The 60,451-nt window shown below is 37.2% G+C and overlaps 2 protein-coding genes across 5 annotated transcripts; one reads left to right on the forward strand and one right to left on the reverse strand.

Moving 5' to 3' along the window:
• Positions 1-1,378: 1,378 nt before the first annotated feature.
• On the reverse strand, positions 1,379-48,985 carry UMODL1 (uromodulin like 1). Its single transcript, XM_063304698.1, has 22 exons — positions 48,967-48,985; positions 37,960-38,202; positions 31,509-31,670; positions 31,035-31,150; positions 30,412-30,604; positions 28,492-28,605; positions 26,045-26,299; positions 25,713-25,825; positions 24,487-24,706; positions 21,297-21,428; positions 19,692-20,324; positions 18,891-19,148; positions 17,888-18,000; positions 16,058-16,271; positions 15,111-15,248; positions 13,109-13,563; positions 8,448-8,590; positions 7,510-7,746; positions 6,170-6,329; positions 5,275-5,359; positions 3,402-3,606; positions 1,379-2,772 (listed from the first exon to the last, which is right to left on the reverse strand). The coding sequence occupies exons 1-21, from the start codon at positions 48,983-48,985 to the stop codon at positions 3,422-3,424; spliced, it is 4,188 nt and encodes a 1,395-aa protein (XP_063160768.1). The 3' UTR covers positions 1,379-2,772; positions 3,402-3,421.
• ZBTB21 (zinc finger and BTB domain containing 21) lies at positions 46,882-57,937 on the forward strand. Of its 4 annotated transcripts, none has more exons than XM_063305323.1 (4): positions 46,882-47,647; positions 49,542-49,643; positions 51,002-51,115; positions 54,209-57,937. In XM_063305323.1, the coding sequence occupies exon 4, from the start codon at positions 54,221-54,223 to the stop codon at positions 57,398-57,400; it is 3,180 nt and encodes a 1,059-aa protein (XP_063161393.1). In that variant the 5' UTR covers positions 46,882-47,647; positions 49,542-49,643; positions 51,002-51,115; positions 54,209-54,220; the 3' UTR covers positions 57,401-57,937. The 4 variants fall into 4 exon arrangements, with proteins under 4 accessions (XP_063161393.1, XP_063161394.1, XP_063161396.1 ...); XM_063305324.1 differs by having other exon boundaries at positions 49,557-49,643; XM_063305326.1 differs by lacking the exon at positions 49,542-49,643 and having other exon boundaries at positions 54,209-55,702; positions 56,487-56,593.
• Positions 57,938-60,451: the final 2,514 nt, after the last annotated feature.

Consider the following 60,451-nt stretch of genomic DNA (forward strand, 5'->3'; position numbering starts at 1 on the left):
TTAGAGGCCTCTTACCAGAGCTTATTTTATTGTCCCACAAAGTAATAGGACATGTGATCTTGGTACAGGTCCTTGTTTAGTGACTGCCTCGTTTAGCAACCATTCACAGTTACAACAGTGATGAAGAAGTAACTTTGTGACCAATCCTTGCATTTACAACCTTCACAGGTCTGTAAAGCAAAGGAAAGCTGAAGTAAGATCATAAGGACAGTCGCAGTTCTACTTAGTGATCACTTTGCTTAACAACCAAGTTGCCGGTCCCAACTGTGATCACTAAACAAGGACTACCTGTATTCATAGGATGGAAGCCAAAGATTTCATGACAGCAAAATTCCAAATTAAATCTGCTGATTAAGCCTTTATGCTTTAATATTAAACGTAGAAGTCAGAATCCATACAAATGAGTTTTTAGGCTGCACAAGATCTAAAGAAGATTAGAAAATATGTCAGGGGCAATTTCTAATAACGGACATATTTAGGAAGCAAGAACACACCCTCCCCCCCAAACACCCCAAAAGCCATTAAGTATGGCAAAAAGGAGCATTAATAGGGGGAACTTGAGCTGTAGCACAAGAAATATACATTCCTTTGATGACAGACAACTCTTGGTTGCTAGTTGCTTTGAGCATTTCCTAAAATGGAAAGTTGGAAAAGAAGTGGAATAAATAAACATCTTACATAAAATAACATCTTACATATCCTATTCTTTACCTGGCCTCCACCAGTAAAAAATAAAGGTAGATCAAGAGTATTTCTGATGTCAATTGTATCACACTCTCTCTGCCCAATCTACCTCACAGGATTGTCGTTCTAGTGAAAAATTGAGGGAACACAATGTATGCTGCCTCATGCTCCTGTAAAAAAGGAAGGATATAAATCTAACTTACAATAACTCAACTACCTCCATACAGAGACTTCAGGAAAAAAAAACGGTCTTACCCTTTTGTTTTCTTCTAATATGAAGCAAGCCTGCATCAACTCTGCTTGTTAAAATGTACAAGCAGAGGGCTGCTGGAAGTTTTATTTTCCTCTCCTGGGTGTCCAGTTTGCTCTTAAATAATGGACTTCTCACAACCTAATTCAGATATTCAGATCGGCTATTATCACATGAGTTTTGCTTTCAAAATTATTCCAATAGAATTTTGTGGGGCGTATGTATATATGTATGTATGTGTGTATATAATTTATCCAGGTGCCCACCTCACAACAGTGACTCAGGGTGGTATACAAAGATTAAAATAACAGTTACAAGCATTCATGCAGAGGAGTGCAACCTTAAGGTATGAATATTGAATTAGCAAGTCTTAAAATCTCATTGGTATAAAATAACCTCTCAGGTTTGAATAACTGAGTAAAATTTATAATAAAAGACTGCAAATAAATTTACAAAATGCATTTATTAAAGTAGCAGACAAAAGCTAAGTATATAAGCTTCCTGTATCTAATTGAAGACTGAGGTTTTATTTGGTGTATGTCAAAAGCAAATTGTTCAGTTTCACTTTCAGCTCTACTCTTCTAATAACCCACTTCACAAATCACTTACTGTAGAATAGCAGTGCAATCCACTTAATTTTAATATGATATAGAAATTCAGAAACAGTAACTATAAAAATTGTTCCTCTTTCCTATATGTTTACAAGACAAATAGCATTCTTTAGAATGAAAATTTATAATAAATGTACCCAAAATACAGCAGCTTCTAAAAGCACATCAGCAAAGGCTCTGCATTTTCTTTCAGCTCTTTGCCTGTCCCAAATCAACCTATTTTACAGCAGCAATTTTACTTGCTGCAATTACTGCAGTATTAAGCTGTGTAAAATAAGAAAAACATGTTGTTCCTTTAGCAAAATTCTAGTAAGTTTTGTAGACTTAGCGAACATCCAAAATAATTGAAGATCCAGGCATTGTTGTAGGTAGGTTTATACTAGTGTTTTCTAGTTTTTTCTTTTTCTCCCTTCCTTTCTTTACCTCTCCCTTTTTTCTTTCTCTCCATTTCAAAGCCCACCTTTGGGGCTTCTGTAGTGACTGTCCAAACAGAAATTGAATGAATAAGGTTCTATCCCAAGTAGATGTGTTAAAGCTGAATTTTGGGTTGAAAGCTATTAAGTAATAGAGATCTGCAGAAGCAACTTCATGGAGACACCAATTTTAAGATAAGGATACATTGCACTGTGTGATCCATTCGGTGTAAAAAATTACACTAAATATGAGGAAGATTCTTATCCAGGAACATGTTCACCTTTTCCTCTACAGTAGAATGGCAAAAGCAATGCAGAATCTTTTCACCACTTTTAATCACATGTTAAGCAGGTTTTCCAGAGCTTATTTGGAAACACATAAACAGTTTCAGAATCCTTCTTTTCACAAACATCCAGCACTCATATTGCATTCTTATTCTCTAAAAATCTAGGCCTCTACATCAAAATGATGATTCCACAGTCCCAGAATGAAAATATATATATACTGTATATAATGGACTTATGCAATTGCCTGGATTACTCTCTCACACTGATGAAGTGTTCTACCTTTTTAAAAGTAAGTGATATCACTTGTGGAACTAGGAGGCAGGGGCAAAAGTAAATCCAACTATAAAATCACTAGTGAATTTTCTGCCCTCTTGAAATAATGCAAATGGTTTGAAATAGCAACAGAAATCTGGTAAGAAGTTCTCAGAGGCCCAATAATCTGAGTATCAGCTGCTTGTGGTTATGTCTGGTTGTGTGTTTCACCTCCAACATTTCATGGACCAGTATATTTGCAGAAAGCTTCCAGCTAGAATACCAAGAGAAAATAAGAGAGCATTTGATGAATGACATGACATCACATTTGCTATCCTCTTATCATTCTTCAATCCTCTTGTGCCACCACTATTAGATTAGGCTGAGTATAAAGCCAGACCCATGGTCATCCAGTCAACTGCACAGCTAAACAAGGACCAGACTCCTGGTTTCCCCACAGCCATTTAATAGTGGCTGGACCTTCACATTGTACTAACTCATGGTTTGTTTAACCTGCTCAACAAAATAAGCCACAATGGATGCATTCACATAGCATTCCAAGCTCAAACCAAGCAAACTGTATGACTTGGTAAAATGAATGAACCCACCTGCTTGTATACTGGACTAGGCACTCCTTTGGGCTATTTGACAAAGCAGGCGAAGGCAGGAAGGAGGGGCCAGTTTTTCAATGAAGATGCATACAGAAATAGACATGCATGTGCACATACTCACTGAAGAAAGGCGGAACAACCCATTGTTAATTATAGGTTGAAAGAATTAAAATAATTGTTTTCTAGTCTATACTGTTCAGCTATAAATGTCTAAATAATCACTTTAAAGGATTTTGCAGGGGCCAGGGAAGCCATCCCTTGAAAAAATAATTCACAGAGTAGCAAAACTTACATGTGGTCAAATAGAAATGTTCAATCATAGAACGCTCGGTAGTTAAAAAAGTCAGACTTGAGTTTGAAGTTATAAGTCCCAGCCTTGCGTTGGTATCGGCAGACCAAAAGTCCTGCTACTCCCAGTGCGAGAACAAGTGCACCAACGACAATGAGGATGACATACCCTACTCCCAAACCGGTTTTCCTCTCTTCCTTTAAACCAGCTGAAGCAAAAGAAATTGAGAAAATTACCATTTGTAACCTGGTATAAATTGAATGCTATTATATAAAACTATAGTACTGTCTTACTATAGGAGTGCAATCATATGCATGAAAATAAAACCATTAAATTCAAAGGATTTACTGTGATCTGTATACTGTTTAGATAACTGTGTGTGAAAGGTGAAAGGTCCCCTGCGCAAGCACCAAGTCATGTCTGTTATTGATAATTTAGAATGATAAATAACACAGAGAATTGTAGCCTTAATAAACTATCTCATTCTGTAGAAATAATCTATTTTTCTTCTTGTTATGGTCAGTGGTGCTGTATTTCCCAAGCTGTAAAAAACCCGAACAATTACAAGATATACTATGAGCTGTTTCATATCAGGTTAGACTAGCTATAAATAACCCCGAATAGTTTATTCTGATTGGCAAGAGCTCCCTGAGACCTTAGGCAAAACAATTATTTTATTTTACCACCTGAGACGCCAGAGACTGCACATGTGACTTTCTGCAGGAAGCTTCATCTTCATTGCTAGAGAGATTCCAGTTTTTCTGCTTTATGTGTCCTGTGGTTTAAAACAGCTGCTGCTGCTGCCACTGTTGCTAAGAGATCTCAGATGGACAGAGCCTCCCAACAGAAAAACAAGGGACAGGAAACATTTGTTCTGAAGGTGAAGAAAATAATTTTCTCCAAGTACCTAGAACTGCAGTGAGCCCCTGATAGATGACAGGTAGCATCAGAGAGCCTGGTTTGGTGGTGGATGACTGGAAGCAAAATATTCCTTGCACATGATCACCTCTCTGTATGATGTTGAAGAAGACTACAACTGCCACATTTTGCTGTATTTCCACATATGGTTATTGTTGAGACTGTACTCAGTTCTGCCTCAGTTTCAGATGGCAGAAAAACAGGGGAGCGTCCATGAAATGACAGTGCAGGACACTGGGCAACATAGCAGCATTCTAGCTATGAATGCTCTTAAGAGGCTCTCATGCAGAGAGCTTGGGCAAGGGGAACGTCACTGCCTGTATTGGTGTCAAACCCCACTGGCTGAGGTATGACCCCACCTGGGATTGGGGAAGAAATTCATTTAGTTCACATCTGCATCCACATTTATTTTGGTTCAGATTTTTAGCCAGCACATGAAATGAAACAGTAATTATCTGAAACTTGTAGTTTAAATTTTGCAATGCAGCTCATCCATAATAACAGCCATAAACCTTAGGGAAAATTCTGGACTAAAAGGCCCACATACATAAAAATTATGTTTAAAAAATTAGTACGGGGAAATCATTTGCAAAAACTGTGTACAAGCAAAAGCAAAAAGAAAATATCATGCTTCTGAGAAATGTGCAAGATATTTAAACATGTTAATGGGAACTTTTAGAATAATAATTATGTTCAACAAGCCAAATACAATACATTTGTAGAAATGAAAACAAAACAAACCATCCAAACCCCAAACTTAATGCAGTCACAAAAATGAACTTGGCAAATTTGCCCATTCCTATGCTGTGCTTTGGAGCAGAAAGGTCCTGGCATCTCTTGGATGGCTCCAGGTGTGGCCCTGCTCACGGAGTGTCTATTTTCAAACATTCTGAGCTCCCTCTCAACATTAATCTGTTTACCCAGTGTCCCCATGCTGTAGCCCTGACTGATTACTCACCACTGAATTTGTGAAGAGGGCCCCATGATGTCCTGGGTGTTGCAATCGTTTCACCTGATCTCTGATAACGGAAACCCTGGCAACTCTGCAAGAATGAAACATGCTTATGAAATAAATACTTATTTTCAGATTATATACACTATACATTATCACCACTCTATCTGAATGATAAACCTCTTGAATTCTTAAAAAAAACAACCCACGGTTTCCATATAGTTAGATCACATATATATGCCATGTTATTAAGGACTGGCATAACTGAGAAGTTACAGTTAAACAGAATTTGGGAAGCTGGTGCTGCGTAGGATGCAGTAACTCCAGCTTTGAGATGGCTCACATCTCCGAGATATCCTATGCTTGCTAACACCAGAAGGATAATATTCTTGATCATCTTCTACCCACAGCTCTCTTTGCAGGCACAAAGACTTGGGATACTAGCAAAAAATGCTTAATTCTCAATAGCTACTATGTATTCCCATAGAAGTTAGCAAGTACTAGAAACTAGTTGAACCCTTTATTTGCTTCAGGCTCAGAATTCAAAGTCTTTATAATATTTGTTTAGCATTTTTAAGCACTTGTACATAAAAGGGTCTGCTGCTGAGCAGATGTTTTATGCTCTGTGTTCAGAGAGGGAGGTATGACACACAGCAAGTTCATTTTAAGATTCTGATGTAGATAAGCACCAAAACAGAAATAAAAACAAATAGCATATACAGCAGTTAATGTCCTTTTGTTATCTATTCCATTTCCAGTTTTTGCTGAAGATTAAGTCTATCTATGGGCTTTGTACTCTTTTGTTTTGTTTTATGAAGTAGTTTATTCTGGGAACCGATAGAACAGATAGTTCTGATATTTTTATAATCAGTGTGTTTTCTGGTTGAGCAAGACTCCTCACCATTCTGCAAGTGCTTCTAGGAATTTCAACACAAACGTGGATTTTGCAGTGTAAGTAAACCACTGAATTATTGACAAATGAAAAGATTTTCAGATGAAATCGGGCTCGGTTGGATATCCCATTTGAAATCATGGTGGTATGAGTGTTTGGAACTGGACAGCTGAAAAAGAAAGATCAATTAAATATTTGGTGAGGCATAGAATTTGATCTACATGGTATTTCTTTTATAATCAGAAAAAAATATGGTAATTTTCCAAAACGAGAGTACCAAGAGTAATGCTCTTCCATTTGCAGCTATTAAATGGCTGATAATTCTAATAATGATAGTAAAATATTCCAATAGTCTATAAATCTCTTCTGTTTGATAGAGATTTGATAGAGGGATCTTCTGATAACATGTAGGACAGATATGCACCAACAAGTGGCTTATATAAATTTTAATAAATAAATAAATAAATAATGATAGTACCATAACATGCTTTGAGCACCCCCCATAATGTATATGATTACCCACTGGAGACTGAAGCCATTATCTGACCTCTCCCTCCTACCGCAGGAGGAAGTATCCAACAACCAGCTCCCCAAGTTGAGGTGCTTCAGCATAGGGACTCAACCATTGGCCACATTTCAACTGTTTCTTCACAGGCACTCTCCTCCTCCAACACAAAAAGAAAACTCCCTCACTGCTCCCTTTGCCAACTCTTCACAACAGTGAGGTTTGTAAAAGGAAAGCTAGCCACTGGTATAACATACACCTGCATTTGATTCACTGAGAGTCTTCAGACACATGTATTTTAGAAAGAAGAATGGTTTTGCTCATCTCTTTTCAGTTAATAACTATCTTGGCCCTAGTTCTTGATATATTCAATCTGATTGCTAAAATTATGTATATGAAATGTTGGAACAGCTCAATGCACTAAAACCAGAAACCAAACATTCAGAATGCATTTTATTCTGGAGTGTTCCACCATTTTCATTCATATACTCTGTGTGTGTGTGTGTGTGTGTGTGTGTACATACACTGTGTGTATACACACACACATATACTGTGTGTGTGTGTGTGTGTGTGTGTATTTTTTTTTTCCTCAATAATTTTCATAACCAAATAGGTAAATATAATTAATACAAACACACTCAGCAAATAAGAGGCTGAGGCCAAGAGATAATGCCTTGGACCAACTAATGAGTTGAAATGTCACCATTACAAACAAAAGAGTAGAATTATATTGCTGGTGTTTCAACTTTAAGAATTACAAAAACTGATAACTTTCCATATAATATATATTTGTATTTATTATTAACACTGTGTATAACATCTTAATGCATTGTGTATACTATACCTGCCACGTATAAAAGGAAATGACTGAGGATCCATTGAGTTATTAGTTGGAGTTGCCCAACATTCACCAACAACCACCTTGAGCTTCCTGTCTCTTGTATGAATTCCCACCTCAATCATTACATCATCACTAGCAGAGATGCTGAAATTTTGGGGAATTGGAGAATTTCCAATGAACAATCGCATTTCTGTTAAGAAGCGTCCAGATCCTTGTAAATCCTCAAAGACAGCATAAACCCTGAAAGACAATGAGCCATTGTTAACAGTGGTAGACCAGTTTTAGGAACTATGCCCTGTGTATGCACAATAAGAGCATTATTTTTAGACACTACGGAAGAATAAAGCAGTTCCGTGTTCTGTTTTCAGCCAAAGGAATGGAAAGGATACCACTCTTTATTTGTGCAATGTCTAGAAAAAAATAAATATAGTTGCATAGATATTAATACAGTGTGAATGATTAATATGTAAAAGAGAAGATTCCTAGATCTTGTTCACTATAACTGCATCAACAAATTAAAAGACATTTTTTTTAACATTACTTTATTAGGATTGTTTTTCATCTTTGACTCTTTTCTATAGGAAATTTCTCAGAATGACATAGTTTGGCCACAGATATTCATAAACGTAAACATTTCATATATGTAAAGTAAGTTTATTCTACTCTTGTAAATAGTTGGAAACATAATCCTAACCCTGCAATTTCTCCCAATTGCTACTTTCAGACGTTGAATGTAAATGGTGTGTGAAAAGATATTCAATTTTGTAGTTGGGTTACCTGTATTTTGATACAATATCATAAAATGAGAGTCAGCTCTGAATATTCCCCTCTCTTTTTTCTGAAAGTACCCTTTGAACTCTATATTTTAGACTTCTACAATAATTCTCTGATGTGTAACTAAAATAATGCAATTGGTTCTTATTTCCTAAGAAGTTATTTACCCTTCTGGAGTATATCCAGATGAAGCTAAGAGATCATTCTGAAAGATACAGTGAATTTGACTTGAAATCTTTAAGTAGCGGATAATCCCATGAGAAAACCGATCATTCCGAAGAACAGTTTTTACAATGGTGTGTGTGGTATTCTGAAAAATAAACACAACAGAGAAAGATATATTAATTTACATTTTCTTTAGTTTAAAATATAGCATAGAGGACTGATACAATTTTGGATGCAATGTTAAATACTTCATATATGTCCATCACAACAAAGCAGAGGAAAAAAGGCAAAAAGTAGTTAGCAAAAGAAATTAAAGGCATGAGATAAAAGGAAAACTGATTAAATCCTGTTTATGCTAATACCATACACTTCATCTCTCCATGACTTTCTGTCCTTGCAAATTATTCTTGCTTTCTTCATATCTATTCACTTCCTTTTGTTCTTTAAATTTCTCACCTTTTTTTTTTGACAGTCAATCAACCCTATTCAGCTATGACATTCTTGGTCTTTATTTTTCTCTCAACCCATTCAGACCTTCATATTTTTTTGCAACTTAATCTTCATTCATTCTCTCCACATGGCCAAAATCATTTTGTACTTCTTCCATACTGGCCACTCACTTAAGTAGTCAACCTATCATATCATCCATACATTCTTGATCCTAACTTTTTTTTTTTTACCATATATACCTCTTAAATAACCAATTCCCACTTAATTTTATTTATATTGATGTCTCTCCTGGCATATCCAATTCTCACATGGGCAGAAGAACATTCTTATATACAGCCATGTTCACTTCTTTGAACCAATCTTCATTCCTTGCACTAAACTACATATTAACCATATCTTTCTACCAGCATTTGCACACATAAAAATTTCTCTTTTCATTCTCCCATCTATAGTAAACCTTATACCGAAATACACATATTTACCCAATTGCTTTAATTTTTCTCCATTTATGTATAATTTGTAAACATTTACACCGTTCTCTTTGCTGAACACAACTGCCTTAATTACATTAGTATTTGAAGCAATATTCCTTGTACTGTAGAATCAATCTACCATTCACTGGAACTCATTCAGATTCTCAGGCAACATGACTTCATTTGTCTACAGATTTTATATATTTATCTATAAATTATAATTTATATTTTAATAAATTAAAGGACCAAGGGGATATTATGTCTTCTTGTCTTACTCCCTGGTCATTGCTGACCACTTGCTAACCATTCCATTTGTTCTCTCATATGCTTTACTTCTAGCATATATCACAACCAACCTTCAACTCCAGTTTATGAAAAACATTCCTTAACTTAACCTTATTCACATTTTTAGCATATGCTTCCTCTAAGTCAACAAATCTCTTTCTCACTTTTACATGTTTTCCAATGACCTGCTGTCAGAATTACATCAAGAGACAACAATTCTCAAGCTAGAGATATCAGCTATGCAAACAGTTAACAACTGTTCAGCTTCAGGACCATGAAATGGAAAGGAATCAGTCCACCAGCAGATGAGAAGGCACAGGAAAAAAACAATGATTTTAAACTGCTGTGAATATAACAGGGAATTGCACATTCACCTAGACATAGGACAACACACTGTTTAATATGGTTTTATTCTACTTGCACTAAAAATTATTATCTGACCATCCTATGTCATATTTGAAAGCCTTAAGCTGAGATCAAGCCTAACCAAGCCAAGTGTCCAGGAATCTGTTTGGCCAGTGAGCCTGATACTTGCTGAAAAGCAAAATTATGATTTGTACATCCCTTTCCTAATGTAAAGCTCCAACACTCTTCCCAAATAGTCTTCATAGCCTTCCAGTCAGACTTTTGCCACATTCCCAGGCATACTTAACAAACTAACTCCCTTGAACGTTTGCTTCCACTCCAGCTATCATTTCCTTCATATAAGGAAATAATAGTGGCATTATTCTAGTCACCAAGCATAGATGCAGTCTCCACAGAAATGTTAAACAAGTCCCACAGCAATTTCTATAAGCAAAGCACATCAGGAGCACAACCCCACACTCACTAGCACTGATGATATTACCTAGTCAGGTAATGAAATGTCTGCAAGCAAACAACCCAGTGCAGAGAGCACCTCACAAAATGAGGACTCCACATTTTAACATTTGTCAGATGATAGTACCTATACCTTACCTTTCAGTTTTACAATTTTGCAACACTCACACAGCATTTATCACTTCATTTTCATCTTTTTTTTCTTGATTCTGATGTCACAACATCAGTTTCAATTCCGTATCATTATTATTCCAATATAGTTTCTTCACAATTTATTTCATCACTTTTATTCTTAATTCTACTCATGTTGTTGTAGGTTACTCGCTTCTAAAACAATTTTTTATTTCCATCAAAATTGCCCTATATTTTTTCTCACTTTTCTAATCTTAACAGTCCCTTGCTCTCTTTGACTACATTCTTTCCAATTATCTTTTTCTCTATATATACATTATACAGTACATTTTTATCTGATCTTCATTCTTTGCAGTAATCATTATCTTGTATGTATTTTTTTCTCATCTTCAGCCTCTTCATTATTCTACCAAGCATTCTTTTCAAGCTTCCCATCAGCATAACTGCACATAATTCTGTGGCCTTTTGTAAGATAATTATTTTAATTTTTTTCCAAGAAGCTTCTGTGTTCTGTTGGATGATATGAATGGATGGGTGAGAAGGAGATAAAGGAATACAGAAAAAGGGATTGGACCATTCAGAAACTCAAGAATGAATATAATTATTTAGTGAGTATCTGCTCTTAAAAGGTCTGTTTATTTTGAATTTATGGTTGAAACATAATTTATGCTAACACACGGCAAAGAAAGAACTCTAAAAGCAAGATAAATAATGGGCCTTTAGATGAGGAATAACTCCCCTGAGGTGCTCCACACTAAATTTTTAAGATCTGTACTTGTAGCACTCAGGGAGTTTACCAATGCCCTCCTCAGATTAAAAACAGGAAAGCCTAAAATTGAGGTTAGAACATGGAGGTTGATGTTAAACTACTGGATGAAGTTCTAGTTCTTCCTGTTGGGACTACTCCCATTAATAGCTGATGATTGCCTCTTAAACTGGAATATCGTAAAACAAAAACTAATGACTTGTGGGTTATCATTAGAATTTCTACAAACTTTAGACCATGTGAAGCACACACTTCTCCAAAGATTTAACATCCAATTTCAGGCAGAAGTAAATAGCTTGTCATAGGATTTGGGTGACAAAGGGCTTTTGGAAAATGGCCAATTTTCTCTTCTTGTTGATATTCCCCAGAGGAATGCTTTCTTCTGGGCAAGGCACAATATTTTGCCTTCAGCATTACTACAGGGAAGATTTCTAAAATCCCATCTGAGAAACAAATGTTTGCCCATGTGGAACTGGAGATGTTCAAACAGTTCAATATGTGTACCATCTATAGGGATATTCATAATGCCTATATTCTGATTCTTTTACATCAGTACCCTGGGAGTTCTGACAATACTTAAATATCTATCCTTTTTTTTTCAGATTTTAAATCGTATATAACAGAGACCATAGCAAATACTGTGGAACAGCCATGAAAATCAGGCACCAATTACTGAAAGGTCTCCCACAGTTTTAACATACTTTTATATCAACCATTACAATTGCCTCTACTACTCTACTTTTCAGTTGTGCCTTTTATCTCTGGCCTTTGTTGTAATAAGATCAATCAATCATTCACTCAAATAATCAAAATAATCAAGAAATATAAAATCCTTTCTCTCAGAGGAAGGGCTAAAAAATGTAAAGCTATGAAAAAAGAGTGAAATACAGAAATCTGGTTCAAGGGTGAGATATAATCCCAATAAATAGCAAATAAGAATTAGCTGTACAAAATCAGCAGTGGTTTGAAGAAAAAAACATAGAGTGGTTATTGATTCACCTATTGTAGGGACCCCTAGCTGTAATGCAACCATCAATATGCAGAGGTTAAAGTTCTTCATACCCTAATCAAAATGTTGGCTTGTAGTTAGTTTGTTTAAAGCTTTACATTGTGTCTGTCAGCAGTTACAGTACATATGCTCTGATTAGAAAGCTAGCACGTACAGCAACTTCAAACAACCTTGACAGGTCTAAAGGTTACAGCAAAAGGATTTGGGGAAAACTGGATACGAGTAGGCTGGGCTACGAAGTAAGATAAATAGTAAAATTAAGAACCATGCAGGTCCTGCTGACTACACAAGGACAGCAGGTCCTGCTGACTACACAAGGACAGACATTTGTTCTAATAATTCAGTCAATCTAATCACAATTACTAGTTTATTTCAGCTGAGGAACCTAATATGTAGAAGGTCCTTGGAAAAAAAAATAATGACATTAACAGAAATGAACAAGAAATACATTTCAGCAACAGTTTCTATTTAAACTGTAGACCGTAATTATCAAAAGCTCAAATCTTATTTGCCCCAGCATGTGGTCTTTAGGGATAGTACATACATAATTTTTCATTATTTACTATTATCTTTCTCTAAGGAACAGCCTCAATGACAGCGTGGAATGAGAGGTAACACTGAATTCAGCATTAATCATTCCAATAATCCTTTATCCTTAATTATTTCAACTTACCTATTCTTAATGTTTGATTAGATCTTATTTAATTTACTCTCTAGTAAGAGACTTACACTTTGTACTTCAGTTCCACATTCGTCCCAGCCTGTCCGAAGAATCACATGACTAGAATTGCTGATGCTTACATTGCAGTGAGGTTCCCCTAGGTACAAGGAAGTTTCTGGGATAGATTCCTGGTACAGAAAGGCCTTCTTAATGGAGATGACAATTTTTTCAAACTCACACAGTACTTGAACCGCCTCCTTAATTGAACCAGCAGTAGAACCCTTACTGAATTGGAAGGGTGAGATCTGATGTAAACTATGAACTTTTGGTGTTCGATTTATAATTTTTTTATTAATTGTAGTGCTGGCAGTTGCATTCTCCAAGCTTCTGACACTAGAAATAGAAAAATTCTCTCTAGCAGATGAAGGCATGTGGTCTGAAGTATATGGATATGTCAGTGGTAAAGCTGTGCTGCTCCATTCCTTTGACTGTGCATCTCCAGGACTGAGGGTGGAAGAAAGTACTATCAAGTAGAAAAAAGATTTTGAAAATTGTATTATACAACTCCTTTTTTTCACAAATAATTACAGTAAATACAACTTTGAGATATGCCCTATTACAAGCCTTCCCATTTGGAAATCATTCATGATTCATTCCTGACAATTCTAGAAGAATCTTAATCTCTCAGTAGTGTCAGATCAGCCTTGCAAGTGAAATGTGTTTTTCTAGCAAATTTTGAGAATGTTGCATAGCTGTAAACTTTCATGCCACTCAGCTTGCATCTATGAGAGGTCTTCCCTAAGATGGGCTGAATAAAATGTGAAGTGGGGTGGGGAGGGAGGCACAGAGGCACTCTATCCAATAAGAAAAATAAATCACTTGAGATACCAGATCAACTCATTGGGATGTGAGTTTTATCTGTTTTTCAAGTGAGGGGGAATAGGGGAAAAGGCTAGTTATTTGAAAGGGATGAAGAACCAGAGTTTTCAGAAATTTTATTCAAGCTTCATTCAAGGAAGATGTTTGGTTAGCATTTTATATTATAGCAGTAGGATATATATTATGTTTATATAATTTATCTTTTAATTACTTACGTAGCATTGTTATAATGTTAGTTATGCTGCAGATTATCCTTGCAAAGGAATACTGACACTGTAAATTCATTTAATGATATATATCTTAGACTTACGTTTGCTTACAGTTTTCTTTGATAAAGGAATGAAGTAAAACTCTTAGGGGTTGGGAATAAATATAGGCACCCAATACAACCACTGTTTTTTAGTTTGTATCTTCTTATAAAAAACATCAGCCCCCAGGCCTAATCCTGCTCAGCAGGCCAGCCCACTGAAACTCAAACAAAGCCTATCTTCCCCGTCCTCTCTTCTTCTTTCTGATCTAAAGAAACTGGGAACCTGTTTCACTGAAGGAAAGATTGGCTACAGGATGGACTTACCATTCACCTGCAGCCCCAATATTATTCAGTTCCTATGTCAATTTTATCAGACTACCAATGTAATAGAATTTTTAGTTTTACCACCATCCCAAACTGTTTCCTTTATCAGTCAGCAACAACCCCCTTTATTTTCCCAGGAAGGAGGATGTCACTTAAGAAGAACACATCCAACAGAAAGATCAGTCTCTAACCCAGCCTTCCCCAGTCTTGATCTCTGGCTGATGGGTAGATTTCAACTTCTAGGATTCTCAATAATGTCTCTTACACATCCACTGGCTCCAAGTTGCCATCCACATCTTTACTTCCTAAGATCTATGTGGGCTTTAAAGGCACCCTTAGTAATCAGTAGTTCAGGTAGCTGGAAGTCAGTGCTTCAGTAGAAAAGATTTGTGACTACCTAAATATTAACAGCAAAATCAGATTGAAAAATCTACAGGTGTTGACATAGCATTTTGCAAGGGCAGGTTCAAGTGGCTGGACCCTGCCTACTCCATGGGCAAGAGCTCCACAGACTGCATGTAATTCTTGGCATGGTGACCATGAGTGTGAACTAATAATTTCATGACAATAAGAATAGCACATTTGGAAGAAAATGAAAATAAATACTGAAACCTTGCCTTCACAATTTCTCCCAGGTCTCTCAGCATTTACACTGATAAATCCTTCTTTGCAATTGCATTCATAAGATCCATAAATATTGTAACAGGATGCGTTAGGAGAACAATCTGTTTCTTCTCTCTCACATTCATTGTAATCTGTTTTTTTAAAAGTATAATAAACAGGAATACATGAGTTTGTGACTATTATTTAATGTACTTGCAACTGTAGTATTTATTCTTATAGTTAATACAGTAGTCTGATATGTTCTTAAGATTATTCTGTACTTGTTACAAATTTTCAGTACAAGTATGAAAGCATAACACACTGGGTATGTTTTCTATGCCTGTTGTTCCAGGATTATGCCACCTTTTTGAAATGAACATCATTCTAATACCACAGTACTTCCTATGATTTGCAAGTAACCCTGATAAACCCATGAGAGAAGTGAATACTGTATGCAAATGTAATGACTGAAGTAAAAATAATCAGATTTCTCTCTAAATCAATTGTGATGTCATTTTGGAGCTCCACTGCCACTGAAGGAAATTAAAGAGAGTGCAGAAAACAAGTGCTAGGTGATGATAAGGTGCTATCTTTAAGGTCTTCACTGTAACAACAAAAAAGACCAATCCTGACTTTGCAATGGATGAGGAGGAACAGAATCTCTACACTGCAGAAATGGTAGATAGTTTGTGGACATCTATCTTCCCCCATGGAACCCTATCATCTGATTATGCTCCAGAAAGTTGGAGGACATTCTTAAGGAAATTTGGACGAAGCATATTGGAGGACAGGAAGGGAAATCCCAAATATATAGGTGGGGCCTCTAGCAAAATAATAAAAGACCTGGAATAGGTTTCCACTCATTGGACTTTGTTTTGCTTTTTACAAATGATATAATCTTGGTTTGAGTTTTAACTGCTCATTTTCAGAATCTATGAAATTAAAACGAACCATTATTTACCATAAATGGAAAGACTGCTATTATCAACCACGAAAAGGCTGCTGTTTTGAAAAGCTTCAAGAAGAGACCTGGAAACATTCCTTGCATCCATGTTTACTGGAATCAGGAGACTGAAGTTTACCACTATGCTTCCTGGGATAATACTTACTATTGAAATGTTAATCATACCAGCATCCATTTTTTGAAGAATATTAGGGGGCAAAGATGTACGGACCTGTTACCAAAACAGAGTGCATGAATTTGTGTATATATCTGTACTGAGAATGATTTTAATTGTATGATTTGTAGGATTTAAAAATCAAATACTGAAGCTTGCTTACTTCCTGTTTGAATAAAACAGTATAAAACATTCAGAAGATGGGATGATCTTGCATCAAACAAGATTTCCCAATAACCCACCAGTGTTGTTTAACTACCTTTCTAATTATTTAGCTCAGGATAGCCATATGTCTTCTTAAAAACAAAACAAAGAAACCAATAACAGACATGTAGAGATAGCAGACTATTTCCATAGGCATATACTTGCTTTGCTAATACAAGTGACATGCAATTTAGTTGCATATTAATAACCTAGATCAGTGTTAATTAAAGTGTGGTCCTAGGACCTTCAGGGTCCCCCAAGACCATCTCAGAGGTCCTCAGAATAAAAATTATTTGCTAGCCTATGTTGAAAAATAATACAATATTAAAATCCCATCAAACAATCATGAGAAGCAGTAGCAGCAGCAAATGCATCAATTTTAATTTTTAATATAGTAAATATTGATAAATATAACCTATACAAACAAAAAGCTCTTTTGGGGTCCTCCATAATTTTTAAAAGTGGGAAGGGGTCCTGAGAGAAAAATGTTTAAGAAACACTGACCGAGATGAATGGAAAAATGTCAGCCCTTCAAAGTAGTCCAAACGAGGAAACCAAAGTCATGCATGCTATTACTACTCTGATTATAAGGATACAGTAACAAAATCTTGCAAGTCTGAAAGTGCTTCTCCCCCTCTCTCTTTATGTTCTTGAGAGCTAGGGAGGGTCTTGTCCGAGATGCTTACTTGGGTTACAGCTCTGGCCCAGACTCAGATTTCTTTTATCTTACCATTGTGTTGGTTGTGGCTCTTCCTTCTGTTCCTCAAGGTTATTCCTGCTTCCCATTATAAGAAATCTTTAAGAATGTGAGATGGCTGCTCTGTTCCCTGAGAAAACCTCATTCCAGTTTCTTATGGTATATTAAGGAATTCCTTGAAAGCATGTGGAACAGGCTTATGACCGCTAGTCCTACCTCCTGCCTTTGCTTTATGCACATACATTAAGTGGGGTCTGTATCAGCCTTTTATTTATTTATTTATTTATCAAATTTCTCTACCGCCCATCATGTGTATGACGCTTTTGCAACTTGAAACCCTCTAGATGTGTTCGGACTGCCATTCCCAAGCAGACGACTGGGAATTTGGGAGTGCAAACAGCTCATTCTCATCTTCAACTGATTGTATGGAGATAAAGCAAAGCCAGGGATTACATTGAATCTGGGAATGAAGGCACTAGCTATTGTTCACCATCTCCCTTCACCCAGTATTGAATTTGTGGATTTGAAGCTGAGTACAAGGTTCCGCTCAGCACTATTTTTAGTTCTGCAATTTTTATCCCTGTTTCAAATTCAGAAACTGCAAATTAAGGTTACATTTGCCATAGGATTATAAATCCACATTCCATTATGGACCCTGTATCCTAGATTAAACATCACACCAGGTAAAATAAATATATGATTATGTCCATTGTAGAGCTGTCCCGTTTTTTAAAAAGTATCATTATCATCGTCATCATCATCATCATCTTACCTCATTAAGAAACATCTTTGTAAAATTTTGGTGCTCTTCACTACTTGAGTTCTTGAACTCTGAGCTATAGTTCAGATTCACTATCCTAACTGTCCCATTAAACTTCTGGGCAGCTGCAAGATTTGGGGAGGGGACACAGTTAGGGAAGCATTATTAGTTAAAACATGAATAATCATATTGTGGCCCCAGCATTAGACATCAAATAATTGTGTCAGCTCACTTTTGCACTTCAAATGGAAAACTGAAAAAAAGATCTTAAAAGCAACTGAAGAGAAGCAACTTTACATTTAGAGACCAACAACTGATATTTACCATCTGAGTGTTTTGTACCTATGAATGGGTAATAAGTTTTGCAGAACTTTTTTTTGTCTTTTGAACAAATAAAAATAATCATGAAAACAACATAGTGATGAAAAGATAAAAATATCGCATTCATCTTTTAATGTTATACAAATATTAGCAAACCAAATTAAATAATTTGAATTAGTGGCTAACAATATTTATCATACATAATATAATTTTTTTTTAAAATAGAAACAAAACAAACAAGCGAAAAGAACACCAAAGCCCTCTTTCTTAGTTCCTATATTAAAAAGTTGCCACTGTATTAAAAAAAATAAATGTAAATGTTGATGAATAGGGTATATCCACAATCGTTACTGCAAATACAATATACATTTATTTTTCCAATGTTATGTAATAATTATTTTGGATATCTCCCACTCCCTGCATATGAAGAATTAATAATTTTGATGATTTTCTTGATAAATTCCAAACATCCTGAATATAGCCAAGTGGGACTTTTTCACAAACTGCAATCACTCTAAAGTTGATTCCCTAAATAGGAAGGACGTTTGGAAAGACAATAACATGCTAGTGGTTTGATCACTGATGTTACCAAATGTCTGCTCATATTTGTTTATGCTAAACTGGAAAAGCAACACTTTCTGTTATGGACTTCTGCAGCAGTGGATACACATTATGATATTTTATGTTACTTTACCTGTCTTTACTTTACGCTGCACTAGTTTACTTTCATTTCCATAAAAGTCTGTTTTTATTTTAACAATGTACAAAGTTCCTGCTTTTAGTCTGGAAATATTCAGGTTACTGTTTTGGGTTTTAACTTCCTGTATCAGTTGTTCCCCCTCAAAGAGCTGAAAATGGAAAGTAGAATTCACTGAAAAATTTGTAGTCCAGCCAATCTGAAAGCTAGTATTTGTCACATTGGAAAACAAAATTCTTTCAGCTGGAAACGGCCCTGAAATGAGAAGAGGAAACAATTAAACCTGTCCTTAGAATTATCTATCCCATTTGTTTTATTAACAGTTGCATGATTTATTAAAAAGAACATCTGATAGTGTAGAAACCTGTTGCTTGGATTTTTTTTCTTTCCTCAGACCCTAATAGAGAATTGGTTTACATGATACCTCTCTGGCTAACCTTTGGGCATGCATAAGAAAGAAAATAAACAACAAATGATACAGTTTTGGAAGAATAATTGGTTCCAGAAAAACTCGTCCTCCACTATGACCCTGTTCGTGTGATTAGATACTTCCATGGCACTCAGCATTCTGTCCACATAATGAACACCTACTTTATAAACAAGGGAACTGGTTGAGCTAGGTATGTGTTTAAATCCTGGGAAAACATTAGAACTTGAGTATACATTTTATCTTATTTATTTAAATGGAACCAGTCCTCTGGCTTGTGGCCACTGTCTGCCATTTTCGAAATCCCAGTGCCTTTCTCATTGTAGTAAGCTATTACTTTAAAGACAATGCTGAAGTAAAGGCACACTTACCACTCAAATCTGTAGCAAGGGAGACCATCATATTCTCCTTGAAAGAAGATGATAATGCTGTACCGTTTCTTTCATCAGACCAAGAGCTGTTATTTTTCCCCATGTCCCTATCAAGGGTATGGTTCAGAGCATGAAGTTTGGGATTTTGTGTTACAGTCAGGGTTGTAACATTCTCAGAACCTCTTTCAACTGAGAAGCCAGGTGTGTTTGCCTCTACTACAGACTCATTTCCCTTAAAAGGATAAGCTATGGTGTTTGGAACTCCAGGTGATGAGGTCAATGAAGAGTTGTGTTGATCTTGTGTAGTCCACCTCTCTTCAACTACAGTTCCATTTGAGACTGTTACATTGCCCCACCATTTTGCCACCAGAGTAGTTGTTGCTGGGATACTCAAGGTACTATTATTCCTGACATACCCTAAAGTGTTCATCCTCTGAGATGCTGACAATGTTTTGTCTGCTGGAAGAGTGCTTGACTCCTGGATGCCACTTGAGGGCAGCACTGTTGCTTCAGTATACTTAGAAGTGAACGATGTCGCCACCTGTATTTCTGCCTTTGAGAGAGCAGTGGCACTTGTCACTGGTCCTTCAGTAACACTGGATCCCTGTGTAGTAACAGGATCCACGATTTCACCTGGACAGCAACATTTTATACATAACACGTATAAATTTAATAACACAGAGTGATTTCTTTGGTAAGCCAGAATTTTAAAAAATATTAATTTAGCTGAAACCAATTAATTATACAAATGAAACAGTAGCTAGCTCTGTTCATGCACTATTCCGTGTAAGAGGGTTCCAAGCCTTAAATAATGCAGAACCATGCTGCACCTCCTTCTTCAGCTCTGCTCCTCAACCTTCACTTACTGAAAAGTTTTAAGAGAGAGCTAAACAGGAATTTCAAGGGAGGAGGGAGCTACAATTGCACAATCAAAGCCTTACCCCTTTCTCATATGTACAGGTATGAAACACACGTCAAAAAAGATGTGGGACTCCAAGTGCATAGTTGCAGCCATTATCTTGATTTTTTTAAATAACACCTCCCAAGCCAGATGAGATTATAGAACATCCTCCATGTGATCAGGATCTCTGAGTGCATCAAAATTCTAATAACCCAAAATCAGATTATTTTCAGGACTGCTTTTCCTGCTATGAACTTGCTCAGTTACTAGTTCATCAGGAGAGGTTTTTGAGGATGCCTGATTTTGGGGCATGCAGGAATGGGCCTTTTTCTATTTGGCTTCAAGTCTGTGGACATGCTCCCTAAGGAGATTTGTTTGGTTCCCATTCTCTGAATATTAAAGAAGATGATAAAAATACATCTCTTTTACCAAGCTTTTCATTATTATTTTAAATACTTATTTTAATTATGGTTTTGATTTTAATTATATTAACTTTGATACATTTTTTAAAATTGTTGTATACCACAACAATGGTATACAACATTGTATGTTGGAAAAAGCAGCCAGATAATAAATTTAATAATTGATTTTAAAAAATAATAAAATCAATGAACCTTCACAGGGATTTAATGCACCAAAGAAGAAACTTTCTTAATTCATGAGAAGAAGCAAACCCTCCACTGAAGTATAAACCTAATTCTTACCTTCACAGTTTCTCCCGGGTCGGACTGGATTGGCATCTGTCTTGCATCTGCATATATATGAACCCACTGTATTGATACATTCTGCAAACATACAGCAATCGTTTTCTGCTTTAGATGCACATTCATCCCAATCTGCAGTTCAAAAAGCAACATTCAAGAACACAAAGATTAGGTTAAATTGGATTATAGTAAGAAGCAAAGCATAATCTCTCATTTTCATAATCCTCGGGACAACCAAATGTACGCAGTTGCGGTTGCAGTTGCCAAGTCACCAAGAATATATTTCAAGTACATTTTTTTATTTTTTGTCCAACCTTGAAACAGTGCTCAGGATCTCCAAAATCTAACTCTTATCTTAGGAAACAGCAAAGATACTCACTACTTTCAGAAGTTAGGGTGAAATCAACAGGATTCCCCATCTCTCTCTAAGACTAAAGTAAGGCAGGGAATCTTCCAGGCCATTCTTAACTTCTCTGAGAATCTGCAGAACAGGAACATACTTACATCTACATCCTACTTCAGCAGGAATGAGCAGGTGCTCCCACTGTAATATTGGGTTTGGAATTACAATTTCTCTAAAACTGTCACAATCAATGTCGCGATTCAGACTTGGCATCCTGTTTTTAAAAGAGATGCCAAGTCAGTGACAGACACATAATTCGGCTAGTTACAAAGAGCTACATACATCTGGGGAAATTTGGATACCTTCTTTCTGCATCTCTGTGGCTTGGGAGTGAGAATTTCCTGTTTTAGATGCAGATATTAATTCTATATTAGCATTTCTTTGCATGGTTCACTGCCTATTGAGAGCTAAATGCTTTTGGATATTGTAACAGAAACCTTAGATATTACTATCACAAGTCTTCTTCTTCTTAGAGTTTTTCCCGTGCTATGGCAGGGTCCACCTGTCGGCATATCCATCTCCATTTGGCTCGGTCCAAGGCATCTTCAGGGGTGGCATTCACGCATTCTATGTCCTCCTTAATGTGGTCCATCCACCGTTTCTTGGGTCTACCACGGGGCCGCCGGCCGCCAGGGTCCAGACGCATGGCTGTTTTTGCCACCAAGTCTTCTTTGCCACGTATGACGTGTCCATACCATCTGAGCCTTCCTTCCCACAGTTTTGCCACGATTGGCGCGACTGCCAGTCATCGTCAGACGTCATTGTTCATGCCATGGTTGGATCGCGTTAGTCCAAGGCACCATCAGAGCATTTGCATTTCCATCATGTGCAGGGCCTGCTCGTGCTTTGCTGTCGCTGGCCAGCACTCCAATCCTTAGAGGGTGACTGGGTGCACTACTGTTCTGTGGATCTTGACTTGAGGTGTACTGGCATCCGACAATTACACAGGACTCCAGTCACCTGGCGCCACTTCATCCAGGTGGCGTTGACACAGGCGCAGGCATCTGGAAAGCTATCGCCATCGCTGCATATGAGTGAGCGGAGGCACTTGAATTGTTCTACTTTCTTCAAGTCTTCTCCACCAATGCTGATGGTTCCATCAGTTTGGGGGCCGCATTCCATATATTCCGTTTTCTTGATGTTCACTTGGTCCAAATTTGCCGAGCCACTCATTCCATTGCCACATTTGCTTTTGGAGGTCTGCACGTTGTTCATTTGCCAAGAAGACGTCATCGGCATAGAGGAGTGACCATGGATGAGGTGATTGGAGGTCATGTGTCACAGTGTCCATGCAGAGGACAAATAGTAGGGGCGAAAGTGCCGATCCTTGATGTACTCCGATGTTGATGGCGAAGGGAGGTGATGTTCCCACCATGCATTGGACCATATTGGTGACGCTGCAGTACAGTAGTTGGATCTACCGGACATAGGCTTCAGGGATATTATTATCACAAATACTCATACAAATTTGCTCTCAAATTTTCTATCAGATAAATCCTCATTTTACAGGTTAAAAATCTTGAACCATTTAGTATCACATATCAGGTTATATAAATTATTTACACATAACCAAGGATTCATGAACGTCTTACAATGCACCAGCTACTCAGGACAACTTGTAATGTAATTTTTAAAAAAGAGACTGGCAGCTTATTTCTCAAACCCATTGTGTTTAGGAGGTATCCACTGCAATGCCATAATACCAGGGTAGACAGTTGCAGGATCTTTGTGGCCCTCAGAGTCTCCTTTGACATTGAACATTTATGGCCCAATTTCTCAGCATTTTTAAGGACATTAACATTGTAGTTCAAATCCTACAATAGTTTTAGAAATGAAAAGCTTTCCACAAGACAAAGAAAAAAATAGTTCTACCACTTTGCCGAATGGCCCTGCTACTCTGATTCTTGAGCTATCCCAAAATATTGGGGATGCCTCCACCCCTGCCACAGGATAAGGTAGCTTTGCACTTATAAATTGTACCAGATGTTTCATTCATTCATTCATTCATTCATTCATTCATTCATTCATTCATCATATTTATATAGCCACCCACCTCACATAAAAGTGTCTCTGGGCAGCATACAACACTTAATTAAAAACAATAAACACACAGAGTAAAAACAATTAAAAATAACTATAAAAAGGCACACAAAACAAGAGGGGATAACCACAGCAAGGGAGCCATCGCAAAATCTCACCGGTCCCCTGGGACCGCCAGGCCTGATCACATAGCCAGGTCTTGAGGGATGTGTGGAATGTCAAGAGGGAGGAAGGTTTAGAAGATATGTGGCTACTGTGGTTGAGCCATTAAAGCAAGGGTATACAATGAGATATACAAGGGTATACATATCCTCCAAAGCTTTGTGCATGGCTCCATAGCCTGCATTAAAATGTGGATAATATTTTCTGTGAACAAAGACCACATTTTTCCCAGCATTAGTTTTGAAAGCTGGGGATCAAATGAATGGATATGGCCAAATAAGTTAAGTCTGTGTTTTTCTCCATATTTTTGCAGAAGGGTTTTTCTAGGGGTGCTTTTGTTTGTTTGCTTCCTTTGCAATGTAGGGATGCTAAGCCGCAATCTTAGCACATTTTCATTCTTGCCAGGAATCTGAGGAAAATCATATCACCAGTGTTTAGCTATCTGATAACAAATGTTAGCATGATCCAGCAAGCTTTAGGAGCCAAAAAAGAAAAGATGTAGGGTACATAAGACTACCTACCTTACACAGCTAATACTTCATAAAATAACAAAATACAAATCAGACATTGAATTGGGTGATATACCTTCCACTGCAGAGCTCCTTGGGTCAATTCCAAAAACAGAACTTTTGTGAAGTGAGGCAATCATTGAATCAAATGCAGACAAGTCTTTTGGAAACTCTAGGTCTTCTATTATGATTTTAAGCTTTACAATAATACTTCCAGCTTTAATGGAATCAACTTGTACTTTTAGCTTCCCAGATTTGTGTAATGCAGACATATTTGAAGGAAATGACTGCATAATCTGAAATCAGATAAGAAATGCACACACATGCACTGAATTTTCTTCTCCTTAATGTCATTTTTCTTTATATTTTCTGCATACTGATTATAGAAAAATAAAGTTTATTCCCATGGCATACCCATACACTTGAGCAAAATTAGCTTCTATCACAAGGCTACTTGCCCCTTGGGTTCAAAACCCATCTGACAATTAAATGAAAGTGTCATGTTCACCGTTCCAATGTTGCTGGTACATCGTAACGTTTCGCATGTCATTTCACTGATACGTGTTTAATCTGAAAAGGGCGGAGGATTCCATCTCGGGGAGTTGTTATCTGTTGGCTGCTGGGTTGGAATGTGTTTGGGTTATCTTGTGTGTTCAAGGTTACTTTCCCAGGATGGCAGTTCAAACGATTACCAGCACCTGGGGGGGGGGGGGAGTTTGCAACGGCAGGGCGAGGGGAGGGATTACGTTTGAAGCGAGGGTTTTTAGTTTGTATTTGGCGCGCTTTTATTCATTCTCAGCTTTCTCTGTATTTGCATACTATTCTTACAATAAATCAGATATCATTAAGTACCTGCTTGTGAGTCTGACTCTGTTAGGATAGGCAATCATTACAGAAAGCTTTTCATAGAATCACGGAGTTGGAAGGGGCCATTTAAGCCATTAAGCCCAATCTACTTCTCAGCATAGGGATCCAAATTGAAGCATCCCAGATAAATGGTTTTCTCACTTATGCTTGAGTACATCCAATGAAATGGATGCCATTACCTTTCTGGGATACAGAAAATATCCTTCCCTTTAAGGGATTCACAATCTTGTCTCCTATTCTAAAGTATCTCTTCCCCTCAGATTCTTTTTCATCTGCAAGGGCCTAAAATTGGTTTTGGAGGCCAAAATATTTTCTGTGCCTGTTGCTTAATTTTATGCTAAATCACTAATAAATAAGAAAATCATTGAAGTTGATACAGTTGCATTACATAACATTTATTCTGAGATTTCAAATGTATATGGATTTTAGCATTACCTCAGTCATCAAAATACTAGAAAATCCCTGATATTCTCTGCTGCTCATATTGAGGAACTGGTCAGTGAAGTTGTAGTTCAAGATCCTTAGAGTTAAACCAAATATCAAGGCATCTAAAAGACACAGTATTAAGACAGTGAAACAGTGAAGGTTAAAGCAACTGAGAACAGACAAATTAATAAAACCCTAATGCCTCCCAAATCTTAATTGGATATGTAAGGCACTTCAGATTTATAGTAGTGAAAACCATCATCCCAAATTAGGAAGCTTTTTTGAGAAAAAGATTTATACATTAACCAATTCAAAAAGATTTTCAGTTGAGTATGGCATACCTGTCTTCACATTTCTATAGGAGGTAATATTTTTGCCACAAGCTTCATAGCTGACTTTCAGTGTATACATTACACCTGCTTCTAGATCTGACATATTCAGCTTCATATCTGTGGTTTCCGTTCCTTGAACAAGTTCCTTGCCTTTGTACACTTCTGCTCGGAATGAATGGTTCTGCAAGGAATTTACACTCCAAGATGCTTCAAAACTGTTGCTAGTTACACTGAAGATCTTGTGGTTCCTAACAGGAGGAGACTCTGCAACAACAATCATGAGAGAGTTATAATAATTGAGGAAAATAAAAATGTTCTGCAATCGTATTTTGTGTACTGTACATTTAAGAATCAGTCCTGTTTTCTTCTAGAGATGTGACTTGTAGGATTGGAGTATTTGACTAAGGAGCGATAGACATACACTTTAATTGCATAAAATTGCTTGTTTAATGTTTTCTCTTGGCAATAGACAAAGTCAATATTTGGTTCATGGTTCAGGGGCAGCGGTTCTTCCCATAGCCTTTAGGGTGGAAATATAAGATGCTCTACCTTGGCATTCCTGACTGGGATGCTGTGCAAAAAAAAAATCTGTCTTTATAAGGTCAGCCTTTTGTGCAGTCTCTTCCTTTTCAGCATGCAAGTTTGTACATTTTTGCCAGGAGAGTGAAATCAAACATGAGGCTATTAGGATTCACTTGCTATCTGGAAATGAAGGACTTCACTCTTATTTTGGCTGGACCCTACGTGGCTAGAGATACATTTTTCTCCTACTTCACACTAATATAAAAGAGTGGTTGTTCCACTATGTTCATTTCCTTCTTGGCAAGCAGTGTTGATGCCATGGACAATCTTACTAAATGCTCAGGCCTGCTCTGTTTCTTGCTGCCATCTGACTGAAGAAGGTAGAGAATGATATTGGTCATGCCTGGCTGGGAGTCCACTCTGTCAAATACTAGCCATTGGTAGGCTTGAGTAGCCCAATGTCCCATCCTCTGGAAAGTAAAGATCAGTTTTTAGTTAGTCTTGCTCTTGGAACCAAGGCAAAGGTGCCCACACATACCAATTTACCCATTCTGTTATAATCAACTCATCCTATTTTATTCAAGTCTAGCAAATGCACACAAAATTCAAATTGTATGCACTTCAGGATTAAACTAGAATAATTCCTGGGCTATGAGTTTCTAAGAAATTTATCTCTTCCATTATAAATGCTATGTTCAAATGCCTGTTTGCCCCTACTCTAGAGCTTCCAGTGCATTTCTTTGTGCAGTTGGGGCATATAGGAAATGTCCCACTAAATTGAACAGAAAAATGTACATTTGCCTTCATGTCAAAGCTAGCAAAGTGCCTTGTTAAAATGAAAGGTATCACATGTGTCCCTTGTGATTCAGGATTGTTTTCACTGAATATGTGGGACTTGTGGACTGCTTTCTGTTGGCCCCAGGGGTTGACTGGTCAGGTTAAGAACTGACCCTTCAGATTGTTAGGGGCACGGTGAAGTAAAAGGAAATAAGTGGCCTCAGTCATTATGTCTTTGCTTTGAGGCTTAAACTATTTGGAGAGAAGTGCCATGTATCTGAATGCCCAAGGAAGTTTTTTTAAGATGTTTTCTCTAACCTGATCCCTTCTAAATGTGTTAAACTGACGTTCTTGTTATCCCTAGTCAGGAGATTAGGAAAAGCTGTTTTAGAGTATTGGCCATAGGTTTAGGAAGGGAATATAATATGAGGCCCACTTTAGGCAGCAAAGCAGCTTGGACTATACTAATTCTCACAAGACCAAAATGCCTACATTTCCTTAAAAACTCAGAAACATAAAAGTTTAAAAACTGCATTGAGTGAAAAAAGCACTTTTTATTTATCCCCAAAAGGTATTCTGAGACCTGCAATGAAATAGTGTTCATGACTGAATGAATAAACAAATTTATTGGATTATAATCGCATAAATAATTCTGAGGTATTCAAAACTGTAAATTTCATGTCATATCTTTATAGGAGTCAAATATTTATTCATTTATGTAAAAGGATATGCCTCGATTAAATCAGTTACAATATAAAGCAGAATTAAGCAATCATTAATGTTCTTTAAGCATTAATCAGTATTATATAAAAGACATCAGCTTCAGCACTTCATTCTAGAGACCTAACTTTTTCAAATAATATTTAGATTGTAAGAAAGTCTTCAAGGCAAAAGGGTTTCTGGTAAACTATATTGAATGCTAATCTATTGTTTTGAAATGATAAGATATACTCACAAACGAAATGTATCAATAGGTCCATTAATTCATTTCATTTATGTAAGTATTCATTCGTTCCTTTATTTACAGAGAAACGTCAAAGGAAGGATAGTATAGATACAATTAAAAGAGCAAACATGCTTAAATAAAGCATGTCCAACAGACCCTAGAGAAAGCAAATTTTAAAAATAAATTAATTTTAAAAGATAAAGTAACTTACTGCATTCAGAATCTACTGATACATGAGTTTCTGGTGATGTAGATGTTGAATGTCTTAGCAAATTAGAAGAATGCATATTTTTAAGCAGAATGTTGGGTATATCATGATCACAATCTGGAACAAAGAAAAAAATAATGAAATATGATCACAGGCCAGTAAGTACTCCTGAAAGCTACCTATTTAACTAGCTGTGGAATATAGAGACTGTATACAGACAATGTTGTGTTATACAGTGTACTTAAATCTGCCTTGTTTCAACCTTTACCTATCCTCCTGCCAATGCCCAGTCCGTTAGTGAATAATGACAAAAGCATGGTTTGACTTGAGATAATATCTCCCTCTGAACCCTTGATAAGTTCAGAAACCTAGAGGATGTTCAGTCGAGTGCCCTGATCCTTGAAAGCAAGGAAGAGGAATAAAAAGAGGAGAGATTGTTTGGTGTTGATTAGTAAATATAGCTTATTATATTTTCTAACAACAAGGAAGCAACCCCAATAATCTTCCAGAAAGCTCCCTTCAGCTTTATGTTGCTCATGATAGCAAGCCACCAATGGGATCCTACCAGTTCCAGTAACACCTGCCCTCTCTCTGGATCAGTTTCTTCTTTCACAATTTTTAGAGAAACTGTCAAAGACTATTCTCATTAATAAACATTAAGGGGTTGGCAGGGAAGGAGGAGGTGCAGTAAGATGGTCTGCTATTTATTTTATTTTATTTTATTTATTTTTTGGTTGGGTTGGTCTTTCAAATTTCTTTGTTTGCCTTTATTTTAAAGTGATGTTATTGTGACACTTTGCAGAAAATTGAAAAATAAAAAAAATATTTGGTTTGATCAGAATTTCCTACCACTTTGTATTTTGCTAATATATGCATCCAATTGTATATTCTGATGTATACACTTATGAGGACTCTCTTACTGTTGGATTCCCAGGGTGGCATCCACAGGTATTAATATGCCATGAACACCACCACTTACACCTGCCAGGTCCCCTGCCCCCATAAATTACTTTTTTTAATTATTTTGATTAAGAAAAATAAATGAGAAGCTAGTATGTTTAAAAAGATGTTGTGGCCTCTGATATTATGTATATCTACAAGAGATAGATCTCAGAGGCATACTTAGAAAGTAAATATGAGGGCAATTGCAGCCAGTGCTTTATCTGGTGTGTCCAGTTACTCAGAAAAAAAAAGATAAAAGTAAAATGGTAGAAAGCATCTTGGGAATAGGGGCTAAAGAGAATGGCAGGAAGCAGCTTCACTAGTTTGCCTTCCAATAAATTGGGGGGGGGGGTTGTGACTGGTCAAACCCTCAATGGCAGCCTTTTTGACTCATGACACATCATCAAAATTACAAGTTTTCTCATGGTCCCCTACAGACAGGAGACACTTGCACTAGATAAACACTAGATTAATAACTGCATTTGCTGAAATGCAGTTTTAGCAAGACATTGTACAAGCTTTCGTTTTTTTACATTTTGCCTCCCAAATTAAAGAACAAGTAAAGTTGGATCCTAAAATACAGTGTAGATGCTGATTAACTCTGTTGTTGTGCTGAAGTGAAAGCAGTCATTATATAATGCCTTGATGTGAATGTTAGTTTTGCTCTGTGCAGCTAAATGCTGTGACAAAAGACAAAAGATAGCCTCTTCAGTGACTCGTATTGTGAGAATCAGCTTTCAGTCTATCACAGATGACAAATTGTATTTGGGATTCACATAATGTGTACAGGAGCTTTATTCTTTTCTGAAGCTCCCCACCCCCACCCCCGCCACCAACGCCCTAGAAAATGCCTTGTCAGGCTAGAGATCCTGCTTTCTAATACTGTGTTCTGAAAATCCAACATAAAGTAAAATGAGAAAAGAGATTTAAAAAACTCTTTTATGGAGCTGCTCTTCAGTCAAATGTATCTGAAATAATAACCTTTTACAACAATGTCAATAACTTCATATACTCTCATCACAATGTCCTTCAACAAAGAAGAAATATTGACCAGTGGAACCAGTTGTTCCAGTCCAACTAGGACGTGAGAAGCTAATGTCTCTGCATAAGTTTCTGACTTGGTTGTCTGGATATGATACATTGAGATGTTCATGGGCCATAATGCTCCAGTAATCTGGAAAAGAGAGAAACTCTTCTTAAATGTTATAGAATACCACTGTAGACAAGTAAGTAATTTTTATTTCAAGGCTATATGTTGAATGAAAAAGAATGACATAATCAAAATTAGATCCTTTCCAAAACTGAACTTTAAATATTAACTTGACACAGAATAGCCCTATTAAAGAGGCATTCTAACATTTATTTTGGTGTCCACTGAAGAACATTTTCATGATTAAGCAATATATTGCCAGTAAACACACTGGAGAAAAGGGGTACGATTCATCAGAAATGTAAGAGGTGCTTACATTATATGGGTGCATTTTCTATAATTTCCTTGTCCAGTAGGTGGCAGTCACATATCATACTGGGCTCTCCTACTAACTAAATAACATCAGCGGAAATATACAGTACAGCATACATGTTACTATTCCATTGATTCATACCATAGAGTGCAAAAGACGTGAATGATTCAACAGTCTTGGATCCACTTTGCTCAGCTCATTGAAATCCATTTTCACAAGGACTGACACGTTATACCAGTATTTTGTTACTGTTTGTCCTAGAATTGGAGAGAGAAAACAATCCGGTTGCAGCCTGAACATTACATCGGTGCATAGGTGCTCAATTAACATGGTGGTCTTCTCATTTTCAGTGTCCTTGATTAACTGCCAAGATTCACAAGGTGTGGCAATATATACATTGAATCAATCCATCAATCATAATTATCTATGAGGCTCATATATCCTGCATCATAATTGATTTCTTTCCTTTTATGTTAAAATCCTGACAGAATTTTTGAACACACCTGAAAGACCAGGTCAGGGCTGCCCAAGAAGGAAACACCCACAAGTCAGACCCTTTGCCTCCACTCCTTTATATCTGAAGAAAAAAGAAATGGCACTGCTGTACTACTATACCTTCTGGAACAGGATCTGAACAATGGATTCCTGTAGATGTCTTACAGCATTTTTTATATTCTGGACAATCCATGTCAGACACACATGAACTATTTAATGCTTCCCCTGTCTTCGTGGGGCAGGCACCAAGTCTTGAAGCAAAATCGCTGGATCTGTTTATGGCTATAAAACAAAACATTTTACAAGAAAAAGTGCACCCTCTGGCCAAGATTCTACGAGTTTCTTTAGGTACATCCAGTGGAATTTTCCTTTACGTTTATTTTGAACCAAACCATGCTAATGCCTATGAACATCAGATTCAAAAGTTCCTTTCTACAGAGCTTTGAAGAAGCAGAGAAGAAGTTATCCTTGACCCAACAGGTTCTAGTCCCAGAGGCAACTGTCAGCCACTTGAGACTCCTGCCAGCGTTCCCTCTCCTCTGTATTATCATTACCCTTGTCTAGGTCAGGAGTAATATAAAGGGAAAACATGAGGGCAGGGGGAGGGAGAAATTACATATATTTGAAAGAAGAGCAAGAGTAAAGTCCATGCTTCCATACCTCTGTCCAGAATGTACTGTATTTATATTCCCCTCTGAGTAACCTAGAGGTGGACTTCGATCCTTAACTATACTAGAGGCTCCCGGCCTCTATGATGCAAACCCCTTTTCCCCTGGGTTAGACTAATATTCTGTATCTGAAGATGGATCACATGCCTGCAGGCACTCCTGATTTGGATACTAGGCTGCCTCAAGAGGACACCAAATCTTCTGCTGGTGAAAAGGATGGCCAAGAGAGTTTTAAACTAGCACCGGACAGTTTACATAAGTTATGCTGGTCCTTTTTCACACTAGCTTCCAGTTCATTTTGGAACAAAATTCAAAACACTGGTTTTCACCTGCAAAGGTACAGAGCTGTACACTATTTGGAAACTTAGTACCTACCCAGTACCTTTTTAGTTCTTTACCCTTTATGACTCATTTTTAAACTCTTAACAAAACTCATTTTGAGGTTTGAAGAGTGGCTGTCTGAGGGAAGGCCTTTTCAGTGGTAATGGAATGCCTTCTCCCCAGAAGCTTGCCAAACTCCAAACTTGTTTTTGTTCTGACAATGAATTTATTTATTTATTGGCTCCACCAATGGGTTTTAAGATCATTGTTGTTTTAATCCTTTTGATAGTTTACTAATTTTAGTGCCTGTATTTATTGTTTGGTTCTTTTAGCTCTAGCTTTTTCAAAGCTGTATTTTATACTGTTGATTTTTATATTACATGTATTGAATTATTTTTGATTTTTATAGATTTCATTGTATTGTCTTTACATGACTGCATACATAGAATTACTGTTACTAGTGATTAATAATCAGTATAATCAGTTTTCAATTATTAATACTTTCATAATGATAATTATCATAATTTCACCCAATTCATAGAGCCAGGGATAGCACTGAAATAGCCCACTGAAGGGGTACACAGTGGCATCTGGTACAAACTGTGATGGTATTGTTAATACGTTTTCTACTACAGATTAAGGTTACTATGGTAACTAATCATTTTGGCTGGGTGAAGAGGTTGAATTTAATTGTCCCCTTTTCACCTGTTAATGGTTGCATTGCCTAAGGGGAGGAACTTGCCTGGACTTGTTTTAGTTTCAGTTTCCCTTCTGTGTAGGCTTGCAGAGAGTATGCAGCTGAGAGAAATCTCTCCCCTCAGCAAACAGCCTTTAAATGTGTTTGTTTTCTGTAAATAAAATTATTTTTATAGAAATGCCTGGTGTGTGACTTTTCTGATCTCTCCTGGGCCAAATGCTTTCTAGCACTCTGCCAACAGGTATGAAAGTGACAGCATCAGTTGTGACATCACAATGCCTGCCCACCTCTTATGTACAGTACTTGCCTTCAGTAGCATGGCACATTTCATTAAGTGCCCTCCTTGCCTTCCTCCCAGAATGCCTATGGGAGCAGCCACTGCAGTAGCTACTGCAAAGCATCTATTGTGAAATTACCTTATTATTACACGGAAAGGTGATTCCCATGATTTCAGTTCCACAAAAAAGTAGGGCGTAATGACACAATCTGGTGTCACTGGAGTGCCCAGATTATACTGATGCCCACTAGCATGGTGAAAAAAAGAGCTTATATCAAACATCAAACCCACTGTATTTTAATGCTGTTCTACTGGCTCAGTGCAGAAATTTGCATATGTTGCATATCAACATAGTAAGAGTAATAAAAGGAGCAATAAATAATGACAAGTAAATTTCAACTGTAAAAAATATCTGGCTTAATCAGAAACTTTGCAGGCCAACAACATTTTGTTATAAAACCTACACAGTAGTGCAAAAATTAGATGACTAAGGTCTCCAGCAATGCAAAAATCTAAATCCACCTACAATTTAAGCAATCTTTATATGCCAGCTAAGCAGATGAAAATGAAAGCCAGCCTCTCACATCTGTACATCTCTGATAACAAGACCTAACAGCATTCTAATCAGGGAGATATGAATGCAGCCACTCCCTTTAGGTTTACAATGAATAAACAGCCAGTACTTTTTTTTTTCCATTTCAGGAGTGATTGCTTTGGCCTTAGAGTCTATCAGCGCCAAGAGAGACTATTTTGTACTAATCCTTCTGCTAGAATAGTTAGCATAGTTATGGTTAGTTACATAGTCACATTTAATCAGCTCTACTGCACTCAAAAGTGATGCTTTTCTCACCAAAGGTAATTTGCACACAGAGAAGGGGAACATGTGACCCTCCAGTTGTTCCTGAACAACAACTCCCAGCATCCCTCACTTCTGGCTATACTGAATGGGACTCCTGGGAATTATAGTACAGTAACATCCAGAAAGCCAAAGGTTCTCCACTCTTGGCTGCTAGGAATAAAAAAGAAATAAAAGGACTGAGAAAGATAGAAAGCATAAAGCAACCATATGCAAATTATCTAATGTAAACTAGTCAATTACTTCCTTCAGTGAAAAGCCCCCTGAAAACCACGCAATACAAAGAGTTGTTACGGTGCTGCTGCTTTTTCAAAGGTTTTATTTATTGTGTTTTATTATTTATTTGAACTCTGCTAGGTCTCTCATACGTTCTGAAAGGTTTTCAGACTAAGAGAGTATGGCTATTGTTGACTAACAGAAGGGAGAGAAATATTCACAAGCAGCCTGATAAGCTGGGATGAGACAAAGACAATTCAATATGATTCATATTCCCATGACAACTAGGCGGAAAGCCAGTAAACGCTAAAGGGCTGGTGCACATTTTATAAGGCTGATTCATGTGTTGCTTGCCAGCAAACTATTTACAAGAAACGTAAAGCCTGTTGAGTGGTTATATCTCAGGAAACCACAGCCAATCACAGTTTCCCAGGGAATATCCATTATTTTCCCATAGGTTGATATATTAATAAGATTAGTAGTAGCAGTAAGAACCCAAGAAAGAGAAGCACCCCATAAAAATTAAAAAAAAAAAAAAGCACTGCTTGCTATATAGGAAAAGACAGGCTGCATTTCTAAAAGTGGGGCAAGGCCAGGACAAAACCCAAATTCCATTTCATTTCATTTCATTTCATTTACATTAAACTAAGTAAATTAATATAATTTATCATGTATTTAATACGCTCCTCCTAGTTTTACACAAAACAAAGCAGATACATTTCAGTTATGATAGAATATAGAGAGGCACAGAGTGGCCAAAGTTATGTGCTATTTAAATTGGCCCTTGGATTGCCTAGATTATAGCATCCAAAGAACAGATCCTGAAGGGACAGCATCAAGGAAAATCTGAAGTGCTCTAAAAACCTCTCATTTCCAGTTATTTAGAACCCAGAAGTAAGTACTTTAATATCAAGGGAAACATTAAGAGTCATTCACTAAGACACTCTTAATTCTGTCCATTGATTATCAACTCCCTCTTTTCATTGTTTATTAAAGACTATGTCTAGACAATATTCATAAATATTAGCACTGAGACTCTGAGGTCTGGAAAATAATCTAAAGAAGGCCATGGTATACTTTTTCTGGAGAAATAAAAAAGACGGATCTGCATATCCCCACATATGGAATAATTTGGAAAGTTGTCCTGAACAGGAAGAGCCTCTAATCTGATTGGATCCTGGGGCATTAAAGTGATTAAAGAAAATTGTTATGGGTACATGTAGGTAAAGGTAAAGGTTTCCCTTGACATTAAGTCCAGTCGTGTCCAACTCTAGGGGGCAGTGCTCATCTCCGTTTCAAAGCCGAAGAGCCGGCATTTGTCCGTAGACACTTCCGTGGTCATGTGGCCAGCATGACTACACGGAATGCCGTTACCTGCCCACCAAAGCGGTACCTATTAATCTACTCACATTTGCATGTTTTCGAACTGCTAGGTTGGCAGGAGCTGGGACTAGCAACGGGAGCTCACTCCGTCACGCGGATTCGAACCGCTGACCTTCCAATCGGCAAGCTCAGCAGCTCAGCGGTTTAACCCGCAGCACCACGCGTCCCTTTGGATACATGTAGGTCAGCAATATAATTGAAATATATGAATGTAATACTAAATTACATACTAAACTTTTCAAATCTGAAATATTATGGATCTACCAAGTATGAAATGAAAAGAAGGGGCCATACACTAAATTCATAATCTTCAATTGATTATATGTGTTCACTCTCTGCTTTTGGACTGGCTCTGTAGCAACATAATGGAAAGGCTGATCAGCATAATTTCCATGAGAGAACTCTAATTTTGACTGTCTTCCCTGACTCAATGGGAGATCAATCAGGGAGACGAAATGAGAAAGCATAATATTCCCCACTAATAAATGCTGAAACAGAAGGAAAGAGATATCACAGAATATAAAAACCAAAGCAATAGAAGAATCCGATGAACAGTACTTTTGATCCATTATATTTTAATTAGCCAATCAAAAATGACTCAATGTAATATGATAAAATCTCTTCAACTAAGATGATTCTAATAATATATTACATTGGGTGGTAAAAATTCCCAGTAGTAAAATACAGTGTATCAAATAGCTGAAAATACAAATCAAGTAAGGATTCATATCTGGCACCAAAAGAAAAAAAAACAAGAATTAAATGTAACTTTTTGAGTTGTGTGAATCTTTCAAGACTCACCCAAACACATTTTCACACTGGAGGAGTCTTTTCTTTTATTAATAAATGTTTTTGAAAGGATAAGGAAAGGACAAACAGCATGTCTATAGTCAGGCTAATGGAAATGTTATTCTGGGGCTTAGTTACACATAAAGTGAGAATTCTTATATACATATTATATGATTTACCTGTGTGAACGCATCTTTAGGCTATGACTAATGGTTTTTAAATTAATGAGGACTGGCAAATAATAACAAAGTGGTCACTGCCTGATCTCAAAATAGCTTTATTTTATTTTATCATTTTTCTCATGAAACTGAAGAAATGGCGTATAGGTTTATGTGGGCCCACTGGACCGCAGAGAATAGCTAATCTTATATTGAATGTGTAAGTTGCATTCAGGATGATATAGGAGTTTAAGTAATAATGACCAAGCAATATTATATTCAGAGAGCCAGTTTGGTATAGTGTTTAAGGCACCAGGCTGGAAACCAGGAGACTGTGGGTTCTAGTTCTGTCCTAGGCATGAAGCCTCAGCCCTAGGAAGAAGGCAATGGCAAGCCATTTCCAAAAATCTTGCCAAGAAAACTGCAGGGACTGATCCAAGCAAACTCCAGGAGTCAACAATGACTTGAAGGTGATATTTATTTATTGATTGATTTACCCTGGCATATGCTATCTTTTCCAAAATAATTTATCTTCAGAATGAAGGGGGGGAGGGGTCTTAGAATTGCTGATGGTGACATACAAGATTTTTGTTTTTTATTGGAAGGAGGTCACTTTACATTCAGGCTTGTCTTCCTTCTGGTAAATATGGCAATTCATTTGACCTTTGAACATATGCTTATGAACATGAGATAAAAGCCAGGGGAAGGTTCACTGGAACAGTTCATACATGGCCTAATCATATTGTTACTCCTTGAAAGGATTATCCTTGTAAGAGCAAACCTGGGCTTCAGTATGTTTCCCCACAGGATACATCAACTATAAGGAACATCAGAGATTTCCTTCAATGCATAGACAACTATTTGTATTAAAGGTGTGTGAGTGAAGGGGAAAGAATGCATAAGCCAAAAATGAATTTCTATACTTTGGTACCCTCAAAATATATATGCTATAGTTATATATGGAATAGATTTACCAGATCTACTCTGTCAAAAAAATAAAAAAATAAAAATGAATAAGTACTAGATCATAATAAAGAAATACAGAAAAGTCTATTTATTTGCTACTATCTAGTGGTCATCCAGATATTTGCATCTGAGATCTCGTAGACCTAACTTGCTGACACTACACTATAATTGCACATAGTATAAAACTGTGGTTTTGCAACACATAGCCCATAGTCTTTTCATTGCTTATTTCATACTTACGTAAGGAACAATATAGACCCACTTGTTCATATCCATCACAACAATCTGTCAGATTCACAGCCTCTCGGACCATAATGGGATGGTATTCTTCTTTGTAATAGGTTTTGGTACATATTCTCCATGGAATCCATCCACCACATGGTGTTTGTTTCTCATATGATTTCTGATATGCAACTGTTTTGCTCACATTTTTTATCACAGAGTAATTGCATAAATGGTAACCCAGCAAAGAGAGACCTTTTTCTAAAATAAAGAAAGTAGGGTAATCTGTTAGAGAGGAACTAGTGGCATGGAAGTTACCCATTCACCAAACTACTTGGAAATAACTGCATGTTGTTCCCTACATTAACATGAGGCTTTGTTGTTAACCTTGTAAATTCCTTTTAACATTCATAATGTTGAAAGGTGAAAGGAAGAAGAGAATGACAAGCAACACAGTGGCTGGATGCAGTTGCAGTGGCAAAGAGTACACCACTGGAAGACCTGAAGGACCATATTAGGTACAGATTGTCATGGAGAAAATCTATTTATGTCGTCACTAAGAGTTGAGACCGACTTGAGGGCATATAATCTTTCAGTCAATATTTTAATGGTTTTGAGAGTGGTCTGAAGGTCCAGAAGAAAGAGGGCTAGATCAACAAATGCTACACATAAGAAGAAACTATCCCAAGACCACTTAGAACCTTCAGGAATGGGCATCATAAAATAAAGTAAATAAGTATGTAACTACATACATACATAAAGCAAGCCAGCCCAGAACTGGTCCAGCCATTAAGCAGAATATAGTAACCTCCTGAAGCAGATAATTTGGGTGGGATTTTTTTTTTCACACAACTGAGAACCTTAGGATTGCTTTCACACTTGTGAAAGAGTTCCATGGCATTATTCTTTTTGATGCTAGCATGTCTGGTATTCCTGAATCTTTCATGAGAAATAATTTAAGTTTGCTCATTATTAACTGTTGTTTACTATTGATACTCTGTTTATTCTGTCTATTAAATCAAAATAGAAGTAGCATTGTTCAAGCCAGTTTTAGTTTACCAAACAAATTTGCTTTGGTCCAATGCTATATGTTCTGAAACACTTTTACTTCTGAACAAATGAAGAATCTAATAACAACTGCACCCTAAAGTCCTGCTGGCATCAGCAAGGATCCAGCAACAAAACCAAGCACTAAAGATACAAATTGGAGGTTAGGGCCCAGCTCTCAGAAAACTACTGTTCCCCCGGGGCAGAGTTGCTAAGCAAAATTTGTTTACAAATTAGTATTTTCAGCTCTATAGCTCTGAGTCACAAGGCTTAGATTGCCATTAAGCTAATTTAAAATGTGTTTTGGTCTAGGTGCATGTGGTGTATATTCAACTATGAGCTGAATTTTCCACTTCAATTACCAAAAATTTATTGGATATTTACAAGCTTTATAATTATCACCCTACCAGGTAGGAATAGCAAAAATGTTGCAAGTTTGCACTAGACGTTTTTGTAGCAAAGATATTGTGACATTGATAATCCAGACAAATACTATTGATTAAAAATATGGATACCTTACATTTATTGTACCTAGTGGCAAAGTTTATTACTCAGGTAACTTATAGTTCTAAGATTTTTCTTAATTAAAACACACAGCGTAAAACTACAATTAAATTACTTTTGGAATATACTATATGCACAGGATACAGCATATTGTGGCAACCCACTGCAAACTGCCTATTTTTCTTCATTGTCATTGTTATAACAAAGGCCGATATTTAGAAGATTATTTTAGAAATTCTGGGAGTCAAGGGATGCTTTTAGAAAAGACGAATTCCCGAGTTCTCATACATAGGAGTCCCATCCAAATTAGGGATGAATATGTTAAATGATACAGATGATTCCATGAATTTAGTTTGAGGCAGTAAAATTAAATACAATCCCCATAATTTATTCAGTAGAATAAATATAAAATACAACCCCAATGATTATTCAATATTTTGGATTTCATTACACAGTCCCTTTGACACAGTCGTTAACAGAGAAAAAACAGTGGAGAAAAGATATCACTGCTAAAGCATCCAGTGAAAAGAATCTTTAAAAGGCCCAGCTGGGAACACAGTTCTACAGCTCCATATCTCATAGCCTCTTTTCACCAATCTCGATGGAACGGATTAGGAAGAGAGGCTGCAATGCTGACCTCCTAGTTAGTTGGGGAAGTTACTTTATAGCAAATAAGACAATGCAAGTATAGTTAGGTTAGTTACTAATAGTTGGGGAAAGTTAATTTACAGCAAATAAGACAATGCAAGTATTGGAGAGAAAAGAAGATGCAATCAATACCTGGGTTCCTTCATTCTTAAAACCAGGCACTCCACCAGAATGGCCCTGTTCATTCTGCTGCTGCCTAAGACAGTTCTATGAACTGAGAATGTGCTAATAAGATTCTAGAACTAGAAACAGAACAGGCAAAACTTTATAACTAGAATCCCAAACAGGGCACTCCAGATTGTCATGTATCAGGAGACACGTCCTTCGACATCCTCTAGGCATCCTAATTTAGTTTGTTTGTTAGGTTCTTTTAACTTAACATAGATTAAATGGGAAACTAGCATGCTGCAAAGCAAAAGACCAATCTCAAGCATGATCTTTATTTCCAGGAATACTTTTAAGGCCTTGCATATATCCCAGACTCAATCTCAAAAAATTAAAATAACAGGAGGTACGATCTTTTTTAATGTATTTACTTAGTTTATACATACACAATTAACAAGACAATATTTAACAATTAAAGGAAGTGCAGCCTAAAGCCCTGTTTGGAAGTGTGTCGACCAGCCCAGAAAACAAAACAAAACAAAACAAAACAAACAAAAACAGATGTAAACAGGTCATAGAGAATAACTTGGAAGGCTAAAAGTGGTGTTGAGAGCAAACCCAGCAGTCTGCCTTTGGTTAAATTAGAATACTGGAATACTCATCTTGGCAGCCATTTTGTGAGAGTACCCATAACATGGTCTCAAAACTCTAAATATGTCCATTGGCTCAAAAAGATTGGAGATATATACAGAGGTTTCACCAGTACAAAAGAAATCCTGTCCAAGATTTACACAGTATACCTAGAAATTCTTCACAAATTTAGATGAAACAAAGTCCCACCAAGTTCAGGGAAGAAGGCAAAGGATGTGAGACAAAGGATGTTCATGTCTCTTTTACAGAGCATCATTATGAAAGTATTGTCACTGACACCAAAGTGTTTAGAATATTAAATCCATGATTGGCACTGGAGCTTAGGATGAATGGCCAGTTGTTTTAAAGTAAATGGTTTGTAAGGTACAAGTATATTATTTGACAAGCATAATCCATGGTTCTAAATTAAAATTCTACCTGAAGTAAGGCTAATACAGTACCATTAGAACTATAGCATTGTGACTCACCTGTAAAGGTGTTGCTTGCGCTCTGTGCTGAAGTGATGCACAGGATGAAAACAAAAGCTACTAATATTCTAGTCAGTGCAATAAAAGAGCTCCTCATCATTTTTTATCTTCCCTGTTCCCTGGAAACAAAAGAGCTGGTATTAGTACATCCAGTTATTAGGAAATAAAGGGAAATGTTCACTGCTTTTCTCCTTTGTATACAGGTATACATTGGCCCTGACACAAAGAGAGAATTCAGCCAGTATCTTGCTTGCATGGGTTCATTAATGCTTTCCCTATGGACTGCCTGCATCTAAATTACCCATCCTGGTCCTCAGCAACCTGTTATACTCATGTACAGAATAACAACCTCATGAAAACACTCTTACTTGGGCTTAAAAACAAGAGAATGAGTTTGGGAGAGAACCAAAAGAAGGAAGGATGGCTTATTAAATTAAATAATGCATTTTCTCTGAGGACTCAAGGTAGTTGAAATAGGGGCCTTTATCTTATCCCCGTAATAGGTATCTATGAGACAAGTTTGGCTGAAAAAGGGAGGGGTCCAGGTTCATTCAGCAAACAATATGTCTGTGTAGGGACTTGAACTTGGATCTCTCCAAGTCAAGCATCTTCATCACTACACTACACTATATTGGTTCACTGGATTGGAAGATAGCAGCATCCATTCCTTTTGAGGGAGGACTTGTAAACCAGGGAAAAGTCTAGACTGAACTGAACAGGAGAGGAAGAAATAAAATACTGAAAAACTGAAAGACTAAGTTTAAAAATAAAAATATGAAAGTGGCTAGGTATTGCACAACATTTTAGAAAAGGGGAAAAGGCTCCAGTTGATTAGGCAAAAATGCAAAAAGATTATGATTTTTCCTCAAGTTTGGGGAAGAGTTGGGAGTTTTTATACTGGTGTAATTTCTACGTTGAAATGATAGGACACAGCTTTACAAATTTTCAGCAATCATGATTTCAAGAAGAGCCACAAAAGAAGTGGCAGATAGATATTATGTCAACCCATTCTCTCATAGGCTTCCATAAGTGCTAGATTGCATATGAAAATCTTTCACAACCTCTTTTCATCTTGATATGCATTGGACTAAAGATGTACTTCGATTTTTCAGTGCTTTGCTATAGCAAATCTGGCAACTAACTAGAAAAATTAAATTAATTTCTTGTATTGCACCATTTTTATGTCAGGAGTGGGAACAGACAGCCATCTGAGTATTAAAATCTGTAACCAAATAAGCATTGCCTCTAGAGATGGTAATATGTACCGTCTGTTTAGAACTGCTTCAACATAATCTAGAAAGGCTTTGATTAATATAGTGCAGTTTTAAAGACCACGTCTGATCTAAGACCATTAACAGAATGATTTGATTTGAAGGAAATTAGTTCCTCTGTGCTGAATGGCACTTTCTCCCTAGGATTGTAGCCTTAAGGAACAAGCTGGTTCTGCTATTATTTTATATTTTGTGTGGTCATGATCTTGGTAACTTCAAGTCTTTTGAATCTATGCAAATATTTTCCACTTGGGACTGTATTTTTGAGAAAGGTCTTTGGGGATCACATATTTTATCTGACACTTCCTCTCTGCTGTCTTTCCCCTGATTATAGAAGTGTACAATATATGAAACTAAATAGAAAGTGAGCATCTAAGGAGCACCTGAGGCGACATTTACATGAAATGTTTTGGATTTCAGTTACAGATAGTCCTGATTTGATATTAATACAAATTCAGTCTTGTAAAATGATTTTAATTAAGAGAATAAATAAATCTTTAAAGCAATCTTATTGGTTGCATGTTAAAAATAGTTTTTCATATCCCTAGAGGGTATTGTGTATTTTATTGCTATGGTAACCATAGTGAATCATGCACCAGTACCATGGAAACAAATCAAGAGTATTCCATTGGGGAATTCAAAACACATTTTGGAAAACAGTATCTATATATCTATATCTCAAATATGTTAATATATTCAGTGATTAGGTTGGTGGAGATAAAAATAAGCTGACATTGTGAAAAAATGGAAAACAAAGTCTCATCTTGGATACCTCAGTGTTATGGTGAATACATATGAACTTCTGTAAATCTTAGGACAATCATTGTCCCATTTTACAGAGGATAATACTCTCCTTCTACTTTGATTTAAATATAAGACTGGAGAGCAAGGACATTCCCTATCAAAAGATAGCACTTGAAGACCAGACTAAGTAGGTTCACAGTACATCTGGTCACCTTCCTCAGTAGGTGCAGTGTGGTGTTGCAGAGTTTGCGTGTCCACATGTTTTTCTCTTTTTATACCTACCTACCTACTTACCAACCTGCTCAAACTCATTGCCAAATCTGGGACCTCTTTTCTGTCACAATTTTTTGAGCTGGGCAGTCCTTTTTCTGTTTTGGCAAAATGCACATAGCCACCCTAGTTAAATCTTTTGAATCATCTTTTGACCATTCAAAGCTCTGCCTGTAATAAGCCTTATCCTAGGCAACTCCCACAGCACCTTATTAACTTGTTTATTGTTTCTAGCTTCCTGCTTTCAGTTAAAATGTATCACATAAACAATTATTACAAAAACAAAATTAAAGATGCCTTTTTCAAAAGTAGCAGAAATTATATAGATTTATGGAAAGCTCCTGAACCACTTGCTATGTCTTGTATTTGTTTAAAAATACAAGGACATGTTATTTATTTATCTATCAATACATGGAGTTGCTTCAATCTTTAAAAGACTCTTAAGCAGCACTCAAAAGGCAACAAGGAGCCAATTCAACATGATACATAAAACCAAATAATCTAAAACTACATTACGTTACGTTATTAACTTTATACATCTGGCACCGATATCTCTACTCCCCAAGTCCCAATGGCTTTCCAGAACAGCCAACTTCTGGAAGACAATGAGGGTGGGAGCTATCCTTGTCTCAGGTGGCAAACTATTCCTGAGCTGTCACAGAGAATGTCTCTCCTGCCTTACTTCTTGGTAGGTGTTTCATTTGGGTGTTTTTAACTTGGGAGGCTTCTTTTTCTTCTATTTCTTGGTTCAGTTTAGTTTCCTCCCGATGGGAGATGGGCGGGGAAAAATTAGATAGATAGATAGATAGATAGATAGATAGATAGATAGATAGATAGATAGATAGATAGTCTTTATTCTTTCATTGTTTCTTTCACTGTTTATCTTTTGTATTTTTGTACTCTTAATGTTTTGTAATCTTGCTATAAAATACAGTCACAAGTATTCACACACTTATGATATTCACCACTGGATGACATTTCCCAACCGTTTCATATAGTTGTTAAACAAGTTTGGGTGAGAGGACCAAACTCTGATGCACACGATGAAAGAACACCTGTAGGCCACACCTCTCCCTCCTCTCACAACTATTGATTGGACCCACTCAAAAAAGAGCAGAACTGCTGCAAAAAGCTATCTTTCACCCCCAGCCTCCATATATCGTCCAGGATACTATGGACAGCACTATAAATCCAGTAGATGGGCATACTTTCTTCACTCCAGTCCTGCCATGAGTTATTCTTGAAGGCAATCAAGAGTTTCAGCGAATTCTGATTGCCAAGGATTTAGATGAATCACTTTTTCAAGAACTCTGTTAATTGTAGTCCCACCACATTCCCCACAGAGGACAATGGGTATAGCACAATAGTTGTTAACCTTCTTAGTATTTGTTGCAGGGTCTGCTTGTTCTGCACTATGGTCACCTAGCTACTAACAATGGAAACAAAGCAGGTTCCTTGAGAATGGTAGTGCCTCCCTTGAGGCTGCTGGCACTTCTCCATCTGACAAAATGGCATTGACTGTTGCATGGATCCCTCTCAACTCCTCCCGTCTGCTTTAACTAACCATAAGGGACAAGCACACAAATGGCAGTTAGGATCCAGAAAACTTTGTCTACTAGCTCAGGTTCCACAGGCTCAAAAACCTCCCAGGGAACATCAAAAGATGTTATCATCTCATCAGGTCCTGTCCACCTGGCTGCTCATCTGTAGCAAATATGAGCAATTTACTCACAAAATAATCAGCAAGACAATCACTCTTTAGAACTTCTGGCCTCTCTCCCCCAATAACTTTGGCACATCCCTATAAAGTATGTATTAACAAATGGGAGACCTGAAGGAATATAATTTTTAACTGTAGAGGGCTTTCCACGGAATGTGCTGTTTTCTATTTTTAATTAAAAATAATGAATTTAGGGACATTTTTAGATACCATTTTTCTTTTAGTTTCCAGGATGTCTAGCTATAATTCAGTGAACGAGCCTTTGCATCATCAGTTTGGTTTTGCTTTTTACGGGGATACAGTTCTTTGCTTTCTCGGTCTTTTGTGACATCTATCTTTGCATAAAAGATTCCTTTGAATTCTGTAACTTTATTTTTTATTGTTTATTAGATTTACAGGTACAATCAAAGGAAAAAACAAGAAAAAATAAAAGGAACAAAAATAGATTTATAATCATTGTAAAATTAACTTTAAAAACTAACATTAAATCTTCCTATTAGAGTATCTCATATCAAATTATAAAGTCAGTATTAAAATCAGGTTATTGTGCAATTAGCAACCATAATCAGTATGCCTCCAATTTTAAATTATAAACTGTAATAAAAAATTACAATAATTTCTGCCTAAGAATATTATCGTTAAATACAAAACTTCAACTGATGAATGTCCAGCCGGACTATTTAAAACCTTGAAAGATTAGTTACAGAGCTACTTGCCATTTGTAAGCAATTATGGAAAACAGCAGTGGCTGAGACTAGAAAAGATCAATTCATATTCCAATACCAGAAAAGAGCAGTGGTCAAATATTTGTCAACCATCGAACACTTGCATTTACCTCACAATAATAGTCAAAATTTTACAATCCAGACTTCTACAGAACATGGAACAAGAACTGCCAGACGTACAATTTGTGTTCAGAAGAAACTTTAGATCACATTGCTAACATGCAACGGATAATGGGGAAAGGCAAGAAAGTTCCAAAGGACTTTGCTTTATTGATTATATGAAGGCTTTTGATGCATATGCCACAACAAATTGTAGATAGTCCTTTAAACATGGGTGTATCAGGCCATTTCTTCTGCCTGTTAAAGAATTCATGTGGTGACCCAAAAGCAACAGTTTGAAACAAAATCTAAAGCAACTAATGTGTATGATTCAAAACTGGGAAAGGATTGCCATGGTATGGTATCACTTTATTCAACTTAAATGCAGAACATATCATGATAAATTCAATGCTGAATTCTACATATTGTGGCTGGTTCAGTGTTTATGAAATAAAGTTGAAGGACTTATCTTTTAAAACACAGGGACAAATTAAACTGGTAGGATATTACTAGTGGAGAGTCAAATCATTAAGGCAATCTCTACTATTATTGCAGAAAAAAAATACTGCAGCATGGCTCTCTCAAAATGCAGACCTAATTCAGCAGCTCTGCTACCTTTCAAATGGAGATACAGCTGAAGAAGTAAACTGGGCTTCTGTTTTGAGGACTTTGGATTGAATCTGCTGTTTTAGATCAAGTACAGTTTGCCAAGTTCTTGACTGTATTTAATCTGCATATTCAGACAGGCTGTAAACTTTTTTTTTTTTAACGTAGCATTCTGGAAGAGGCCGAGGCTTCCTCAAAAGACCGCAAACTCTCGCCTTTTCCCCCAATTTGAAGGCCTGGTCTTGGAAGTTCATCGGCTCGGCCTGCCTCTTTAGGTGAAATCGGTCGTCCTGGAGCTGGAAACGGTGTGCTTGGAAAGTTGCTTTTGCAACGTTAGCCGAAACAGCTTCGTCCTCTCGAAGTCATTCTTCCGACCATGACCCCCGGGACGGCCCTCCCAGGACTGCCTGCCCCGGTTCCGCCAACCTCCACGGCAGCGGGCACCCCGCGCCGCTCCAGCGCCCCGCCGCCTCCCGGACGTCCGAGAACCTTCCTCTCCCGCGACCCACTTCGTTGCCTCGCTCTCAGCACGACCCGGCGGCGCTTCCCAAAGGCGGAGAGGAAGGGAGCCAGCGCGCGGGAGGGGAATCTCCCCTCAAGGCCCGTCGTTGTAACGCGCGCCCCACCCCACCCCGTCTGAGAATCGGGCGCGTTCCCCCTCCTCCATCCGGCTAACCTCGACCAATCGAAAAGATGCGCACGTGACAAGCGTTCCCAACGATGACTTCATCCCTGGTGTGGGATGACGTCAAATTCAAGATGGATGGAATCACGGCGGTGGCGGCAGGGCGCGCGGGTGAATCGTAAAAGGAGACGGCCGAAGGGGAAAGGAAAGGGGGTGCGCAGAAGGTGAGTATGAGACCCCAGTTGTTGCTCTTTTAAGGCAGGACTCCTCCTAGACAAAGGCTCGGGTTTCCCCGTGCACAAAGGCGTCTTTTCCTGACGTAACTCTGAGGTATATTTTTCCCCTACCGAGTAGGGCTGCGGTCTTAAGCTCCTGTATGCGCGTGCGCCAGTTACAAAACGAGGTCTTACCCCTTCACAGCGCATGCGTGGTCCTAATAGACGCGTTCACGCTGTGGCATATATTCATGTCGTTGCTTTTTATTAGCTGCCTAGCGCGCATGTCTGTTGCCCACTTTTAGCTCATGGGCGCTTTCTTTTCTGTGGTGCGCTTGCGCTTTGCCCATATAACTATGGAGTTAACCGCCTACGCGGTTAGTTTAGGAATAATATTTTGGGTGGGGTATAATTGGGCACCGTGAGCATGCGCAGAAAATGGATGTAATGGGCTGTTCAATCATATGATGTCATTTTGGTCAAGACATAATTGGGCCGGGCTTGTTCTCCGCCGAAAGGAAGGGTGGGTGGTGATGTCTTCAAGTTTCATTGATGCTTCTTACTCGTATCAGTGCAATCAGACAGGGTGGGAGTTAAAGCCTGTGGAGAACATTATAATTTGAGAAAGTTCTCTTAGCGAAAGATACTAGGATCTGAATTGGGAGGCCTGGGGATGCAGCCTATACAAATACTTGCTTTAAACTTATCTTCCTTAACTAATGACCTCAAAGAATGTTTAACTTGTACTGTGATAGTTGGGAATTATGGAAGCAGATGTCCTATACATCAGGAGGACATCCGGTGGGAGGCTGCTTTAAATTTGCTTGTACTGTATATGGGCTAGTTCTTTTCATACTGAAGTCTGCTGAGAAACCACACATGATTAGAAGCACTGCACTTTTCATTAAAGACTTTTGAAAAGGATGCTTGGCTCCTGTTAATCAATCTGCAGTAGAGGCTTTTGAATTTCACAACTGATAACTGATTAGTTATGTTCCTAGTGTCAGTACTAATAAGGACAGATTAGTTGCAGCTGAGTGTAAAAATTATTTTCACAATATAATAGGAATATTTATAAGTGCAAAACAGCCAATATCAGTATCATCAGCCAATGTGTGTTTATGTAGAAGCCCACTGGATCAAATACAGAGGAAACAAAATCTTTTGAGATTGGTAGGAAGGAGGGCAGCGCAGAAATGTATGGGGGAGGTTCATACACACAAACACACACACAGGGCAGAGCCATGAATCACTGTAGGCCTGGGATAGGAAATCTGTAGCTATCCAGATATCTGCAACTATAATTTCTACAATTCCTTGCCACTTACCTTGCTCCCTGGTGATCATGAGTATTGCAATTCAAATTATATGGAGAACTCTTCTTTCAGCTCACACATTTGTCCTCTGGCCTCCAGCAGCAACCATTGCACAGAGAAGGCAAATTGAGGAAAATAAGATCCACTACAAAATTGTGTTAGATGAGCTCCTGACTGGCTCCTCATCTGTTTTGCACTTACGAATATCAACTTCTTAAAGTGTTTCTGCCTATTGTGATCCCATCCTACATCTGCACTTAGCTACCTTTAATGCCCCAGTGGCACTAAGTTGTTACAAGTTTGAAAAACCACATAAGGTACCATTATTCACATACAAAGAAGCAAAAAAAAGTCCAGATATATTGGACAATAAATCTCAGATGTTTCATCCATGGCAAAGAATTAAGCAGCTCTTATAATTTACTTTCAGAAGACTTGCAAAACTACCTATCAGATTTAGTTAGTTCCTAAGGAGAATTGAGGAGGGACTACAAAATAAGAGGGAATTCCAAGGAAGAGAGAAAGAAGAAGAAACTGTGTTGGGTAGAACACTGTGACTCATGGTAATAATGAAGTCTGTTTGTCAGTGTTGTTTCTTTCAGAAGTGCAGATACAAGGTTTAAATGGGACTTTACATACCTGGCTAGCTCAAACATTAGGGACAACAGCTGGAAATGAATCCAACCAAGGTAGTTCCGTTCTGGGATTCAACAAGTTCGCATAATGTGGGTGTTCCAGTTAAGACTCCCCCTCAGATGTCACTCAAATAACATAGACAATTGCTGGTTTAGCCCAACTGTCTGTCAAGGGAAAGCCTAGGTGCATACAACCATTTGTATATAGATTTCTGTGCTGAACCTGGGCATCACAAGAGCAATTATTTGCAGCAGGGGGGGATTATTTGTAGTGGGCATGTATTGAGCACTCAGGATACCTAATACATATCAGGGTTTGTCTTACCACTGTATCTAGATGGTTGTTAACGCTGTGTATCAAAAAGCTGACTACAATTTGGTAATTAAATCTGTATTCTACTTTTTCATCAACAGTTGTGTTCAGTGTAGGGTTTTTATTGATCATTTTGCCATCAAATCAGTGTCCACTCTTAGCAACCACATAGATAGATTTAATCGTCAATCATTTTATATTTTTTATCTTGTGGTTTTCTTGGTAAAAATACAGGAGTGGTTTACCATTGTCTTCTCCTGCTCAATATTAATTAATTAATTGCCTTTGTCATTGTCACTAAAGTCATCATCTGCCTCCAGCATTTTCCTATAACACTTATGCCCATATAGGTGCCTTCTTGCTTTAGTTGAGCATCTGGGATGACCTTCATGAAGGGAATATATAATTCCAGCAGCTCATCCCTCCCAGGAACTCACACATACCAGGCCACGATGAGGCATCACAGCAGGAGTTTGGGGGTAGGAGGTGTTGGTGTAGCTAATGACAGGAAAATACAATCAAAACATGAAATAAAAGCAGTTAAGACATTAGTTATATTAAGCAGTAAGTAGCAGTTATCAGTTCACATTTCTTTTGGACCAAACCGGGATGTTACTTCAAATCCAAAAGCTTGTCTAATTAGGAACATAGTTGTTTGCAGGAAGAGGAACATCAAATATTGAATTAGTTTGGCTTCCTTTAGAAAAGAGTTCCAAAATCTAGAAGCAGCCCCTGGAAAGATCCCTTTCAGGGTCCTCAGAAATGTACTGTACTAAGAGTAGGACAGAAAAGGAAAAGGTTTTTTTTGGAGGTTCTTAAAAAAAAGACTCATATATAAAAATGAGCCTAGTCTCATGCCTTGAAGAATTTTAGAAGTCATAACCAGCTACCATGAACTGGTCCCCGAAACAGACTGTTTGCCATTGAAACTGTTGTAAGAAGGAGTTTGCATTCTGAAGAGAGAAGTCCTCAAGAAAACTATTTTTAGTATGGCTATTCTTACATGTTCAAGGAGCAGAAATTACTGTGAAGTCAGAAAATTCTTTTGGATGCTAATTTTGTTTTATAGTAGACATAATTTCTTTTTTCCCCAAAACAGACTACATGACATAAAGACTTCAAAGTTATTGCCAATAAAGGAGTAAATGTGGTCCTGAATCTAAGATATCTCTCATTTTGAAGTGTTTTCAAGAAGAGGAAAAAAGCTTTTCTGGTACGTTCTATTTATTTTTAGTAGCATGGATTTAGGATTAAATTTCTTGAGATTTCCTTTGGTATATTTCAGTTGTTAAAGAATAAGATCTCTTGCAAATGTGAAGGTGCATTACAGGAAAGAAGAGCAGAGAGCCTGACTCCACTTTTCTCTTCAGCATAGTCCTAAAGTGGAGACTGGATGTGGTGCTTTAAACCAGCCTTTCTCAACGTTTTGACCCTGGAGGAACCCTTGAAATATTTTACAGGCCTCGGGGAACCCCTGCACATTCAGGCTCAAATATAGGCCAGAAGTTACCAAATTATTATATTCATTTCATATGTAGACTTGTATATATGCATTAACAGTTTTCTTAAACTAAAAATAAAGAATGAAACTTACCTAACTTACCTCTTTAATGTGAAGTTGCCTGAAGTTGAAATAATTTTTTAAATAAATCATGATCTCCCAGGGAACCCTTAGTGATCTCTCATGGAACCCTAGGGTTCCCCGGAACCCAGGTTGAGAAACCCTGCTTTGAACTATTTAGATTCCCCATTACATCCGAAAATTGGGGAGAATGATTCTAACAAATTTGGAGCAGAAAATAGAGACTTGGGATTTTCTCATGGTTATAACAGAGAAGAGAGGAAATAGGAAGGATGTGAGATGATAGGAAGGATGTGAGACAACTGACAGGGTAGCTCTGGCACGGGCTGATCCATGAAGTCACAAAGAGTCAGAAGCGACTGAACGAATAAACAACAGCAAGACGATACTTGCTGCTTTCATTCACATAATGCTAAACTTGTTCCAGTACTATACTTATATCATCGGCCATGCTGGCTATGGGATTCTGGGATTTGAAGTCTACACATCTAGAAATTGCTAAGGATGAGTAACAGTGTTCTAGTATTACATTTATATCAGGTCAAATACATTTGCGTAAATTGTTCCATGCTCCTCACATAATGCAAATAAATATGCTCTGCATATCCAGTAAAGAAGGCCTTATGAATCAACTCAGTAATCACAATGAAAAGCAGAAAATAGGATATTAAGTTATAAATATGTATGTTGGATCTCATATAAGCATTTCAGCCAGTGACTGGCAAAAGAATATTCTCTGAAGGTCTGTCTACCAGATCATTATCCAAATAGATCAGCAGTATTTTCACCTTTGATACAAAATCCAGTTTCTGAATTTTGCAGTAAAGGAGATGCTATAAACAGGATTAAGTCTCTGACAATGCTGTAATCATCCAAATGTGAGATTGGTGTTATCAGTGTACAGTTAACCTTGACCTCTCTGCTGTTGAAGCAACCTTATGCACTTGAGCCAACTTAGGCCTAACATTCAATCTTACAGAGGCATATCCCTGCTGAATCTGGTGTGACTTATTTCAAACTAAATGTGGTTAAGATTGAACCAGAATGATTTTAGAATCCTTTTACCCTCTAAATGTTCTAGCAACATAGTGTATTATTTCAGATTTTTGAGGAAATTTTTGAGGTTTATATACTTTTCTTTCCCTGGGTCTAGAATTAAATATTAGATTGATTGACAGTGAATTATACAATGGATTATATATAGGCTATGACCTACTATCTCCTGCCAACCTAGCAGTTCGAAAACATGCCAATATGAGTAGATTAATAGGTACTGCTTTGGCGGGCAGGTAACGGCGTTCTGTGTAGTCATGCTGGCCACGTGACCACGGAAGTGTCTGTGGACAAACGCCGGCTCTTCGGCTTTGAAACAGAGATGAGCACCGCCCCCTAGAGTCGGACATGACTGGACTTAATGTCAAGGGAAACCTTTACCTTTACCTTTACCTATGACCTACTATATCTATATTCTCTGACCATTTAAAGCAACTATCTCCAGTCTGTCTGGCCTCTGGATGCATAGATTTCAACCCCCAGAATTCCTGGTGGTGATTATGCTTGCTGGAGACTTCTAGAAGATGGCATCCATGCATCAGGGATGCCAAGTTGGGGAAGCTTAATAGAAAGTTTTGCATATAACAAGCATGCTGCACATATGCTCCAAAGGCACTCAAGGCACTCAGTGAAAAAGAAATTAAAAATAATTGCCTCGGAGCATGTGAGTCAATGAGGATTGTATGTGACTCTCAAAGGCTTTCTGTATACCCTACTGTGTGTGTTTTGACCCATAGTGAGTTCCAGCAACTGTCCCCATATTGGTGCTACAATTTAAAGGGAGATTATTGTACAGGAATAATTCTCTATTAAATCATTTTGATTTCCCACTTAAACCATGTCAGAAGTCTGGAGCAAGTAGCACATGAGGAGAGGCAAAGCTGCACAGCCCTGCACACAAACTCCATTACTGCAAATCATGCACCTGCTCCCCTTCCAGCATATGGCTCCAGACCATTACCCATTTTCATTTACTGTATGGCTTTTGTGACTAAAAATATTGTTTACAGGTATCTTAGTGTATACACTGAGGAGCAAGAATATCAGTTCTCCTAACATACAGTATTTGGTTAGGTCTAGACTAAGTTAGTTGCACTTGGTTCCCAGTGATACTTGTGACAAGTTATAAGTAATTTTTAATATAGATTTCAGTTGGAACCCTGCACAATTAACTTAGTTCAACTTAGTTCAAGTGGCAACCCACTTGTGCCACTTTATTAAACTGGGCTTATTCCCCTTGTATTTAGAATTTAACATGGATACAAAATAAGCCTTTAAACATTTAACCAGTTTTACTTTTCTATTCAATCTTTATTTTTGTCAGGTTTTACAGAGGTGCAGTGAAAAGCTGAAATTTTTTTATTTTGTTTGCTATCTATTTAGTTAAATTATCTAATCATTATTATGCAAATACAATCAAAATGGACTTTTTCTCCTTGATTGTGCATTAGGCTAGTTGTACATTGCAGTACATTTTACATATATACCTATATATACTATGTTGATTTAGTTGATATCAGTATGTTACAGAGATGGTAACCTATCTAAACAAAATATATTAATGCCATATTAGTGTTTTGGATGTATTATTTTTAAAAAAGCTTTCTTTTAGTTATTTTTATTCCATCTAAATTATTTTGTGAGTGTGAATCTGTCTTTTTTGTCTTTCAGATAAACCTAATCATGGAGGGACTCTTGCATTATATAAATCCTGCACATGCTATTTCTCTTCTAAGTGCTTTAAATGAGCAACGTCTGAAAGGACAACTTTGTGATGTTGTTCTCATAGTAGGAGATCAAAAATTTCGAGCTCATAAAAATGTTCTAGCTGCCAGCAGTGAATACTTTCAATCTCTATTCACTAAAAAAGAAAATGAGTCTCAGTCAGTATTTCAGCTTGATTTCTGTGAACCAGATACCTTTGACAATGTATTAAACTACATTTATTCGTCATCTTTGTTTGTTGAGAAAAGCAGTCTTGCTGGTGTGCAAGAAGTAGGGTACAGTCTTGGAATTTCCTTTCTTACTAACATTGTATCTAGAAGTCCTCAAGTTCCTTTGCCTGCATGTCCGATTAAGAAAATACTGTTCCAAGAAGATGATGAAAGTGGCTCCCAGAAAAGAAGTGTCATTGTTTGTCAGAGCAAAAATGAAACACAGGGAGAAAATGTTGGTCAAACCTTGCATGATATAAGCCATAGTTCTAATTTTTTGTCATCAGTTGCTATCAAAACTAAGTGGTCACAACAATCAACTGAATTTCAACATAGCCTATCGCTAAATGAAAAGAGATGGTTGAAAGATAGTTCTTTAAGATACTCCAAGTCCCATGAATCTTCAGTTACAGTGGATGATCGAAGTAGAATGAAAAGAAATGCAATATTGTCACAGAAACCTTTTGCAGAGAAGGAACTGGTAGCTGATGAACTAGGAGAAAGTGATCAACTATTAAGAGGAAAGGCAGAGGAAATACCCTTGAAGCAGGCTTGTCCACCAGTTGAATCTATATGCAGTTCTTCAGAATCCACATTTTTGTTGAATGAAAGAGAAAAAGGAACTAGTCCAGGTGAAGACCGGAATCTACTGTACTATTCAAAGTTAGGATTAGTAATCCCATCTAGGATAGCTGGTCCTGAAAGTCAAAGTACTGACAGGAGTGGACCACTCGTAAAAAGTCTTCTTCGAAGGTCATTGTCAATGGATAGTCAAGTTCCTATTTCTTCATCTTCTATTGACTTAAAGCTTTCCCAAGGATCTTCAGTGGGGAACAGTGCACAAGGAATAATGTTAAATGTAATACCACAAAAGTCACCCATGAATGATACTTCAGAAATATCAACTTCTGATGGTAAGACACAGATAATGCATCCACATCGTCTTAGATCCTTCAGTGCTTCTCAGTCAACAGACAGGGATATAAGTTCTCAAGAAGTACAGATTAAAACTGAACCTAGCAGTCCACTTTCAGATCCATCTGAAATTATAAGAATTACAGTGGGAGATACTTTATCATCTGTCAACAAAAGTGACTCTTTTAAAACTGAAGATGACCACAGGGAGCTCAGTAACTCTTTTAAAGCAGAAGATGACCATAGAGAGCTCAACAGACTTCCAGCTAAAAGAAGATTTCAAGCAGATAGAAGGCTACCACTCAAAAAAATTAAGGTAGACCAACATGTTTCCCCTGAGTCAGAGGACAATTTTGAAGAGAATTTGAATCCTGTACCCTTTGCCGATTTCCCAGATTCTGATGTTAGCAGAGATGAATGTGGTGAATTGGAGGAAACAAAGCCTAACAAAAAGTTTAAGTGCAAACACTGTCTTAAGATTTTCAGGTCAACAGCAGGCCTACATCGTCATGTCAATATGTACCATAACCCAGAGAAACCATATGCTTGTGATATTTGTCATAAGAGATTTCACACAAACTTCAAAGTTTGGACCCACTGCCAGACACAGCATGGAATTGTAAAGAACCCCTCACCTGCTTCCAGTTCACATGCTGTCTTAGATGAAAAATTCCAGAGGAAATTAATTGATATTGTAAGAGAACGGGAGATTAAAAAGGCTTTGATTGTTAAACTAAGACGTGGCAAACCAGGGTTTCAGGGACAAGCTAGTTCACAAGCACAACAAGTCATCAAAAGGAATCTGAGATCAAGAAATAGAGGAGCTTACATTTGTACCTACTGTGGGAAAGCATATCGCTTCCTATCACAGTTTAAACAGCATATAAAAATGCACCCAGGGGAAAAGCCGGTTGGAGGAAATAAATCTCTTAAACCAAAAGAAGATAGTTGTATTGAAAACCCAGTGGAAAACAAAAAGGTTTATCAGTGCCGTATTTGTAATGCTAAACTTTCCTCTCTTACTGAACAAGGAAATCATGAGCGGCTCTGCCGGAAAGCAACAGTTTGTGCTTACTGCAGTCTTTTGTTTTCTTCTCCAGAACTGAAGCATGACCATGAAATCACATGCGAATACAAGAAGCTCACTTGCTTGGAGTGTATGCGCACTTTTAAATCCTCCTTCAGTATTTGGCGTCATCAAGTTGAGGTTCACAATCAAAATACTATGGCTCCAACAGAGAATTTTTCTTTACCAGTTCTAGAGCACAATGGTGAAGTAGGTAATGCATCAAGACCACATTATCAAGCAGAGCCTAACAAAATGAGCAGTTTTGTTGCAGCCAAAGAAGATGGTGTATTTAGTGATTCCTCAGAGCAAATTAATTTTGATTCAGAAGATTCCTCATGTCTCCCTGAAGATCTTAGTGTTTCCAAACAGCTGAAAGTTCAGATCAAAGAAGAACCTGTGGATGATGTAGAAGAGGAGATCTCTGAAAGCAGTCGGGAACCAAAGGAAAGCATTGCTAATAAGGAGACTGGTTTGTGGCCCTGTGAAAAGTGTGGGAAAATTTTCACCATACACAAGCAACTAGAGCGTCATCAAGAGCTTTTATGTTCAGTGAAACCCTTTATTTGCCATGTGTGTAACAAGGCTTTCCGAACCAATTTCCGTCTGTGGAGTCATTTCCAGTCCCATATGGCACAAGCTTCAGAGGAACCTTTGCGAAAGGAATCCGAGATGTGCTCTTCTGCTAATTCTCCCTCCCCACCACCTTTGCCTCCACCTCCTCCACTTCCCAAAATACAGCCTTTGGAACCTGATAGTCCTACAAGCCTGTTGGAAACCCCTTCACGTAGTGAGAAATTATTTGTTCCACAGAAGTCTGACACACTTTTTTATCATGCTCCACCACTGTCAGCTATCACATTCAAAAGACAGTATATGTGCAAACTTTGCCACAGGACATTCAAAACCGCATTTAGTCTTTGGAGCCATGAACAGACACACAATTAAAGAAAAGTTTAAAAGAGTGCCTACAGAAAGTTTCAAAAATCTGTTTAATTTCCCTGATGTTTCTGAAATTGCATCATTGAAAGTAGATTGTATATATAATATAATATATAGATACACGTGCAAAGGGTCAAGAACCCTCAAAATTAAACTTGAAATTTGTGATGCTGTGTTTTGGATCTAGAAATGAAGGTAAACTAAATTTATCCTTACTAGAGAAAATTGCTCAAACTTTTTGATATTGTGGTTTCAGATTTCCTAGTTATCGAATAATTGCATTCATTAAATCTGAGTACATATTTCTCATGATGTTATACTGGTAAACATGGATTCATGTAAAAAGAAGAATCAGTGACTTAAGTATTTAGAGTACAGGAAAACTTCCAACTAGTTGTTTTTACAGAGAATAACTAATGAGCTCCATATATTAGTCATTCATTTGATGTTAAGGGAAGGAGTGGATTGAGTGCTTTTCTTTGTTGGCCTTGATCCTGTTGAACATTAGCAATAACAAATAAAACCTCAGTTGAATTAACTTGACCCTTATTGATAAACGTTGCTTATCTTGGAATTATTTAATTACTGGAATTTTCTGAATGGATATTGTATAAGATATAACCGAAGATTAGCAATATGTGAGTATTTGGATTTTTATACACATACAGTAGGTGCCAGCCTTCCTTTGACTACTTTAAAAAAATATTTTGAGTATTCAAACAAAGATACAGTGCTTATTTGATCCTCAGAGGCTCATAGCCTTATGTTTTAATACACAGAATTAATGTAAGAAGGAGCAGCGAACTGCTATTTCAAGGCAAACAATTTAGGTTTTGAATGAAAAAGCAGTTAATGAATATCAGAATTAAGTTCTGCTTTGCTTCTGATCCATATTGGTGCTTATGTTTCATTATAGTGAAATGTATGAACATTTTAAAAATGAGAAAATTTAGTGATGAGCTTGGCCAAGGCTGCAAAAAAGTTTTTGGAAAAAAGTTCAAATGTATATAATTATATATGTATAAATGAAAAATGAATAGAAAACTTAACATTAACTATGCTTAGTTGAGAGTGCAGGGGAAAATGCAACACCAAAAATGTATTTCATAAATACAAAATCCACAATGAACTGAATGTTTCTATCCAGTATCATACTTTGGACATCTTTTTGTTTTGTTCATTTAAGACAATTAAAATATTGAGCCATAATCCAATGCAAATTTTAGCCCACTGATTTCCCTTGGCCAAAATGCCTAAATGTAAATCCAGTTGTAGTTAAAATAGTGTTTCCAAATGTGGTGTTTTTCAACTCTCATGACAGCAGACATGGCCAATGCATCCAGAGGGATCAGGTTGAACTAAATCATAGTTTGTGTTAGGAACATTTCAAGCAGTTCATTTTAATGCATTTTTGTTTGGTTATACACATATACAGTTGCAGAATCTGTAATACAACTTTCCCAAACATCCATGTGTATTCATCAGTTGTAATGCAACATCTCCTGCATACATAAGGGTTCTTGTTCATTGATTTATTCTCTTGGTATAACACAACCATAGTAGTAGACAAGCTTCATGTGTCAGTAGTCTTACAGTTGAAATGCTGATACAGTTGGATGATGAGTTGTAGCATGCTTTTAACCATGTATGACAGAGTAGAATAATTAATACAGAAGTTTGCCAAGCAATTAAAGTTTTATTTCCTGTTCAGGAATTCACATTTAAAACTGGCTTATTTTAAGCTTGATCTAATGTAAAATGCTGTAGATGCATCAATTAGTATTTTAGATTGTGGTGTAAGAAAATGTTTTTTAAGCTAGAGTAATTGCAAAATTCATTTATGCTATTTAAAACATGAAGGGAAGCTTGTTGAGTTTCTGGAGGGCAAAAAAGAGCAACGGGACACATACTAGAATCTAGTAGGTTTGCAATATGGATTGTCAATAGAATGTTGTCAATGTCAGTCAAGTTATAAGAGCAACTTAACATTTTAATATTTTTAATATTTTTAAAAATAAGATCTGTAAAATAACATTTGTGGTCTAGTGAATGTTTTATTGGGTTTTTAAAATTTTATTTTCCAAAGAACAGTTCTACAGTCTGCTGATCGAAAACTGCTTTAGAAAATCTGGGTTGTTGAAAACCACTTGTTGATCAGGCATGGTAAACTCTTTTGAAAATGTATCTTTAGTCTATAATCCAAATATTAGTAAACAAGGTCAGAAAGGCATGAAATAGGTTTCATATGAAGGCACTACCAATCTTTAATGGAAAAAGTGAGGCCTGTTGAGAATCAAGGGCATGGCAAGCAACTTTACTATTTATTGACATGCTCTCTTACCAGCAAAACTTATTTTAGCAAGTCCAAGGCTTACTGGGGAGTGAATGTGGCCAAGACACTAGCCAGCTGTATTGTAAACACTGAGGCACTTGCATCCAGCTTCTGGTCAGATCATACTTTATTGTGGGAACACTAGGATATTTCTGGGCATCAACAGCTGCTTGGAGCAGCTACTACAATATCATTATTGACATCCTTCTGTGCCTGGGCTTTATTGAGGATCACCTGTCTATGCTGATGACTGAAAACCCTAGCTATGTTTGCATGATATGTTATCCATAGTTAAATGAACCACAGTTTACTCAACCCAGTTCCTGAGTTTCCAAGACCATACGGCTGAGTTCTCACACCACACCAGGCTGTGATTAGTGGGTGGTTCAGAGAAAGGCACTTGCAAAACATGCTATTGCAAGAAAGCTATATAGTTGTATCCATGTAGTCACCAAGTTCAACTCAAGATCGTTCTTTTCAGTGAATAGTTCAGTGTGTTGTGAGAATAAAGCTTTTGTGGATCCTACGTCTAATGTGATGGACACACAACTTTTCTCAACCAAAGGCCATTCTTGACCTTTGAGTGGCATGATGGAGGCCATATTCCAAGAAGTAGTTATGGGGCCTGGACAAAAACTAGATTTGATTCAATTTATATTTAATTATATTAAATATATTGAAATTATTACTATCCTGTCATTTATTTTAACCATTTTCATAGGAGT

The sequence above is a fragment of the Candoia aspera genome, chromosome 5 (genome assembly GCF_035149785.1).
Source record: "Candoia aspera isolate rCanAsp1 chromosome 5, rCanAsp1.hap2, whole genome shotgun sequence".
Taxonomy (NCBI): Eukaryota; Metazoa; Chordata; class Lepidosauria; order Squamata; family Boidae; genus Candoia; species Candoia aspera.

Bases quoted from the DNA above. Each gene is read 5' to 3' on its own strand.
- ZBTB21 (XM_063305323.1), top strand. From the start codon at position 54,221: ATGGAGGGACTCTTGCATTATATAAATCCTGCACATGCTATTTCTCTT.
- UMODL1 (XM_063304698.1), bottom strand. The intron at 30,605-31,034 runs GTATGAATCAAT...TCTCTTTTCCAG, and splicing joins CACGTCTTTTGCACTCTATG to ATTACTGGAGCATTATGGCC. The intron at 20,325-21,296 runs GTAAGAATTAGG...GTTGCTGTCCAG, and splicing joins ACCCGGGAGAAACTGTGAAG to GTGAAATCGTGGATCCTGTT.